Below are 72089 nucleotides of genomic sequence, written 5' to 3' on the forward strand. Positions count from 1 at the left end.
TGAACTATTAGTGTTCACACCAAGAACTAAAATTTCAAGTGGCCGGGTTTATCTAGTGACTGGCAATTTGACACCGATGCTAGTTTATAAAAAAGTGCTGATGAAGTAGAGACATATTCAGCAAACAAAGTAAAGACAAAAAAAAAAAAAAAAAATTGTTTTTTTAATGGGAAAAGGTGGACAAATTTTGAGCAACAAGGAACACAATTCTAGCCAGCGGAAAGGATATTTTTTTAATCAATATCGTTATTAATTAACGTGATGGCTCACTTGGCTTTATACTGATTGATTTTGGTTGAAAGTGTATTCAAATATAATTATACCTAGAAAAGGTTAAGAAAAAAAAAAGATATTAAAAAGTGGTATATATAAGGAAATATAAGGTAAAAGTTTTTTAAAAAAAAAAATGCTTAACCGAAAAGACACTTAGAATACTAGGTAAGTTAATTAGTAGTAATTCTAGTACTACATAAAATGTCATAACTTTTACTATTATTATTTTATGTGGTAGACTGTAATTGATTGCATTTTACTTTCATATGAAATCACTAATTTTTCTCCGTCATTTATAGTTTTTCATGTAAACGGTTATGACAAAAATTATGGTTTAAGTTGTGGTTCTACAATTTTTGTCTACTTAATAGTTTTTTTATTTTACAAAATAGAAATTCTACTCTAACTTAATATAAGTATATATGTGTGTGAAGCTCCTTTCTAGAGACTTGAATTCCAGTCCTTACCCTCACACTCTACAAACACTTATACTTGTGAAGTAACCATTGTACCAAGCGTGTGCGATGGTTCTAATTAATAGTTAATATAACTAAATTCCACATCATCTCCTTAATTATATTTTTCATTATTGTAATAAAACATATGGTGAGAAGATGACAAAGGCGTAGAAGCGATAGCAATGTAGGGCTTGTTTGGTTTGAGCGAAAAAATGTTGTATTTTGCATTCATTTTCAATTTTTGCGGGACTTACTACTAAAAAAACTTGTTTGTGTTTGTATTTAGTTTTATTTTTAGTATAAAAAAAAAGGATTTGAATAAAAAAATTGAACATAACTTTTTAGTGTTTTCATTTTTTGAAAATGAATACAATGGCATTTTCGTAAAAAAATTAAATTTGTGAGTCTCACTATCATTTGATTTGTCATATCAAAAAATACTATTTCTCTTTATTTGTAGGTAGTTATCATATAAAAAAAAAAAAAAAAGTGAAGGAAAAGACAAAACAGAAAATGATACCAGACAAAAAATAGATGAAAACAAAAAATGATTACAAAAATTTGAGTTAAAAAATCAGTACAGGAAAAAAAAAAAAGGAATATACCCTGGACACAAACCAAACAGTCCAGTAGTATTTTCAAGAAATCATTTTGACATCCAATATGAGGGGAATAAAAGATAGCCCACGCTACACTGTGTATGAATGCCAGAGAAAGTAAGAAATTTATGTTTGGACTTTGAAAGGCTATGGTCGAGTAACCAAATGTCAGGTAGTGAATAGTGATTGCAAATGCGTGGCGAAATGATATCTTAGGGTATAGCTATAGCAAGTACATACCTTTTCAAAAAAAAAAAAAAGAAGCAACCGTTTGTAGCTGTTAAAATATTGGAGCTGCATTGCATGCAAAAAACCATATGGGCAGATTTAGGAAACGCAATTCTGCTTGATTGAGTAGGAGGAGAAGAGCCCAAGCTGAGAAAACACTACGTACCTACCTACTTCCACATGCAAGCAATACAATCAAATCCAAGCTCTGAAGGATTCCTTTGTGGGATTGAGCGCAGTAGGAAACCCATGGTATTGAAATTATTATTACCAAGTAATTTGAAATCATCTATACTACACGGTACGCATTCAGGGTACAATATGTGATAGAACAAATGGAGAGAAAGGTGACATTTTTCATTCTTTTATGAACTCCCAAATGAAGAGTAAGCTGAATGAGATATTGAAGCACAGGTTCCAACCTGAATAAGTGAAGAAATCCCTATTTTAGATGCTCCTATCCAACTATCCAAGTCTCTTGAGCAAAATCGTATGTAAGCTATTTTTCAAGACAAATGTCAAAAAATTAATTTCAACTTCATTCACATATCCCTCATTCCCGAGTTTAAGGCACTAAAATAAATAACACAATATAGACTTCTAATTAAGCTTATGTATGTGCTTGGCTTATGATGAAGCTAAGCCAGATTGTTTTACCCCTCTATTTAATGTCTTAATTTTTCTTAAGTAAGTTCCTTATTAATTAATCCCTTCTTGTTTTACTAGTTATAAAACTTTCTTTGTTAAAGAAGTGACATGTCTAATTGTTTGATTGATGTGACGTGACTAACATGTTTGGATGAGTGTAATTAGATTATCAACATGCTTTTTTTAGATCCATTATTTAATTCCATGATTAACATGCATGCTAATTATCTACCTCACATGACTATACTGATTTTTATAATAAATCTTATCATTCTTCAATGAATAACAAGATTAAGTTATTATAGATGAATTTAGAACAATCTATTTGATTCAAGTGTATGCTTATATAGTTGCTTTGTTTATGAATCTATGCACGTATTGTTTTAGTATATTTGACATTATGCGTTGGCATCAATAAAAATTAATGGGTCCGAGATAAATCGTACAAATGATGAATGAATAGGTGAGGAGTTTTATCTTGTGTCTATGATTACTTAAGTTGTTTTTACTTTCCTTATGATATTTCTCATGTATTAGGGTAATTAAGATGTGTGTATTTGCATGCTAATTTTGAAGTTAGTATTATAAATACCAACTATCAAACATCAAAATGGCTTGATTTAAAGTCATTTTCACAAATGAATTTTACAAGTAGTTTTCAACTTGAATTTTCTTAATATTTTCCAAAAAATATTGTTCAAAGTTGTTTGCAATTTATTTTATAAGTTGTTTTCCAAATGATCCATGTGTTTTCTAAAATCTTATTTCTAAAGTAGTTTTCAATTATAGAACATGATATTTTACATTCCTTGAAAATATCTCACCAAAATCATGAGATTTCTCACCATTGAAAATGCTTCCTTACGAAAACATGAAATTCCCAATTAAACAAATATTTTCTAAGAAAACCCATTAGATTTTCTCTTGAAAGATGTTTTACAAGAAACCGGCCGCACTACAAAAAAAACGACTTTAGGCCACGTTTGTAAAACGCGGCCTTAGGTCCAAAAAACGCGGCCATAGGCCCATTTGGCCTATGGCCGCGTTTTTTTAAGCCGCATTTTTAAGTGTGGCCCAAGTCCCGCGACTATAGGCCAAAGGGGGTCTATGGCCGCACTTGAAAGATGTTTCATAAATTCTTGGGATTTCATTTCCTTGAAAATACTTTGCTCAAAAACCACGGAATGTGCATGTGTTTTTCAAAATCACATTTCTTAAAGCCCATGGAAAATTGTTTTTCAAACAACCTTGAGATTTGCATCTAAAATTTTTCTTTTTGATGAAACCAGGGAATTCACATCTCAAAATTTCTTTCCAAGGAATCATGGGGTTTTCACCGAAATTTTGTTTTTTAAACAATCATAATATTTTCCCTTGAAAACAGTTTTTCAAAATGAGATGTGAAATACTAATCTTGAAAATGATTTTCCAAAACACATGGAATTTTCCATTTTTGAAAAATGTTTTTCAAAACTCTTGGATTTTTTTTTTCCTTTAATTTTCTAGAATATTCCCTAGGATTTCAAGTTGCCTTTGAAAAATTACTTTTTCAAAAATTACTTTTTTCATAGATGTACTATGTCCACAATATTTTTACAACAAATTATAAGTAGTTAGTTGTTATTGGTTCAAATTTGAACATAATACTAAGATTACTTTTTTATCTCAATAATAATAATCAGTAATAACCTGCCACTTAAAATTTGTTGTAAAAATATAGTAGACATATTATTTCTCTGAAAAATTCATGAGTATTTGAATTATTTGAAAATATCTTTCCAAAATCTCATGAGATTGCATGGACTCCGGAAAATATCTTATGTAAAATATCTAGGGAATCTTCCTTTTTAGATAAAATATCTTTTGTAAAATATCTAGGGAATCTTCATTTTTCAAGGATAATATCTGGGTGAGCAGTTCAATAAGAGGGGTCGGTTGGCATTCTAAACTTCTCTCTCCTTTCTAGGTTATTTGAAAGAGAATTCAATACTTTTTGGTTGTAAATATCTGAATAGGACAAATCGTCTCAGGAATATCTTGCTTCAAAACAAAATAATTACTAGTAGAAATTAGAATTAGACTTGCGGTCAGCTGGAATATGTATTATCCATATAGACAATCTTTCAATTGAAAAGATTCGTGTAGACTGGGAAACTAAGAGAAAAGTTTATTTATTTTATTTAGTTATTCAGTTGAAATTTTTGTGTATTGACACTAAATCGAATTGTTTAGGATTCAGACACTACAAGAAAATGTATTTTTAGTGACGAAAAAATTCGTCACTAAAAGTCCAGTTTTTCTTTACTAAGAACCTTTAGTGACGAAATTGGACTTTTAGTGACGAAATTCGTTTCGTCACTGTAGCCCCGTCGCTAAAAGTCCTGATTCAGAAGTTAAAGAAATTATTTTATCTACTAATAGCAGACAAATGGGCACTCCTCCAAAAATCGAAAAGCAATACTTTTTGAATAAGAGAATGATTTTAAAAAATCCAAAAAAAAGACATGAATAATATGCTTTCTTTTCCATATCATGTTTTTTGAAAAACCTTTTTTTTTTTTTAATGGTTTAGAAAATTCCAAGATAGTGCAAATAAAAATTTCAGTAAAGTACATATTGTCGTTCAAATCAATTGAACTCATAGACTCCGAATCAAACCAACAAATCCCCCCTTCACAAATCTAATCATTTTGGTTTTTGTAGTCTTTGCATGAGATTAGCGCCTTGGAAATTAAAATTACAATTATGATTGCTAATTATTTTATATTCGTTTGGATGGCCAATTTTCAGCCAAGTTAACTCTACTCCTTCATCCAAGCTAATCATTAAAGGAAAATTTTAGCTTATTTAATGTTCAATTTATTTTCCATGCAAACAAAGCATGCATAGTATTTTCAAAATGTTATTTGTTAAAAGAAAAAAAAAATGTAAAGTATCAAAGTTATTTTTTAAAATAGTGTGTAATTAGAATTGAATCAAAATAAGATACTATTTTAAGATAATGGTGGGGTGTCTAATCCCTCCCCACACATAACTGAACTTTTAAGTTCATGTCATTAGTTCGAGACATTCCTTTCCTATTTAGCTTACTAGCTCTTAGGAATTTCTTTAGTTTATTAAGAAATAAAGTGAATTAGACATAAATGATGACCAATCAAACCCCATAGTTGGTGGGGATCCCTTAAAAGTTAAAATGGAAAGATAAATAAAAAGAGACTTACTGATGCACATACATTTACCCAAGTGTCACACATTGTACACACATCATCACAAGGCAGGCATCGTTGAGGCCCCCAAATTACACAATCAAAGCCCAACAACTACAAATTTGGATCCGGATCCAACAAATGCATTCATTGCCATAATTTATAAGATTTATCTAGGAAAATTTTATAATGGGTCTTGTTAATGTGTTCCTTTTCTTAGGCACATATTAATCCATTCATTTTTTAAAATATTTTTTCAAAAATTAAAAAAATTGTCAATACTTTTTTAATTTTTGAAAAAATATTTCTAAAAATGATTAATTATTGTGTGCTTTTATGGTACATATTAGTAAAATCCTTTTATAATACATTTTAGCATTATTATGTCATATTTGGTAGCTTCATTAATTGTCATAAAACACTTCTCCACCAGATTTTGATATGACACCAATTAAGTGCTATACACTCGAAACATAATATAATTTTTCTATTTTCTCGGTGTAAGCTTAACCAGTGTTGGACAATTACACGTTTTATTTTCATGAAGCTACGAGCTGTTTTTTCTGAGAAATTCCTCGTTTTCTGCTTAACCTACAGCATGTGCCTCTGTTTCTCTCTCGCAGTGACACCCAGCCCCTTCAAATTACGCTCACCTGTCCAACTTTCTATTGATTTTTTCATGCATTACACACACGTGTCTAACTTCAGCATGAGAATAAGAAAGGAAGATAGCATGGAATATACTGTAATTCATATGTAAAATTCACATCCTTCCAATAATCAAGACAAGTGTTTTTGCTCTTTTTACAAGTGTCAGCTACAAAACCATGCAGAAGCAAAAAACCAAGGTCTCATTTTACACGTGTCAATCACCCAGTTCCGGCCTACTGTTGACCTTGCTTAGTTGGCAATATATAGACAATGACCAGAGCCCATTGTGTGAGAGAAAAGAGAGCTAGAGTTGGAGTTAGTATTGAAAGTTTTAACATGGAGAATGAAGCAAGAAAAGTGACAAAGAAACCATCAATGGGAAGATCGAGAAAAGGGTGTCTGAGAGGGAAAGGAGGGCCAGAAAATGCTCTTTGCAATTACAGAGGAGTTAGGCAAAGAACTTGGGGCAAATGGGTGGCTGAAATCCGAGAACCAAACCGCGGCGCTCGTCTTTGGTTGGGCACTTTCAATACTTCCATAGAAGCTGCACTTGCTTATGATGGTGCTGCTCGCAAGCTCTATGGCCCCTCAGCCAAACTCAACTTGCCAGACCGCTCATCATCACCTCGCTCGAGCGAGCCAGAAGTCACGAGCTTATCTATGGGGAACAACTCATCATCTTCGGGCTCTTGTGGGAGTGATAATGGTTCGGTTAAAGAAGAGGAGAGGACATTCATGGGAGATGTGTGTAGAGAGAGTTTATGGGAAGGGTCATCGGTTCCGGGTTCGATTGATGAGTTGTTGGTTGGAAACAATTTTCTGGAGGTGAATGATAATGGGGATCCCATGAGTGGTTTAATGGTTGAGGGAGAGTTTTTGGACTGGGATACCTTGCACTTGCAGTTTCCATGGAGCTTGTAAGGTTTTCGTGGATTAGATAGTTTGTCTTGTCTTGGTGGCGTGTAGATTGTAGACTACTTTCTAGTTTCTACGTTGAAGAGTTTTCAGTACTACTCTCAGACTGTAAAATAAGTAAATTACAGAAACATTTTTTTTTTTTTCCTTTCGTTTTTTTATTTTTTATTTTTTATTTTTCTTTCTTTGTCGGTTAATTAACTAAAATAAGTAATTTACTTTTCTATTCTTAAAAAAAAAAAAGGTTTAGGGATATAAAAATTTGTCAAACTCTTTTACATTCCACCATTGTTGGCTAATAATAAAAGTGAGATTAGTAAAAGTGATGTGTTTACTATTATAATTTTATCATCTTATGTCTCTTCATCGGAAGAAACTAATGAGAAATACATGTAATGAAGTTTTCAGCAAAAAATGTAAGTGAAACATTACCCTAAATAAAATGTTGATAGAAAGAATTGAAGAGAGCAAAAGAGCCATTTTTTTTAATATATAAATTATGAATAGAACTTAGAAACAAACCCTAAATCTAGCCTACTTCTGGTGGGCGTGGCAGGTGGGTCTTGAATCACGGACCCCTTCTCTCCTAGTACCTAGGGAGGTGTCGTCAAACCAAAGACATATTAGCAAAGCCTCCATCCCTTACCATTCTCTCTTTAAAAGAGATTTATGTCAATAAAGCGTATTAGCAAAGCCTCCATCCCTTACCATTCTCTCTTTAAAAGAGATTCATGTCAATAAAGTTTATACAAGTGGATATGTATGACACTTTTTTCAACTTTGTTGAATTCATTTTTCAATTTATAGTGCCACAATTCATATCATCATGCAACTATTATTCTAACAGTAAGGAACAATGTTAATAATTATTGCTTTGTCTCTCATTCAATAGTTGTAGAATGAGAATTTGAACTTTAAACATATATGTAAGAAAGACTATGATGTGTCAATGGAGGTACAAATCTCTTAGCTATTGAGGTACTTTCAAGTGTTTTTAATTAAATTGATGTCCACCAAAATCAAGATTTTTCGGCTTATCCATTCCATATGGATTGTATTTTTGCAGATTCAAATTAAAATTGTAAATATGCATCTCTTTTTGTTTCAGTTTGTAATGAATAATAGATATTTAAAAGACTTTTATTATTTAAAATAAATAAATATTTTTGTTTAATAATTTACCGCACAATGCGCATGGTTATTGCCTAGTTTGAATTTAAATATAAAACTTAATTTAGTGCATCTATAGTATTGTATGAGTCTGTTTGGATACAATTTATTTTGTTAAAAACTAAAAACTGAAAATCGAAAACTAAAAACACTATAGCAAAATAATTTTTAAATGTGTGAATAATGCCGTGAGACCTATTTTTAATGAAAAAGTTGCTAAAAAGTGGAGTTTGTGAGTCTTATAAATAGTGCACGGGATCCACTGATGTGGCTAAAAATGAGTTGAAAAGTCAAATAGTGTTGCTACTGTTCATGAACAGTAGCCGCACCTTCAGTTTTGTTGAGCTAAATGCATGCAAAAAAAAAAAAAAAAAAGAGTAAAATGCACATTTGCGCAAAACGTGAAACGTGAACGTGGATCTAAACTCACAATATATATTTTTTACTAATATTTTAAAAGAGTAATACTATAACTACAAATTATTTTACAATTTTACAAACAATTGATGTGATAATTCTTATCTAATCTATCGTTAATTTACTTTTTTTACTTACCAATTATCATTCACTACATCAGCCATTTGTGAAATATTTTGTGACTTTAACATTAAAAAAAAAAAAAAAAAATTCCTTAGACTTGCATAATTATTCATGTATGACTTTGGCTACTTAATAACTACACGTCTACACCCTTCAAACGGGAATGTTCCAAGTTTCAACACCAACTTCTAGTACTTCGTCGGAGCCTTCTTGATCCCTGATTTAGATGTTCCTCATTGCTTTTAGAAACCTCTTGAAGCCTACTTTTCAATGTCAGCAGTTATGTACACTTTAGCGTAGCATGTAGAAGGTTAATTATAACCCTCAAAAGTAGGGAAGTTAATATGACAATTTTGCCAAAAAATTTATATAAGGATCTCTTTCTACTTTGCACAAATTTCCTGACAATCCAGAGTTTCTTTTGTAGAAAATATTGGCTCAAACAAATTTTAGCTCTTGCGTAGTTTAAGAAACTCAGTGCTTTATGAATTACCTATGTGTGGTTTACAGCACATTTGGGCGTAAAGTTGGGACGACAATTAAGTAGATTTCGCACAAAAATCCAAGAATTCCAACAAAACTTTCAACTTTCTCGTCTTCAGCTGACGATCTTCCCTACCATGAATTAATCCAAATGAGGTACTATTAGTAAACTTCTAGTGCCAATGTTTTTATTCATGTCAACCTTGCACCATTATTTTAATTTCCATGTTGAGAAGGTTCAGGAACTTTGCAACTCATACACTTTTGGGTTAAATTTTCTTATTTTTGTGAGTTCAAGTTATTCGCTACTAATTTCCACCCTCATAGCCTCTCAAATTTAAGCTAGTATGATACCCTTTCCAATAATATATCATTCATGTGGATCCGAAATTAATTGACCAAGAACCAAATTAGAGTCAAACTATTTTTCTTGTTTTTAAGATATCTTTACTCATTCCCACCTCTATTTTGGTCCTTGAATATATTGTTAAATGAAAGGGAAGTTCATGTTCTTTAAGATGAAGCCACGTCTAGTTCTTTTGTATGCAGTGATGAAGCTAGAAATGGGACAATCCTAAGGCCAAAATGATATTATAAAAGCTCATATCATACAATGAAATACGCACGTACGCAATTACGCATACGCTTGTATGTAGTTATGTATGCTTTTGCTATATTCTTTGAAACGGTGAGCTATATTTTGCGAGAGAACTTAACTTAATTATACAGTAGAATTATTATTATTATTATTTTTTTATAGTTTGGTTTCTATTTTTAGATGTTTTAACATTATAAATTTTTTATATATAGTAATTTATGTCATAAAAAATTGAATAAGTGTGTTATCATAGTTGAAAAAGTTTTATAAAAAAAAATAAAATTGAGCAGTTAGATTGTATTTGTAATATAATTGTAGGGACTCAGTTTGGATTTGACCCTGAGTATGAATGGGAATTTCAGCTCAACAAGCCCAAACAATAAATTTATAGAGAGTGGGTTAAAGGTTTAGATACTGGCCGTCGTTTATCAAGCATCAACTCTTCTTTATAAAAGAAAATACTTAGAGTTTATTTACAACTGGGGGGATGCTCCTCGGTCTGTGGCCGAGGAGCACCTTTTCTTCTCCTTCCTTCCCCCCCTCCTATTTTTACTTTACTTGCTTTTCTTATATAGTCTTCATCTTCCTATCTCCTTCTTCCATCTGTTGATCATCCATTCGCCTCTCTTCTGGCCGTCCGTCCCATCAGAGGCCTTATCGGTACTCAAGTGGTTCACTCTGATCAACGTTACCCTGCTAAGGGGTTATATCCCCATTAATGCGGCCAGAGGGGTTAGGTGAATACGTTAAGTGTGAATGTGATAGCTTGCTCTGGGCTTGTCCATTCCCAAAAATTATCCTTAGTATGCCGAGGACGAAGAGGTCCTCAGCGTGGGCCAAAAAAGAGGCTTTCCCCAACTTAGCCTTGGCTGGTCAGTCTTCCTCGGCGCTGGCCTTGGGCCTACTACGCGATGGGCTGTGGCTGTCAGGCCCACGGGCCCCACAATAGCCCCTCAAAACCTTGCTGCACGTTCCCCCGGACGGGGAGGAGGGTTTTGATATTCACGGGCTCTCCTAGGCGAATCGCCCCACTTCGGTTTGTGCTAATGCTGGTGACTTTTCGACTGCTCGATGTGCGTTTTTTGCGTTTCAAGACTTAATGTGTGCCCACATTAAATTTTGGCGGCACCACGTTTCCCACTTTCAACGGTGTGATGGTAATCGTTCGGTAAGGATCTCCTGCTTTTATGGGCACGCAGTTACATTTGGGGAACCTAAGGGGGAGTATAAGTACCTGTTTGAACCGCCTGGTTTCCTCATTTTCGCGCTTACAATCATTGATGCGTATGACTTGAGTCTAGTTCAACTTATACAGTACCTAAAGAGAATCGTCATATTTCTGTAAGTCTTCTTCTTCCAGTGACCCCAAATTTCCTTGATTCTACTTCTCCTTTTCTTCTTTTGGAACTTTCAGTCGTCCTTGGGGAATGGGTAAGTTTAAGAAGTTGGTTGAGTCCGACGAGATGATGAACAAATTCATTGTCGACTATGGGATACCCAATAATGTGAGTTTAAGGTACTGTGAAGAAGGGGAGTGGTACATTAAGAGGAGAGAGGGTGAAGTCGTGATCCCAATAGTCGCTTTCATAGAAGGGGGGATGAGAATCCCTATGAGGCCAGTGACCCTCAATTACCTTAGGCATTTTCGCCTGGCTCCTACCCAGTGTGCCGTGAATGTATTTAGGATATTAGGGTGTGTAGATACCCTGAATGAGAAAATGGGGCTGAGACTGACTCACCACAATGTGAACTGGTGCTACAACCTTCATCATCTGAGGGGTAAGACGTACTATATGAAGACAAGAGACGACAGGGTTCGTCTCATCCAATGTCTTCCTGATTCCAATAAGGGGTTGACTTAAGATTTCCTCATAGTGTCGGGAGAGTGGCACAACGGTTTTCATTGCCCAACAATAGAGGGGGAGCCAGGTAGGGTATCCGAAGTGGGAGACAATCTAGGTTTCAGTATTTTTATGTTTATAACTGTAGATTCGCTTTGGTTTATTAACTATAGAAGTTTCACTTTTCTTTTCGCAGGTCCGCACGCCTTTGCACGTCATTTCTACCTGGTTAACAAAGCGGATTTGGAAACCGTTCTTAGGTTGGACCTTTTCTTGAACGAAACTGATAACCAGGTCAAAGCTGCTCATCAAATCCTCGGATGCGACCCAGCTCAGAAATCATTCCCAGTCCCGAAGCACGTATTTAGAGCTCGTGACCCTCGGCTTATGCAGATTACCGTGGTGGAGGATGATTTTGCATTTTCCGAGGGGTCTTATATACCTAAAGGCATTCCGCTAGTAGGTCCCTCCTCATCCCAACAAGTAACGGTGGCCGAGGAACGACTATCTAAGAAGGCAAGGGAGGTGGTTGAACTGAGTTCTTCTGAGGACGAATATAGTGTGTTCGACTTAGCTGATCAGTCCGAGGATCCCTCTGGTGATCTAGGAGACCCTCATTTGTCCGAAGCCGATCTCCGATCCCTAAAAGTTGGTACCCAGGCTGAGATGAGTTTAAAAAGACAGCCCTAAACCAATCTTCTTGACCTGCTAGAGGGCGGTTCCAAGAAGGGTGTACCGGAAGAGTCGCAGCCCCAGCCCCCAGCACCTCCGCCCCAGATTTTGACTGTGCAAACCAGGTCATCCTCTGTCCCCACAGTATCAGACCTTCAAACCGAGTCTCATGACCCGAAGAGGAAAAGACCTTCCAAGGGTAAGGAGCCTATGGATGGGAGCAAATCCCATTCCTCGCCCAAGGAGGGTAGACTTCACAGGCCTCCAAAGCAACTGAAGCTCGGTGGTCGACGAAAAGGTAAGGAGACCATCCAGCAGTCCGGGGCTCAGGCCTGGCTGCCCGCTGCCATGCTCCATGATCAACCCCTAATGGATAACGCATCGATGCGGGAATCTCAAGGAGCCGAGGGGGCTCTTGTAGCCAATGCCCTGGAGAAATCTCTTCTTCTTCCCACTGACATGGCCGAGCTAAGAAATATGAGTGGGTCAGAGGTTGTCCTTGACTTTAAGAAATACCTAGGCATGGTGGGTCCTTTGGCACCCATTTACTTTATTCGAATTTTGTCGCTTAGTACCTTCCTTTCTTTTTACGGAGTTACTTGTTTTCATTGGCAGGCTATCCAGACTCTTTTGAGGTTAGATGAGGAGATCGATGGCCAGGGCAATGCCTTAGCGCAAGAGCGTGACAAGTTCTTGGAAGCTGCTAATACCCTCAAGAGATCTGAGGCCGACCTAAAAAAGGCGACCGAGGATCTGGAGGAGATGACGAAGGCCAGGGACGCTGCTGCCTCCGACCTAGCCGTGGCCAGGAAGCAAGCTGAGGATCAAATTAATCGCTTGCAAGACGTTGAAGGTCAACTACAGACTGCCAAAGGGGACATTGCCTATATGAGGGAAAAGTTGACCGTGGCAATCCATGAGAAAGGTGTTGCCGAGTATGCCAGGGACGAGGCTGTGAGAGCCAAAGACGAGGTGGTATTTGCAAAAATAGACGCTGAGCGCTCTGTAGAACAGGCAGAGGAGGAGGCTTTCGCAGATGGAGTGGCTAAGACTGAAGCCATCCTTCGGGCTCAAGTTCCTGCAGTGTGCAGGCATTACTGTTCTCAGACCTGGCATGAAGCCCTCAACCAAGCAGGGGTTGATGCCTCATCTGACCTTAGGAGGGAGGATAGGGTATATTACCCTATTGCAATTCGCGAGACTACCCCTGCTGCTCCCGATGAGGGATCCTCATTACCAGCGGTTGAGAATCACGATAAGACCGCCGAGGATATATCTTTAACTGACCAACCATCTGAGGAGATTGAACCCCAGAGGACGTTGGGGGGAGTTAGAGCCGAGAGTCAGGAAATACCACAAGATGTGGCGAGACCTCCTGCGGACCCTTCGATTCAAAGCCCTTAGGCCTTGGCTAAAGCCTTTTAATTTGCTTATCGAATTAATTTGCCTACTGAGTTTGGGAGACTAGTATACGACATAGGATAATTTTGTTTATTTTCTCTTTTATCTTCTTGTTTCTCTCATTTTGTTTCTTGCCTCAGTGGCACTGTAAGGAAGTTGTATACTTTCCATTTGAACTGAATACTTAATACTTTGCTTCCAACTTGTGATATTTTCTTTTATTTGCTTTACTATAATATTCTGCTCCATATTTGTATTCTATTCTGGAGTCAGCCTCATGAAACCATCTGTTATCCTTCAAATATAAATCTAAAGACCGTATTATAGCTTGACTCTAGGTAACGCTTTGGTTTTTCTCCAGATAGTTATTTTTTCCATGGGTTCGAGTCCGAGGACCATGCAATACCCTGGTTATGTCTAGTACTTTTATTTTTCTATAAGTATCTAGTTTTTCATGGGTTTGGGTCCGAGGACCATGCAATACCTTGGTTCTGTCTAGTACTTTTATTTTTCTATAAGTATCTAGTTTTCCATAGGCTTGGGTCCGAGGACCATACAATACCTTGGTTCTGTCTAGTACCCAAGTATAATGGTGTGAATAGTTTTACCATAGGCTTGGGTCCGAGGACCATGCAATACCTTGGTTCTGTCTACCACTTCTATTTTTCTGTAAGTATCTAGTTTCCCCATAGATTTGAGTCCGAGGACCATACAATACCTTGGTTTTGTCTAGTACCCAGGTATAATGGTGTGACTAGTTTTACCATAGGCTTGGGTTTGAGGACCATGCAATACCTTGGTTCTGTCTACCACTTCTATTTTTCTGTAAGTATCTAGTTTCCCCATAGGTTTAAGTTCGAGGACCATACAATACCTTAGTTCTATCTAGTACCTAGGTATAATGGTGTGAATAGTTTTACCATAGGCTTGGGTCTGAGGACCATGCAATACCTTGGTTCTGTCTACCACTTCTATTTTTCTGTAAGTATCTAGTTTCCCCATAGGTTTGAGTCCGAGGACCATGCAATACCTTGGTTCTGTCTAGTACCTAGGTATAATGGTGTGAATAGTTTTACCATAAACTTGGGTCCGAGGACCATGCAATACCTTGGTTCTGTCTAGTACCCAGGTATAATGGTGTGAATAGTTTTACCATAGGCTTGGGTCCAAGGACCATGCAATACCTTGGTTCTGTCTACCACTTCTATTCCTTGGTCGGATTATGATCTTTACACGTGGCGTTGATCTCGCCTCCAGCTCAAGGCCCATCTTTTTCATTTATGAAGCGCCCTTTGTCCGTTCGTGTTCCGCGCTTGACGCTTCGGTGCGCGAAACGCACCTTCATTAATGTCCTCGTGAATTAACACGAGTCCAGCGGTCTATGGCCTCCTTGGAAATTGGTAGCTTCATTATTAGCCCAGCTGATAATTCTCTTTTCGAATTCTGCATGAATTAATTCTCACCAACCCTCATCCCCTATAAAAGGTGGGGAGATGGTTTCTCCACAATCCATGAACCTCCCAACACAAACAAAAGAAAAACACATCCTTTCAGCTCCCCAATCCCTTTTCACAACCCCGCCGAAATTGTGACTGGAGTTGGCAAATATGAGGCGGCTTTGGGCGGGTGTGAGGACATCCGTGCCAAGAGCCGTTATGACCGCAACCCCCACTGGGCTTCCGGTGCGGCAGAATCTAGGCGTAACCCGATGGCGCCATACAAGGTGGCCCGGAGGGATGTTATTAGAGTACCTAACGTCTCTCCTCGGAGCGCACCCCGACGAAGAAGACGTGCGAATTCATCTCATGGGCGGTGCTCGAGTGTTGCCGTCTCCAACGGCCAACACTCGTGAGGATTGGAGAGAATCAAGGGAACATCATGGGGGAGGTATCCCGAAGCCCCTGCATCTGCTCCTCTATTTGTTCCAGCTCCGCCGCGCCGAGAAGGGAGTTGTCGGTGGCCTGGAAACATGATGGCCCTCCCCCTTCCCTGCTTTTTGTGTCAAGCTCTCCCATTCTCTTTATACCAATAAAAGCCCGGCTTGACACTTCCCTCTGGCTAGTTTTTTTAGGGCGGCTCCACCTGGGCCTCTGATTGTAGAACTAGCTGGTAGGATTAGCTTGTAAATTTGTTTGTGAAACACGCCTGCCTGAGCCTCTGATTGTAATTTGTACTATTTCTATTTATGAAATAATAATATCAAGATTTCTCTTTTCGCTGTTTTTTTTTTTTTTTTTTTTGCCAACCTACTGTAAAACGACCACTTAGAACAATCGCCTGGTGCGCCGGCCAGCACCCTAATCCTTCCACAGACGGCGCCAATTGTAGGGACTCAGTTTGGATTTGACCCTGAGTATGAATGGGTTTTCAACCCAACAAGCTCAAACAATAAATTTATAGAGAGTGGGTTAAAGGTTTAGGCACTGGTCGTCGTTCATCAAGCATCAACTCTTTTTTATAAAAGAAAATACTTAGAGTTTATTTACAACTGGGGGGATGCTCCTCGGCCCGTGGCCGAGGAGCCCTTTTCTTCCCATTCTTTCCCCCCTCCTCTTTTACTTTAATTGCTTTTCTTATATAGTCTTCATCTTCCTATCTCCTTCTTCCATCTGTTGATCATCCATTCGCCTCTCTTCTGGCCGTCCGTCCCATCAGAGGCCTTATCGGTACTCAAGTGGTTCACTCTGATCAACGTTACCCTGCTAAAGGGTTATATCCCCATTAATGCGGCCAGAGGGGTTAGGTGAATTCATTAAGTGTGAATGTGACAGCTTGCTCTGGGCTTGTCCCCACCCAAAAATTATCCTTAGTATGCCAAGGACGAAGAGGTCCTCGGCGTGGGCCAAAATAGAGGCTTTCCCCAACTTAGCCTTGGCCGGTCAGTCTTCCTCGGCGCTGGCCTCGGGCCTACTACGCGATGGGCTGTGGCTGTCAGGCCACGAGCCCCACACATGCATTATACATATTTGGAAAGGAAAAAAAAAATTATAATTCTAAATTTAAATAAGAATTTAAATTTAATATAACATGTTACATGTGTTGGATAGAATGGAGGTCATACATTTTTTTTTAATACGCCAACCAATTATGGTATATTTAAAAAAAAAATCATTTTAATAACATCTTCTCCATTTATATACAACAATATTATAATTATATAATTTAAATCTATTTATTAAATTGTGTTTTTCATATATATATATATATATATATTGTTGAATGCAAAATACATGTTATATTCCATTAAATAAAACTTATAAAAAAAATACTTCTAAACAACAGATGCCCTATTTTAAAAAAAATTATAAAAAAAATTAAAAAAAAAAAAAACTACAAATTTTTTATTATAATATTATATTTTTATAATATAATATAGTACATTTTCCCACTTATGGAGTGAATTTGCGAATGAGTATTTATTTTATTAAATATACTTTTTAATAACAAATGGGTAATTATAATATCCCAAACGTCACTTTCTCCTATATACCATTAACAGGACCTACGATTTTTCCGTGCGACATATTATCTAATCAATAATGGAATATAGCATCACCGCACTAACTACATGCCCCATGATTAGCGAACCAGAAAACTGCATGATTTCCGAGCAGTGGAACAAGTGGACCACTTTGCCATATGACGACTAATAAGAGATATCGCCAATCTATTCCGATTGATACGGAAGCTTCCCTTAGCCTATAAGAAGGCCAGCCCTATATTTTTTGCTATGGTAATCCTTCACCTTGACCTGAAGAGCCCTTCTTTTATTTATTTATTTATTTATATTATCAATATATAAGAATTCAAGTTCAATATGGGCCATAGGCTAAGAATGCTTGTATTTTCAATATATAAAATATTTTCCAGTCACTTTCCCCAATTACATTTCGGCCCTCATAAAAGTCCCTGTACCTTCGTCCCCATTTATCCAAAGCCTGCACATAAAAATTTCTCAATTTACTGAGGTAATCAGTGATTACTTTGATTAGCACTTCATCACTTTTACAAACACCGAGATTGGTGCTATATTACTTTTACATGAGACAACTACTAACATTGTTTTTTAACATTCAGCAAAAAAATACATTGTTTTTTAACAGTTAGAGGTGACGTCAGGTTTAGCCCCTCTAAAATACAAATTTAAACATTTTAGTCCTAATTTTTTTTTAAGTTCAGTTGAAATAAATTTGAATATGATCATCTTAATAATATCTAGACATTTTTAAACATTAAAAAAAAAATCAATAACAAACCAATTTGATCTAAAATCTAGAAAGAAAAAAAATAGTAAGTCCAACAATAAAAGTAAAAAATTGTTGATCTTGAACCATAAAAAAGAAAATTACATTTAGATCTTAATAAATTTAAAATGAATTACTCAAATGGTACTTAACTGTGTACATTGAAATAGATATAGCTTGTACGATGAATAATGAAGATATTATACAACAATTTCAAAATATTGAAACTTGTAAAAAAGATAATTGTAAAACTTCATGTATTTTTTTTTTTTAATGTTGATATATTCATGTTTTCTTTTGTTTTAGAATTTGTATAATTTTTGTTTCTTACTAACCCCTTAAAAAAAATCCTAAAGTCACCACTATTTTTTAATTAGTCACAATTATGAAAAAGATGTGATATTTTTTAGCACTAGAGTTATAATTTGAGAATTCATCTCTCCCTTTACGCGACATCATTTTCAATATCAATGATGGAGATGGGTTTATTCATGCCTAGGACAAAAAATAGCATTACCCTTGAGAGAAAGCAATTAATTTTTAGTTAACTATATAACAAAAGTGTTAAGTTTACAAGATTTTTATAACACTTTCACAACAAATCATAAGTAATAAGTTATTACCATTTTAATTTAAACCGATCACTAGATTTTTTTTTTTTTTTTTCACAAATAACAATAAACTACTTAGAATTTGTTTCAAAAATATCATAAATATTGAATTTTTCCAACTAAAAAGTATAGCCCCTCTAGTCTCTCTCAGTCTCTGTTGCGTGACAGGATGGTACCATCATCCGTCAGTACTTTTTATTTTTTGGCTGAATCATCCGTCAGTTCTTAATGCAATGAATGCATGAAGTTCAACAAAACCATTTTTTAATCTAAGCCGAGACTCATGATAGGAGTTAAGATCAGTCTGACGAACAAGTACACTTTTAATTCGATTTAATTTCCACCGTCACCAAACGCAATTCAATTTACAAAGCTCAAATCATTAGCTAAGCATGCTGTACTGTGGTAAATGCTAGTGCCCCACAGCCCCCACGTAATTTTGTGTTTTTTATGTTATAGCCACAAAAGATGCGGTATGGAAACTCGTATTTCAATTGCTTCGTAGAGCACAAAAATACAGATTCACCTTTCCAAGTGGTGAATAACCCAAATTGAGGGCAAGATTGCTGTGTAATTCATTTTGAACTTAACCAACCACATTACTGCTAAAGAGCTTAAATTTGTTGGCATCAAGAATCAATTGCCTTACTGAAGAGAACGAGCCCATGAGTCCTGCACCTGTGAAGACAACAATAATAGACATATTGATCCAATAGGTGAAAGATGATTTTGGAGGCTTGAAAGTCATGTTGTAGAGAAGCATTGGGAGGACGAAATCCAGAGGGATGAAGCCAGTTGCTCCTACCACAGCATTAATGTCTCCAAAGAATGGAAGCATTGCTGCAAAAAATCCGCAGAATATCACATACAGCGTCCGAAGAATTATCCGAGGAATAAGGTTCCTTTTAGAAAACATCCCTTGTTTTACATCAGCTGATTTTTTTTCCATGATCTCATAAGCAACTTGAGAATAAACCTGTGATATATCAGAGAGAGTTACTGAATGCAACCTGAAATTTGTTTAAACAAAGGAATATACTATGGATAAAAAGAAATTCAACACCCCCCCCCCCCCCCCCCACCAAAACATACATAAAAATAAAATAAAAAGACTAGAAAATTCCCCCTCGTCTTATTGAATAATGCTAATGACAGAACATTGTTTAAAACTATTGACATGATTTATTATGATTAATGCAACATAATTTTTATCTGGACTCATTATTGACACCACTTTTAATATACAAATCACAATAGGTCAAAATCAGCAGTGTCTCTAGACTTATTTTTTCTTATTCTCTCTTGTAGAATTGATGTGCCAATGCATATATTGGAATTCAATATCTAGAAGAATTGATTGCCATTTGGAAGCTTACCAGGCCAATGGCAAAGAGCTGCAGGAGAACAAAGATCACAGCAAGGCCAATAACCCATGTTGGAGCCAAAGAAGGACCTTCATCCGGTAATAAGCTATCGAGAATATTTGAGTTAGCTTTGTTTCCGAACACCCAATATCCAGACACTGCAGCCGAGTAGAAGGTAACAAAAATTACGGCGTAACACATCTGAAGCCCTTTTACCATCTTCCCAGTGGCAGGTGGAGCAAGAGTTGCCTGTATTGATGGCAGGGCAAAATTTAAAATCAAGAAGCATGACAAACCATTGCTCGACCGTAATTCTTTAACATTTGATATAATCTGAACAACCTATTTTATTAATCAGGCAGCAAGTGCCATTGTGCAGTTCAGTAAAATTAACCAGATCAAGAGGCCTAGTTGACAGTTGTTCCTATCCACTTATTCATCTGAGGTGCCACATCGCCTATGGAAAAAGAAAGACTAATGGAAAGCTCAAAAAAGGAAAAAGAAAAATATAGAGCTTTATTTATTCAGAAGCTTTACTTGTATTTCAGGTAGTATCCCATTTCCAAAAATGGAAGCAAATATAGATATAGAAGTAAAGGCACTGAAAACCCTTGTTGTCATTTTAGATTCTAAAGAGTAGTCCCTTGGAGGGGCATTTTTTGAGGTACCTGCAGGATAGATGAAACTTGTTTAATCACCAGAGCATATTAAGAGTAAATTTTACAAATCATTCCAATTCTAGAAGAGAGTTGTATCCCCAAGGAAAACAAGTTAATTATGTTATAAAATTTACAGGAAAATACAATTATAATCTTCAAGGAGCTATGGGCTATCTACAAGTGTTAGAACTTTCTTTCTTAAGTTTGCCTAGCCTAGTTTTGGGAAATTATAAATAAGAATTCATGAAACCATGAGGGCTTTGATTTTGTTACCGGTGATTCCGCATTTAGGACACCATCAGGACTTTAATTTTATTTTCAGTAATTCTGCATTTAGGACAAGGTGCATAAACTAGGGAGACAAGTAGGGGTGTGTAGCCAACCCACCAATCCGCCAAAACCGACCCGACCTGACCCAATCCAACCCGCCGAATTGGGTCAGTTTTTAGGCCTTGGTGGGTTAGGTTGGGTTACCAAAAAAAAAAAACATGATAGCGGGTCGGGCTGGGTTTGGGTCATAAAATTTCAAACCCGCCAAATCAAACACGCCAAACTCATATATTTAATATATATATATATATGAGCATCATTCAATTCATATTTTATCTTCATTTGAGAACCATTAGCAGAAACCATTCTTTCGGTTGATTTTTCAAAATATTTTGGAGGAATCAGTCCTTCCTGGATACAATTCTTATCAGCACCAGAATCAATCATAGCAATAACAGTGAAACAATAATAATTGGAAACAACAATTTTCACTTTTGTGAACCATTTTGGAGGAAGTATATCATTAACAAAAGCAAGTTTGGAAGAACTTCCAAACTGAATATCAGGAGGAGTAGGTTTTGAATACCAATTTTCTGTAAAAAACATGGGTTTGGAAGAACTTCCAACAAATCTTTTAATTTCTGGAAAATCATTATCAAAAAACTTTTTAGCAGAAACAGAAGAAACAGTATCAGAATCTGTATCTTCATCAGAAACAATTTCTTTTTCATTTCTTGAAATAGTGCAAGCAACATGAGTACTATATATATATATATATAGATATAGATAATATCTATATCTATATATATAATATTATATAATTAATAAATTTTTTAAAATAATCAGCTCTTCCTATCCTATATAAAAGCCATATATATATATATAGATATAGATAATATCTATATCTATATATATAATATTATATAATTAATAAATTTTTTAAAATAATCAGCTCTTCCTATCCTATATAAAAGCCATTTAGTTCACACAAACCTTAGTAAATTACTATTGTTGTTTAGTCATTAGTGTTGTTTGCCTTTAAATTGTTACATTGATACTAATCTTTGAGTTTTTTTAATATATTAATATTAATATTTTTTTTTTACTCAATTTAATAATAATAATAATAATAATAAATTTGTTAAACTCATGGGTTCAACCCGACTCATATGGGTTGGGTTGAGCTGGGTTGGACTTATGTGATGGATTGGGTTGGGTTGAATTTTTTTTTTACCCACCATGGTGAGTTGAATCAAAAAATCCCTTCAATCCGATCCATGTACACCCCTAGTGACAACCATAACATCAACAAAAAATGTTGGACTAAGTTTTTTGTTAACTTGAGTGTGATGTTGGTTATGAGAATTAAACTTAACCTCATGATCACGTAAGACTGAAATCACTAGAACAACCTTGGGATTAAATGCGTCATCTACTTTACCACCCACTTCTTCATCTATTCATTTTGATAATGATTCTTCCATTTCAAGTCACCACAAGAATGATGGACGCCTCAAAAGTAGGTTTACTTTTCTTAAAAATATGAAAATAAATATAGATGTGTAATAATATGAAAGCCTTAAATAACTCTCAACAGCTAGGACAGTACAAGTGTACAACTAGTAGCTAGTCGAAAAGTACAGCAATGAATCGAGTTTGGGCCCGAGTGGGCCTAGACCTTTTTTTTTTTTTTTTTGATGCAAAACAACTGGAATCTCATTGCCAAACAGAAACGAGAGTACAACAAAGCCGAAAGAAAAGCTCAACACAGAACAAACATATATAATGCATGGTTAGTTTATATAAACGAAGCTTCATATACGGATCTATATTTTTCTGTACCTGCATGTATACAAGCACCAACGACAAGGAAAGTGTAGCCCAAGCTGAGAAGCAGTGAACCAAAGTTGATGTGTCTGAGAGAATGAAAGGTAGGAAACTGAGAGAGAATTATCATTACAAGTGTCACCATAGCTATGAAGTGGTACAACTTCAAGGGCCCATTGGGGGAAAGATTCGAATACAGGATCTTTGACAACCAAAAGAAAAAGAGGGGTAAAAAATGCAAAGGGTCATTAAGGAATTAAATAAATAAAGAGTAACATTTTAATTCAAAAAAAAAAATTAATAAAGGTATCTATTTTGTAGACCATTTGATTCTTTTTGAGGGAAAAAATTTACAAATGACTGTATCCATTTTTTTTTTTTTTTAACAAATGCCAAGCAATCTATTTTGGTATTATATCTTTAAGCTTGAAAATTATATATGTAGATTGCACTCATTTATCCCTCACCAACTGCAATTAGCAGCACTACCACTTTTAACATTACAAATAAAACTCATCTTTTTCTTGAAAATTATTAATAACCATACCTCAAGGCATTGCCCTGCCAGCAAAATTGCTCCTATTCCAATTCCAGTGTTGATAGCCGTTTGGATTAATATTACAAAATAAAACATCCATCCCGACCCTGTAAGAAAAACAAAGGCACAAAATAAGTGATTTTTTTTAAATATTTTTTTTTATGAATTTCTGTTTATATATATATACACACACACGCACTTGTTAAAAATACCAGAAAATGTCACTTGAGTTACAAAGTTCTTAACAACATTTGAATTGCTATAAGTTATAATCTCTAAAATATTAAAATATTAATGGTACTATCAATATTTTATAACAAAAATCTTATCAACTGACATGATAATAAAAGTAATTAATATCACATCAACTACATAATAAATAAATTTCATAAACTTTTTTTGGTTAAAAATTAGACATCAATTTATAAGGTTTACATAGTAAAATTTATAAAACTAAAATCACCATTCATATATCTAATGTGATTCTTTTAATTTTAAGAAAGCCCACACTAAGCTAAGCAAATGAAGCACCAAGAGAGCGTAAATTGTTGTGTGATAATAATAATAATAATAATAATAATTAGTAAGAACATTAAAAATTTTAACAAAAATGGTAAAATACAGTTAACACCTCTGAGGTTTAGGCTGATGTCAATCAAATCCAAGACAATTCAAAATTCAAGCAACTTGGTCCCTAAACCTTTACCATTTTTCTATTCTCTGTCACAATAATTACTGATTAGAGACCAAATTGTCTAATTTTAAAATGTCTTGATCTTATGATAAGAAACTATTATCAAGAACAAACATCATAAAATGAATCTCTCTGAAATAAATAATAAAATATCTTGGGCCTAGCTAGTATTAGTCCAAACAATAAGACGTTGACTGTAATTTACCTTTTAAGAGCATTAGTATTGGGGCTTGTAAAAGCCCCAAAATGGTATTTTACCATCCACAAAAACTAAAATGATGCTTTATCCGATTTCTATATTCTAAAAAATTTACAATATTGCTACAGTAAGCTCTTATATATGCAATTTACTGAACAACTTGTATTTATTTTTTAATTCTTTATTATTCGCTCAGCCTCTTTTTACTGATCATTCTGTCTTTCTCTTTCACTAATTTTGGATTTTATTAGATTTTGGGTTATATTATTTTATTGTATAAATATATTATTTTAATATATTAGATAATAAAATAAAAATTAAATTGTTAGATGTATTGTAAAATAGATATTAATGCTCTAGCAAACAAATATTCTCCTAAAAAGATAACATCTGTATAGCTGCTTTCAAATCTTTAATGATTCCAATCAAACAAAAGAAAACCTCTAATATGCCAAACTTAGTGGCGCACTTACGTTGGAGGTAGAAGTAGTTTTATTGATTTCTGCACCAAAAAAAAAAAAAAAAAAAAGGGTAGTTTGATTGGACTAATATCCGTATTAAGGAATCATGTCCACATTTAGGAATCTTCGCGATGATTTTGATCTCTTCTCATTCTTTAAGACCAATAAAAAAAACCACGTTCATCACAAGACATCAATTCACCTAACTTTTCAAAATTCCCAAATCACAAGCAATCCCAATGATAGCTCTAATTTGGTGCTTTTCAAAAAAAAAAAAAAAACGTAAGAATTAAATTGTCTTCTTAAATATGGTAACATTGGGTATAATATAACTTTAAAAAAAAAAAAAAAAAAAAAAAAAAAAAAAAAGGTAATAAGAGAGGCACATTTTTGTAACTTTTTGAAAAGGAATCCATCCTAAGTGAGAGATTATATATAGCTTAAGGTGAACAAATACTCTCAAGATTTACAGCGCATCAAATCAAAACCAACTCTCAACCAAAAAAAAATTAAAAAGACTTCTATTTCGAATGAATTCATTCTTAATCATTCTCATTAAATATTATAAATATAAAAGCATATATAATGCTAATGTCATATATATTACTTGTAGGGAGAATTTTTGTTCAACCCCGCAATCAGTTTGTCCGCTTTAGAAGGCATGCCATAGGCATGCTTAGAGCGAAACGTCCGGAGCTTCTATCTCCTGCACGGCTTTGTCCTCTTTGCGAGTGTGGGCATGCTTTTTATGCAAGAGTCCCACATCGCTTAAAGAAGCGCCCCCCCCCCCATGCCTTATAAGCATGAGCTAAAGGCATAAGGGTACCACTACTCACCGAAATTAATTGTGGAAGGATTGTTCAAGAAATTTATGATTAAAGTATGACCAAACTTGGAGAAGTGGGGCTTTGCTTTAGTGTGACAAAATCAAAAAAGACAAATTTGTTATGATCAATTTTTAGCTAGTCGGGTACGTGTTGGCTACATGTCCAGCCTTTTCATTGGGAAGAGGTAGTGTTTGCCATATTGGTAGACAACTTGTGAGTAGTGGTACTCTTATGCCTTCAGCTCATGCATATGAGTAGTGGTACCCTTATACCTTCAGTTCATGCTTATAAGGCATAGGGGGGCGCTTCTCTAAGCAATGTGGGACTCTTGCACAAAAAGCATACCCACACTCTCAAAGATGATAAAGCCGTGTAGGGGATAGAAGCTCACTAGGCATGCCTGTGGCCTGCCCTCTAAAGTGGACAAACTGATTGCGGGGTTGAACAAAAATTCTTCTTACATTACTTATACAACATTTTTTATAACAAATTTTCACAATTGTTAAATTGATAAATTATTGCTAATTATTACCTAAACCTCACTTTATTATCCATTTACAGCTCGAACACCTCAACTATTTTGAAAAATTATAGCTCTAGACTAAATATATATACACTATTAAAGGTGCAATAATATTTTTACTTTCGACGTGGATTATAATTACACACCAATGAAAGTTACATGACATGAGATGTATGCATATGCAACGTAAGTAGGCCGCAAAGTTGTTGCGACGTGAACGCAACAAAGAGGAAACAAACAAACAAAAATGGCGTGTGTGTGTTTTTCGATATTTACGGAAACAAAAGCAAGTGGATACCTAAGACGTCAGCGGCGAGTTCACGGAATCTGATGTGGCGGCGACCAGCTTTCTCACAGTGTTCCAGCACCTTAGACATCAAGTAATAGGAATAGAAGGTCACGATGGCCATCACCGTTAAACAAAAGAACCCTAGGACCCACCCTAATCCTCTGAACGCATATGGCAACGTTAGTATCGTGGGCCCCACTATCGCCGTCGTCAAATGAAACCCCGCATGCCACCATTCCCCTGTAAAATCATAATTGTTGTGTCGATCAATTCAATGCAATTTAAATTCAGTCACACACACACACACACAAGTCAAACATATAGCGATAACTAGTTAGGTTTGTGTCGGGGCTCGATAAAGTTTTTTGTAGTGGAATGAGAAATTTGGGTTGAATCCCCGATAAAGCAGAAAAAGTAAGGTGTGTTTTGGTTGTTAAAAATAAAAAGACTAGAATTATTGGGGATGGGGTGGCACCTTTTGATTGGAGGACGAAGGCAGCACCGGCGTCCTGGTCTCGAAGGTTTTGGGCAAATGGGTCCATTTGAGGAGGCTGTGCCATTGCTATGAGAGGAAAGATAAAGGGAGAGAATGGGGGGTGTGTGCGTAGGATAAGGATTGATTGACTCAGCCGCGCATGGTAGTTATAGGCGGAGCATGAGATGCGGAGATAACATAGGTGGGGAAAGTGCCGTTTCTTGGTGGCGTCGAAACTCAGCTAAAGTGCGCCGGGGGTGGAATGAAAACAATACCCTTGTTGTGCCTTGCCGCCCTTGCCGACTAGATATATATATAAGCCCAGAAGTGAGGCATTCTGTCTGTGTGAGAGAGAGAGAGCATCACATTCTCTTTTTTTCTTTTGATAATTGAGCTGGAGACATAAAAATATTAAAAACAAGTAGATTAGTCAACTGGATAATAAGTTCGTTCTCCAGAATTTACGAGATTGTCCTTTGATGCCGGCTAATGATGCGTCTGAATATCTTTTATCTGGCTGAAAATAATAAAAAAAATAATTTATAATTATTGTTTATCGTTTATTGTTTAAAATACTGTTTATTTGCATTAATGCACTATTCATGTCTCATGTGAATAGTGCAAGAAGTGCTAGTTAAAAAAAAAAATAAAAAGTAAAACGCAAAACACTAAACATGGACGTAAGATCCAAACGGATACTAAGTGTGCATTTCGGTATAAATGAAAAATAAAAATTATTTCACTATTCACTATTCAGCGTATTTTTATTACTATTTATTGGTCTACTGCATTTTTTGACAATATTTATAGGCCCCACTGTGCTATTTCAACTAACTTTTATCTTTATTTATAGTAATTTCAGCAATAATTTTTCAGTTTTAATAAAATAAGCAGTATCCAAACACAACTTAAATTCTAAAAACTAAAAGGAAAAGGTACTTTCCCAATTATGTTTGGGTTAATTCCTAATTACTAATGGCAAAAATAATAATAATAATTCTAATTCTCTCATTTATCTTTAAATAAACTAATTTCTTTTCTATGTTTGAAAAATAAAGAAATACCTTTAATCTATTGATTTTTCCATTTAAATTTAATGGAATCATTTGAAAAGAAAAAAAAGTAGTAATTCTACACCACAAAAAAGAGAAAAACAGGAGATTTGCATTTTTTTTTTTTTATTGCATTTGTAAAAATTGTGATTGTTTGATTTAATTGAAAAAGTATTGAATTTGGGATATTTGCTCTTTTTTCAAATATAAATGAAAAAATTAATTAGTTTCAAAAATAAGAGAGGGATTTGTGAATCATTTCAAACATACGTAAAAAAGTACTTTTTCTCGGGAATTTTTTTTTTTAAAAAAAATGATGATTTATATTATTTTATGCCCAAAAAAAAAGGGATGATGTAGTATCTTCGTTAGGAAAAAAATGGTTTAAGTAGTTGATAAGTTTAAAGTGGTACATAATTTTTTTATTTTGATGAGGAAGTCATGACTGAATCATGCTTGATTTGTTTAAGTGTGGTTGCTAAAAGTGAGGTACACACGAGAATTAAGCAGGGTTTGCGTCTGTTGATAAGATAAGTTTTTGTTCATGTCAAAACTGTTTAATCTCTACTGCATTGGAGTTGAATAAGTTTTCAACGTCTCTCCAAATTTTTTTATTTTTTTTAACGGTAACTCTCCAGAGTATATTGCTTTAATGCTACGCACGACACAGGAGGAGAAGGAAAAAAAAATTAATTAAATTATAGCACACTGTATCATCTTATATAGTTTTTTTTTTCCTCCAAAAAAAATCTTATATAGTATTTAATATAAATAATAAAAATAAGTCTTATATGTTGATAATGTTGGTAGCTCATATATGCACTTCTTAACCATATGTCATACTTATATACGTCGGGTCAATATAAATATATTAAAATCAATAACATTAGTACCCCTTGAACAAAAGTCAACAATACTACGGACAAAAATTCTCACATCCAATTTGACAATTTGTTGATTTGTTATTAGAAGTAGTTAACAAAAAGTAATGAGTCTATATGGCACAATTGTCAGCAATTTGTAAAATTGAGTATACGATTGGTACATAGACGGAGCCATGGTTGGACATTGCCCCCCAAATTTTTTTTTTAAATATTATTATTATTATATATTATATATATGTGGGTACTGTAGGGACTCAGTTTTAGAAAATTTCCCAACAATACATTTTTAGAGAGTGGACCGAAGGTTTAAGCCCTAACAGACTAGCAACGGAATACAAATCATTTCTTTTTCATTGAAGGGGAGTGAGCCCAGTTTACAGCTGAGGGTGGCTCCTCGGCACCCGTCCAAGGAGGCCCTCTCCCTGAAACTAACACTACCTCTAAGTTCCTCTCTGTCACTCCCTTCCATCCCCCCAAAGTTTTCTTCTTTAATTCCTTTGTTCCCCTTCTTATATCCTGCTTCTTTCTCTTATCTTCTCCTTCTTTCTATTGATCATCTATTGGCCTCTGCTCTGACCCTCTGTCCTATCAGAGGTCTTATCCGTACTCAAGTGGCTCACCATGATCGATGTTGCCCTGCTAAGGGGTTACATCCCCATTAATGCGGCCAGGGGAGTTAGGTGAGCGCATTCAATGCGGAGGTGACTGCTCACCTAAGGCTTGCTCCTTCGCCCTCTCCTGTCGCCGACTCGCGGCACTGGGTTCTCTCCTCCTCGGATATTAAGGATTCCTTTGGTGGGGTGGTCCTCGTGTTTTTTCGAGGTCTCGGACGCCTGAGGACAGGGTCATCCTCGGATATTCTCATCGGAGGTTCATCGGAGGTTGGTCTTCGCGCTTTCATCCTCGGACCCATCTAGCATCCTCAGCGTGGGCCATTTGGGCCTGGTTTGGAGTGGGCCAAGGCTACCCAATTTTCTGGCTCCACAATATTTATCTTTTTTTGTGATAAATAAATAAATAGTAGTTACTTTGAATTAGTATGTCAGTATTCACTAGCATCGAAATATTTCGTTCCAATAAACAAACTGAAATAGTTATTAAAATGAAATTCATAACATTTTTCCAACGTATGCCCCATGCATTGAATATCCAAACCCATGAAGGCGAATGATGGATTGGGTAAGGAATTCATGATGGCATGGCTTTTCTTAAGCGTATGCCTTAGGTGAAAGCTGCAAGCCTACATAGTGGCCCCAAAATCATACTAAGAACTCCATTTTACTTGTGATCCCAGTGCGATATGTGGTCAAATGGGTATGCGTGACACCCTCCCATACAGAATGCTAGTGTATCAAACCTAGAATGTTGTTGGTCTGCACCATGTACGTGGAACAACCAAGTGAAAATTTATGTGGATAACATTTCTTGGCATAAAATTAAAAAAACAGCTAGAAGCTAATCTAAAATTAATTTGGATTATAATTGTGATTTGATTAAATATAATACATATATATATATATATATAATGTGAATAATTGGGAGATATTTATCTATCTATCTATCCTATTAATAACAGAATTCCTTGTTTAGTTTTCAACATTTTGTATACTAAAATACCCTTACACAAATTCTTAAACTCTCTAAAATACCCCTATTTTATAGTTAAATAATTTTAAATTAAAATTGGAGAGATTGAGAAAACCAAGGCCAGCAAGCATACATGGCTGGGCGAGATGAGAAGTATGATTAAAGATTTTCATGAGTTGTAAAAGTTCTTTCAACAACGGGATCCAGCAAGAGCCCATATATAGATTTCAGAACATGACCACAAAGCCAGGGACAAATCAGAAGGTGATCTTGAGGATGCAAACGCTGACATAAAAGACCTCTTTCATGATGCCACTCATAGAACATACGGCATGTGGCGGATTGAGGATCAGTTGGTGTGTGCAGCTGAATAAAAGGATGAAATGACTTCTTTTTTAGGCTAGTGGTGAGGCTCCTCGCTAAAATATTTGTAGTTTCCATAACATATGTCATACAAAAAACTATTGAGTCATCAGAACAATTGCCACCTACTTAGAAACAATGACATATATTGACTTACACTTTTGCTAGAGGTGATGTTCCTCACTAAAATCCTCATAGTATCCGTACACAATATCTAATATGAGTCATTAAAACATTTCTAAGTCATTTTGTTGCTAAGTCATACAATAAAAGAACACTCCGGCATAGGTGGTAATTGTTCACAAAGCATTCTCAGGGCAAATTTTCTTTCTTTATATAAATATTATTTCCTCTCACAAACTTCAAACATTTTAAAAGTGAATATTATAGCCATATGTTTCTTAACCACAACAAGAAGCAATGGTATAGATAGCTCAAAATCAGAACTTCCACGACACCCCAAATAGATCGAAACCCACAAATACCACTATAGACTGCAACTAAAAAAACAATTAAGAACATAAAAAATCTGCACAATATAGTGAGTTCAATTATATCAAAAAATGCATTAACAGGAGATAAAAGTATAATTGAAAACACAAACACGACACTCAACAGACAATTCTTGAAAGATTAGGACACAGCAAGATGGAGATACCACAATCAATCAATTAATTAAAACAAATTCTTGGCTTAAAATGAAAAATAAAGAAAGAAAGAAAGCGAAAAAATGAAACCTCTTTAAGATCGCCTTTGCGAGCACCAATATGGAGCAGAGTCCATCCTCGATCGTCCCTATCAACATCTCCTCCAGACCTTATGGAGCGGCGTCTCGACAAGCTTCGACGAAACAAAGACGTAAGCTCCTGTCGCTGAGGCAGCTCCTCAAGCATATTTACCATACCAAATCACACACACACACACACACGATAATAGAAAAAGAAAAACAACAACGATAATTCAATTATAAATTTGTTCGGATTACAAAGGAGTAAAAGAGGTCCGAAGTTTTGCTTACATGATCTTGAGAGAGAAAAAAAACAGAGCAAATAATTGAAAGATCGATGATAAACAGAGGGAAAAAGAAAGAAGAAGAAGAAAGAAGAGAGAGAAGAGAATTAGCGAGAGTGATGGGCTATGCAATAAGGTGCAAAGGATTCAAGCCAGGACCTAAGACACGAAGATTCTGGCAGATTACGACGGCGTTCACGCACACGAACAGCCTTGATTTTGAGATTTTAATCATTATATACTGAATTTGATGATAGATTGCAAAAAGCCGAAACAGATTATATATAAATCTGGGTTGTGGTTGGATTCCGAGAGCCAAAAAGGAGTTTGTGTTTTGAAGAAGCACTAAGTTGCTGCTGTTATGCTATTCGCATTAAAAAGCAAACCCTAGGGAGAGAGAGAGAGAGAGAGAGAGATTGATTTTTTGCCCAAGACCAAGAGCACTGAGTGAAGGAATTTCTATTTTTATTATAGGGAATAATATGCAATACAGTGTCTATACTGTATATAAAAATGTAATGCTCAATTAGATATTTGTTAAATGGGCTTCTAAACGCTTCTAATGGATAAGGCCCAACCTGATAATGACAACAATTTTTTTTTTTAAGAATCTATTTGAGAATCAATAACAAGACAAATATCACTAAACAATATGTTATAACTTATCTCGACTCTTCACAGTCACTTTGCACTTGCAATAATTTTCTTTTTTCTTTTTTTTGTTTAGTATTATAATGTTAAAAAGTGATATATAAATAGGACAAAGTTTAGTTACAAAATTAGTTATAAACTTATTTAATATTTTTTTATTGGAGGTGAATTTTGAAAAATCCACCATTGATTATATCTTCTTCTAATATTCTCCATGCTTGTAAAATTTCAAGAAAATTAAAGATCAATAGCTATGTCATCAATAAATTTTTTAAATTGTAAGTTTTGTAATTTAAAACTATGCACAAAATATAAGCTTATAAATCATATATTAAATATAATCAATTGACACAAAATTTAGTTTCTCAAAAAAAAATTGCACAAAATTAATATGTGTATTAAGGGCGTAAAGAACATGCAATTCAATGGTTAGATTTTCAAAATATGTTGTAATATTTATTTTATTGAGTGAGTTTGTAACCTTAAGCTACAACCAATTTTGTAGCTAAACTTTGTCCATATAAATAACTGTGTGTATTTTTTTTTTTTTTTAAAGAAAGAGGTAAGGTAATGAGGAATAATATTTAAAAATGAGATAAAGATAATGTCCTAAGTTTTAGGAGCAGTAAATTCCTTTATCTTCTCTATTCGGCATAAAACTTAGGAGTAGTAAATTACTCTCTTAACTAATTTATATTTTTTTAATTTGAAATTATTTAACTAAAAGATATGGGTATTTTAGAGGGTCTAGGAATTTCTGTAAAGGTATTTTAGTACACAAAAAGTTGAAATCCAAATAGGAATCCTATTATTAATAGTACCAGACTCATCACACGCACTTTGTAATAATGATCTTGTAGGGACCCAATTTGAATTGAGTTTTTTTAGCCCAATAAGCCCAAACAATAAATAATCATGTGTATTTAAATAAAATAAATAAATAAAAAAAATAAAAAAAGGTAAGGTAACGTAGAGTAGTGTTTAAAAATGAAATAGAGATAGTGTTCTAAGTTTTAGGCCTAATTGAGAAGATGAAGGAAAAAGCCTAAAACTTAGGCTTAAAACTTAGGGACAGTAAATTACTCTTTAAACTAATTTATTATTTTTAATTTTAAATTGTTTAACTATAAAATAGGGGTATTTTAGAGAGTTTAAGAATTTGTGTAAGAGTATTTTAGTACGCAAAAGTTAAAAACCAAATAATAGTACTAGACTCGTTACACGCACTTTGCACGTGCAATAATGCTCTTTTTATTTGTTTTTTTTTTTTAAGAGTTATAAATGTAGATAGAGTATAGTGTCTTAGTTTTAGATCAAATTAAGAAGATAAAAGAAAAAGCCTAAAACTTAAGAACAGTAAATTACTCTCTTAACTAGTTTGTATTTTTTAATTTAAAATTATTTAACTATAANGAAACACTTAGCCTTTTTTATAAGAAAAAGTTTGAGCGTGGTGATCGACGGCCAGCACCTAAGCCTGTCAACCCACTCTCTATAAATTTATTGTTTGGGCTTATTGGGCTGAAAACCCAACACTCAATTCAAATTGGGTCCCTACAAGATCATTATTACAAAGTGCGTGTGATGAGTCTGGTACTATTAATAATAGGATTCCCTATTTGGATTTCAACTTTTTGTGTACTAAAATACCTTTACAGAAATTCCTAGACCCTCTAAAATACCCATATCTTTTAGTTAAATAATTTCAAATTAAAAAAATATAAATTAGTTAAGAGAGTAATTTACTACTCCTAAGTTTTATGCCGAATAGAGAAGATAAAGGAATTTACTGCTCCTAAAACTTAGGACATTATCTTTATCTCATTTTTAAATATTATTCCTCATTACCTTACCTCTTTCTTTAAAAAAAAAAAAAAAAATACACACAGTTATTTATATGGACAAAGTTTAGCTACAAAATTGGTTGTAGCTTAAGGTTACAAACTCACTCAATAAAATAAATATTACAACATATTTTGAAAATCTAACCATTGAATTGCATGTTCTTTACGCCCTTAATACACATATTAAATTTTGTGTCAATTTTTTTTTGAGAAACTAAATTTTGTGTCAATTGATTATCATTTAATATATGATTTATAAGCTTATATTTTGTGCATAGTTTTAAATTACAAAAACTTACAATTTAAAAAATTTATTGATGACATAGCTATTGATCTTTAATTTTCTTGAAATTTTACAAGCATGGAGAATATTAGAAGAAGATATAATCCAATGGTGGATTTTTCAAAATTCACCTCCAATAAAAAAATATTAAATAAGTTTATAACTAATTTTGTAACTAAACTTTGTCCTATTTATATATCACTTTTTAACATTATAATACTAAACAAAAAAAAGAAAAAAGAAAATTATTGCAAGTGCAAAGTGACTGTGAAGAGTCGAGATAAGTTATAACATATTGTTTAGTGATATTTGTCTTGTTATTGATTCTCAAATAGATTCTTAAAAAAAAAAAATTGTTGTCATTATCAGGTTGGGCCTTATCCATTAGAAGCGTTTAGAAGCCCATTTAACAAATATCTAATTGAGCATTACATTTTTATATACAGTATAGACACTGTATTGCATATTATTCCCTATAATAAAAATAGAAATTCCTTCACTCAGTGCTCTTGGTCTTGGGCAAAAAATCAATCTCTCTCTCTCTCTCTCTCTCTCCCCTAGGGTTTGCTTTTTAATGCGAATAGCATAACAGCAGCAACTTAGTGCTTCTTCAAAACACAAACTCCTTTTTGGCTCTCGGAATCCAACCACAACCCAGATTATATATATAATCTGTTTCGGCTTTTTGCAATCTATCATCAAATTCAGTATATAATGATTAAAATCTCAAAATCAAGGCTGTTCGTGTGCGTGAACGCCGTCGTAATCTGCCAGAATCTTCGTGTCTTAGGTCCTGGCTTGAATCCCTTTGCACCTTATTGCATAGCCCATCACTCTCGCTAATTCTCTTCTCTCTCTTCTTCTTCTTCTTCTTTCTTTTTCCCTCTGTTTATCATCGATCTTTCAATTATTTGCTCTGTTTTTTTTCCTCTCTCAAGATCATGTAAGCAAAACTTCGGACCTCTTTTACTCCTTTGTAATCCGAACAAATTTATAATTGAATTATCGTTGTTGTTTTTCTTTTTCTATTATCGTGTGTGTGTGTGTGTGTGGGTGTGATTTGGTATGGTAAATATGCTTGAGGAGCTGCCTCAGCGACAGGAGCTTACGTCTTTGTTTCGTCGAAGCTTGTCGAGACGCCGCTCCATAAGGTCTGGAGGAGATGTTGATAGGGACGATCGAGGATGGACTCTGCTCCATATTGGTGCTCGCAAAGGCGATCTTAAAGAGGTTTCATTTTTTCGCTTTCTTTCTTTCTTTATTTTTCATTTTAAGCCAAGAATTTGTTTTAATTAATTGATTGATTGTGGTATCTCCATCTTGCTGTGTCCTAATCTTTCAAGAATTGTCTGTTGAGTGTCGTGTTTGTGTTTTCAATTATACTTTTATCTCCTGTTAATGCATTTTTTGATATAATTGAACTCACTATATTGTGCAGATTTTTTATGTTCTTAATTGTTTTTTTAGTTGCAGTCTATAGTGGTATTTGTGGGTTTCGATCTATTTGGGGTGTCGTGGAAGTTCTGATTTTGAGCTATCTATACCATTGCTTCTTGTTGTGGTTAAGAAACATATGGCTATAATATTCACTTTTAAAATGTTTGAAGTTTGTGAGAGGAAATAATATTTATATAAAAGAAAGAAAATTTGCCCTGAGAATGCTTTGTGAACAATTACCACCTATGCCGGAGTGTTCTTTTATTGTATGACTTAGCAACAAAATGACTTAGAAATGTTTTAATGACTCATATTAGATATTGTGTACGGATACTATGAGGATTTTAGTGAGGAACATCACCTCTAGCAAAAGTGTAAGTCAATATATGTCATTGTTTCTAAGTAGGTGGCAATTGTTCTGATGACTCAATAGTTTTTTGTATGACATATGTTATGGAAACTACAAATATTTTAGCGAGGAGCCTCACCACTAGCCTAAAAAAGAAGTCATTTCATCCTTTTATTCAGCTGCACACACCAACTGATCCTCAATCCGCCACATGCCGTATGTTCTATGAGTGGCATCATGAAAGAGGTCTTTTATGTCAGCGTTTGCATCCTCAAGATCACCTTCTGATTTGTCCCTGGCTTTGTGGTCATGTTCTGAAATCTATATATGGGCTCTTGCTGGATCCCGTTGTTGAAAGAACTTTTACAACTCATGAAAAATCTTTAATCATACTTCTCATCTCGCCCAGCCATGTATGCTTGCTGGCCTTGGTTTCCTCTAATCCCACAACCTCTCCCACGACCAATCATTGCTTAAAATTGCAACCTTTTGACTCAAATATGAAATTGTAGGATCTCTTGCTTTGATACCACTTGATGTGGTAGGGAGAACTTAAGCCTAGTGTAGAAGATGGGTTTAAAAAGAACTTACGTAACAAAAAAGATTAAAGAAAAGAAAAAGATAATGGGATTGAAGTTTGGAACAATCAAATATCAATGTCTAGGCTCAAATAACAAAGAAAATATTTAAATATGAAATTTCATGTAGATAAGAAAAGACTGCCTACAATGATTAGAAAATACACTAGAATCTAATTGTCCATCTTACATATAACAGTTAAATCCAAACTATCTACCACCATTAGACAGTTGACCTTTATATATTAAAGACATAATATTCAATAAAACATAACATAAATAAATAAAAGAAAAATACTAATGGGCTTAAACTCTCCTACATCACTCTGTGTGTGTGTATTTATATTTGTTGATTAAGTGATTTTAGTATTTTGGTTATTTTAGGAATGCTTACCTTTATGTAATATTTCACCCCCTCTAAATCAGATCTAGTCTATTAAGAAGTAAACTTTAAGGTTTAAAAACTTGTGATATTAGAGTTTGGAACTACAAAAGAATCTACAGTTTATGAATTGATTATGATTTGAAAATAAAAAATATTAAAGCCCAAGAAAGCCTTTAAAATAAATATAAAAAGGTTCCAATGTTCTCGAGCATATCGAGTTTAAGGTTGGTGTTGAAGACTAATTGACAACCAAGAGTTGGCAAATATTTAGGTATTCAGGGTTGTGAAATATGGATGTGAATAATACCATGAAAAGTTGTCAAAAGGAGGGAAGGCGGGGGGGGGGGGGGGGGGNACATGTCCTTGAAGCATCAAGAACTACATCCTCTTATTCTGTTATCAAGTAATTTACAATATGACAGTGAAAAACATGAATTAATCCACCCCCCCCCCCCCCCCCAAAAAAAAAACACCAAAAATAAATCAATAAACCACAAACCTATGCCATGTCTTAATCAGGTTAAGACTACGTTTCTGAAATGGTTCAAATGGTTGGGTTCTTGGGAAATTAGAGAGATCTTGACTGATTCAAGGTAGCTAGCCTCCAAGAAAAGAGAAGGAAGAAATGAGAGATTTATAATTGATTAGTTGAAAGAATTTTTTTTTCTATGGATAGGTAATTACATGAATGAATATATAGGTTTAGTTGGGCTTAAAACTGCCTGCAACTCTTTGGCTAACTACCCCTTAAGCAACTAATTCATAACTTTATAAACCCTTTCTTAGCTGCTGTATAGGGATGAGACATAGGAATGAAATGGGAGTACTTGGTCAGCCTGTCCACCTTCAGTATCAGAGAAAGGTAACCCTCTATGAATTCCATGGAAACATCTACTTAAGGATGACTAAGGGATAGGAAACAGCTGTAGAAGACCAGCAAGAGACACATTATCTAGCTTATTCCTCTTGCATCACACTCTAATGTATCTTTTTGATACTCCCTTCATGCCTTTCCAAAATAAATCCATCTTGGCTCTGTTCAAGGACTTTTGGTTACCTGAATGGCCTGCCATGGTGGTCATGGATGTGTTGTAAAATTCTAGGCTTGAGGGAAAATGATTAACCTAAGTAAACCCTTCCCTTATAAAGGAATGTAATGAGGAAGAGATTAGAGGTTTCTACAAAGATCTATTCTTCCTTCGTTGAGACAGCATCAGATCCTTGTTTTCCTTGCCTCCTTGTATTCAATCAAGAACATGTATCCCATTTTGCTTATCCATTTCAATTGGGCAGGACTTCATATCTTCTGTTCCCTAAAGGCTTTATTGGTTAGTCTTGATGATAAATGGCACTAAGTCCAACTCCCTTTCATAGATTGAAAATGATGAATGTTTACCCAGTATTCTTAGATATGCAATAACTAGCATCTAATAAGATCCTAAACAGTGAATATTTTACCTCAAACAACTATCCACATGCAATTACTGAAAGAACCTTCACACTTAAAATATTCCTCCAAGAAAAAGTGATTGTCCTCAAAACATCACAAAATGATCGGACCTCAAACTTCTCACCTTTTGATTTCCCACTTCTCCCTCCATTTCCCCTTTTTTTCACCTCTTACTCATCTATTTTGTTCACACGCCCTGATCGGCACTGACAATCAAGTTTCAACACCAAACCGCTTTAAGTCATTGAAAGCCTAAACCTCATAAATTCTCATAGCTGCCACCGAGTAACCACTTAATACCTAATCTTGTTTCAGCCAGCAATTTTCTAAACTCATTTCATTCAAGAACAGCCACTTTTTACACTTATATCCTCCTTTTCCCAAACAGTAATTAACCTAAGGACCATAAAACCCTTCCTTAAAACCAAAAGCTTCAAACCCTAACTAAAAAGCCCATCACATAGGCAGGTTTCTAAATCAGATCTAGTCTATTAAGAAGTAAACTTTAAGGTTTAAAAACTTGTGATATTAGAGTTTGGAACTACAAAAGAATCTACAGTTTATGAATTGATTATGATTTGAAAATAAAAAATATTAAAGCCCAAGAAAGCCTTTAAAATAAATATAAAAAGGTTCCAATGTTGTAGTTCTTGATGCTTCAAGGACATGTTAAAATTATGTGATGCTTCAAGGACAAGCTGTTTTTGTTTGCGTCATTTGAATGTTTTTTGTTCTCATAACCTTTCCTTGGAATAGGTGAAGCGGCTTCTTGATGAAGGGATGGACGTGAATGTGGCTACATGGGGCCCCAAATCAAAAGGGGTCACCCCCCTCCACCTTGCTGCTCAAGGTGGCCACCTTGAAGTTATGGATGAATTGCTAGAGCGTGGTGCTAACATTGATGCTAGAACTAAGGGCGCTTGTGGCTGTAAGTATCTTCTCCCTATAGATGATGTTTCCCTTCAGTACTCCCCTTCCCTTTTTGCTTAAATGAATAAGCGAAGGGGAAAAAAAGGAATCTAATTTTTGGATACAGATGTTGATATTTATTTCTCCTCCTGTTTTTGTTAAACCCAGGGACACCACTTCACAGTGCTGCGAAAGAAAGGAGGAAGGAAGCTGTGAAATTTCTGATAGAGAATGGTGCTTTCATGCCAGATGACATGAATGACAGCAGATTTAACCCACCACTCCATTACTGCCCTGGTCTTGAGTGGGCTTATGAGGAGATGAAGCGTTTCAGGCAAGATAGCTCATCATCATCAGTAGGTGAGACTTCCTGCAGCTCAGAAAGCTAAAACCCTCTCGTTGCTATGGCCTTGCAGTTGCAGATATCTGCTACTTTCGGTGTTTGCGTCTGTTGAACCTGGACGTGGATCATGTAATCAATCTGTTCTGTGTTGTGTGCTTTGGCTTTTTTATATATTACTTGTTTGTATCAGATATTTGACACCTGGGATGTTAATGATGACTCAACTCAAGAGTTATATAAGTACGTTGTTATGTTGTTGATCTTTGGAAGCTTTTTGTTTTTACAATGTTTAGTAATTAATCTTTATATATCCAAGAGTTAAATTTTAAGAAGAAATGAAAGAAAAAAACTAGCTTTTAATGAGTAATAGGGCTCTCTTCTCGAAGTGCTACGGCAGTTTAAAGGGATTTGAGGTGAGGTTTGTCTCTGTCCTATTATTTATTTTTTGTGAATTAAATTTCAGCCTCTCAACAACAGTGATGTGGTATCTGTCCCGAGACTTCCAATTGCAAATTTTAACTTTTAATTATACGATAAAAAAAATTGTTTTAATTATTACTTTAAATCGAAATTTGTTTGAATCCAGTTAACGAAACAATTACATGAGACATGATCTGCCATTGTAGTATTTCTTTGTTTTGTATGATGCTTCGCTGCCCCTGAACCTATGTTTAGTTGTATGAATCTTTCATTTTTTATTAAAAAAAAAAGAAAAAAGAAAAAAAAGAAAAAAGAAAGACTAAAATGGCAATGCCAATATCACGTAATATCAGATACTACTGCCCCAAAGAGACGGAGTGAAGAACTACACAGATTTGCAACCCAGTAACAGAGTGAAAACCACAAAGTCAAATCTGAACCATGAACATCCAATCGTGAGTTCCTTATTTTCCTTTTCAGTTTTTACAGTTTTCAACACGTGCATACATTTTCTTCATTTTTTCTGTTCATAGAAATTTTAGCGACTATTTGTTCAAGATTTTGCTAGTTGGTGACTCCTTCCTAGGGACATCTTTCTTGCTCCTCAAATTTGCGGTGATTTTTTTTTACGCTATCTTTGAATTTCTAATTTTGTTCTGGAAAAAAAATGTTAATTTTAGTGATTTGGAAAATGATTCTGAAGAAAATTAGTGAATATTGTTAGGGTTTTCAGATAGAAACAACTGTTTAATTGTTTTTATCAACTTTTACTTTAATACCCTATCAATTTTTTGGATAGACACCAAAATTTCAGTTGTTAGCAAAACTTTAGACAAATTTACTGTTTTGAGAGAAGAAGGTAAAGAAAATTTACAGTTTTTAAAAACACCTTTTTTTATTTTTTATTTTTTAAAGTTTGAATAAAAGCAATGTTAATATTTGTTTTCGATAAAATGTATATTTTTCTGATTTTTTAATTCACGTATATATATATATATATATATTTTAATAATGTTCATATCAACTAAACTTTCATATTAGAAGATTTTTTTTAAAATTTTATATATTTTTAAAATTTTTCCTGAATATATATATTTGTAGTTTTCTTGAAACTCATCTCAAATTGTTGATAATTACCTAATAAAGTAATAATACCATTACACCAGTTGTACAACCCTACATGACAACTACACGCATTCTTCCTACTTGCGTTTTTATCCAGAATTATCCAAAAATTTAAAAAAGTAAAACTAAAAAATCAACACATTTGATAGAGTTTAACTCAAACTCTATAATCATTAATGCAAAAATCAATAAAACGAAATAGAAACTATATAAGCAAAACTCAGTGTATTCCTCCGAGCGAGAACCTGTGATGGAGAAGGAGAAAAGCATAGATACGACTTACAAGTTACAAGTAAGTTTTGGTACAAAATATGGTTTTTTTTTTTTTGCCTTCATATTCTTGTGATAATTTGTTTTTATTAAGTGTTCAACAATGTTGGAGATTCAAAATTTTTTTTTGAGTGCCTCATTGAATACTTTGTACTATAATTATTCACCCCAATTTTTTTGACATAATAATGATAGGACCCTATCTATATGTCATAGATTCAAAATACGAAAATTTCAAAATTTTTGTGGTAATAAATTTCACGGGTAAGTTGTGATTTTCTTAAAAGTTTTAGGCAACAAGATAACACAGTCAATGTTTGATTCGCGTTTAAAGTTTCAATCGAAAGGTATTGACAGGGATATGTAAATTTTACGTAGTTGCTCTTTGATTGCACATCTCTCGCATTTTTATCATTTTATTTAAATTTAATACTTACCCCAAAAAAAAAAGAGGTTATAATCTTCTTTTTTTCTCCTCAATTTTTTAATGCACGCATTTTTTTTTCTTACTGTTCTTGCACCAATGGAGTTCTTTTTTTTGAGAAGGCATTGGAGTTCTTTTGTTGGTTAGTAAAAGGGTTTTCGTTCTCAATTTTACAAATTATTTGGATGGGTAACTACTAAGGTTCTTGCTAATTCACAGGATACCTTCCATGGTGCAAAGGGGTTCGGCTCCCAACTGGTGCATTAATTAGCGTGGATAGCTCAATTGAGAGAGCTTCAGACTAAAAAGCTAATAAGGTTAGAAAAAGTTTTTATTTTTATTTTTTATTTTTATGAGAAGGGTAGAAATAGTTTATTTGTTTAATTATATTAATTCAAAAGAGAGCGGTTGCACACACACACATTTGATAATTGAATAGTTAGGTTAGGGAAGATTTGAATATTGGATGCCTAGGTTGGAAACGCCAAGATGTTCCAATTAATTGAATTATAAGGCTCTTAACATGACATTAATGGAAACATATATATTTTTTACATACTTGAGTTACATGTGCTATCTATTATGCATGGACATACGACTTGAGTTGCGTGCTTGAAAATATGTAGTTTATAATCAGCTTACAAATATTCCTAATAAATTTTTTTAAGAGAAAATATTTCTAATAATCGGATGCACTATTTGATGAACCTGTAAAAAAAAACCACTAAAATTCTTGTCGTATAATATATATATTGTTAAGAGGATATTTTCTTAAAATTGTTAAGTGGATATTTTCTTTTCACTACTTTTTTTTTCTTTATTAGTAATGAAATTGATCTAGTAGATTTTTTTATTTTTTGTTTATTTTTTTTAAGTCAAGCTTACCATTATAAAGTACAGCCAGAAGATGAAAGTTGGATGGTCAATAGTTAGACCATATCATATATCATACCAACAACAAGAATTTATGACACTAAAACCTAGTCAGTTTCTAGACTTATGTGATTAAATTACAATTAATTGAATGTATATAATCCGAATTTAACTACCTCCCAAATGTCTAGGTTTATCTTTTCCAAAACATGTCTAGAGTTGAAGAGTCCAAGCCATATGCATAAGAAAAAGAAATAGATCTATATCAAATTACTAAGGAAATAGTAAGAAGAGAACTCTAAAATTGTATAATATTCTTTCCTTTTTTTTAATGGAATAGTCTTTCATTAAGCTATTGTTTCACAAAATATATATTCTATAAGTTCTTTATAGGTTTTCTATCAATCTCTAGTCTATTTGCAGAGAATGAAAGACTAGTCATGGAAGTACTTAATAGTCTAGCGTTAATCTGATTTGTAGTCCCACTCCCATTTGACTTCTTGTGGGTTTTAAAGTGTCATTATACTTTTACTTTCAACATGCACTTTGTGAGATACCGCAAAAATTTAGGGTGCTCTCAAAAAGAGATTTGGGTGCTTGTAAGGGCACCTCTCTTTTGGGTAGTAGTATGGAGTCGCCACTTATTTTTTATACAAAAAAAAAAAGAAAAAAAATACAAATTACATGTTAAAAATACTCCAAATGTCATTGATTGAATAACGAAAAATACAATTTTGGTAAATTAACCTTACAAGGTTTTGGGTCCTAGTTACAATCTACCAAAATTAAAAAGACAAAACACTAATCTACCTATCCAAAAATCCTAATCTCGGGGGCTAGGTTACAGAATGTAAAGGTGTTAGGCACCCATTCTGCCTAGACAGAGTCTAGTCCTTTAGACTCTAATGACTTATATACCCATTTTGCATGATGTTGAATGATATGTTGGATACACATGACAGATACTTGACAAAAATTAATTTAAATAAATCTACCTTATGAATATATCCTCTCTTTTTTTTAAAGAAAGTTCAGATTTGTTTTGAAAATTAAAAAAATAAGACTTGGTTTGTAAAAAAAATTAGATCTCTTTTTTGTAAAAGAAAAAAGAAGAAGAAGAAGAGATTTTGTTAAAAATAATTAGATATGTTTTTTTTTTTTTTGTGTGTGTGTAAAGTTAAAAAAGTGATTTTGATTTAATCAAGAAAAATCAGATCTGTTTTTATAAAGGGTAAAAAGAGAGATTTTATCAAGAAAAATCAGATTTTTTTTTAAAAGATAAAAAAATAAGATTTGATTTGTAAAAAAAAAATTTTGGTATGGACATTAGTTTACTTAATCTCTACGTTTTGCAAAGTTTCAGTCGGTAAATCTTTGATGGTTAAATAAGAAATTTAGAGTTTAATCTTCAACTATACCAAAATCGATTAGTATTTTGTTAGGACATATGTGAATCATGTTAATAACATATGTCAATATAGAATTGAGTAATCATTTGACAAAACGCATTTTACTTGTAATTTGGTAAATCTAGGATATGTTTAATATTTCAAGGAACAAGATTTTAAATTCAAGTGTTAACTCATACAAGTTTGTCCAAGAATCAAGTGAAGAAGTACTGAATTTTAAAGTTCTACACTAGTATCTATCGAGGTTTAAAAGGTTGTTTAAGCCTGATGCTCAGTAGCTGCTCGATAAATAGGTATCTATTGAGATTTAAAAAATCAGATTTTCAGTTCTAATTTTCATCCAATTCGTGTATAGATGTTTGGGTTTTCTTTTTTCACACCCTAAACATATATAAGGATTGTTTAAATGCCGTCAAAGTTGATGCACCTCAATGCAAAAAGTTTTTCACAAACATATTGTGAACCGGAGATATATGCCTAGTTCATCTTTCTATTCAAGAAGCTGTTGTGTTTCTACACCGTAGAGTTTTATAACCGAGGAGTTTCGTGATCTTCATTGTGTGATGAACTAAAAAACTTTGTAGCCAACATCCTTTTCAAGTTGGTGTGTAAGCCATGTACTGAAATTCACACATCGAATTGTTTAGTCACGTACTAGAAGTTGTGCATTGAAATGAGAGATTGTCACTATAGAACAAGTCCAATTAAGTATTGGGGTAGGGGTTCAACTGTAAGTTGGTATAAGATACTGGATTCTTTACTTGTAACCGCTTGTTGTAATAATAGTGAATTCTCGAGAGTGGTGACCTTAAAATCATCCAGTGAGGTTTTTTGTCGTATAAGTTTTCCTCATTCACAAACAAATCACCGTGTCAATTTATTTTCTGTTGCATTTTAACTTAGTTGGAGATTTGTTTGTGCTACCACGCTTATAACATGCTAATTGAATTAGTTAATTAACTTGACTAATTATTGGTTAATTCATCACAATGGGTCAATACATTCTTGGTCTATCATATATCTTGGTCTAATAATAAAAACTATCATCATAAGCAAATGTCATAAATTAAAACTCTCTAAAAAACACATATATCACTTTTTTTTTTTTTTTTTTAAGTATCCACTCTTTTAAATAGTACGAAAAGGAAAAGGAAGTCAAGACGTGCAATGGTTAACTCATAAAAATGATATAATAAAGTCTAGTAGAATGCAAAATTATTGTCCAATAAGCTTTAAAAAAATGAATTTAATGGTAGAAGATTAGACATTGTTACTCCCAGAGGATTAAAATCATGTTAAATTACTACTTTTTTCAAAAATTTAAATTACTGATTCTCCAAAAAGTTAAACTATTGGAATATAGTAAATTTAATCGTTTAACCGCATATTTCTAACACAAATAATACTAGTCACCATGTTTTCACTCATTTCTTCAAAAAGAAAGCAAGGCAAGTCAGGAGGGAAGAGAGAGATTTAAACATGATAACAGGTAGGGTAAATTTTATGAACCACCCCTAAGATTTGTGATAATATCAACTAAGTCCAAAATATTTTAAACCTACCAATTTCGTCCTAAAGACAACTTTGTCTCTGAATTTTTTTTTTTTTTTTTTTAAAAAAACCGTTAATTTTTTAATTTTCTCTTCCTTCCTCTCTTTTGTCTCTTTCCTCTTCACCTTTTTTCTCTGATTCTCCAATCTCAAAACTCTCTCTCTAATGGAACTTAGCCGCGGCGAAGCCATGGCTTGGTCACCGGCATCAACAACAGATTCACACTGATTTTCTCTCTCTCTCTCTCTCTCTCTCTCTGTGAAAAACAAAAAAACCTTTCTATTTCTATTTCTATTCTGCTAATGTACGCTTCCCAAGTTGAGTGACTAACAGTGCCTTATCCTGCGCACCCTGAGATGTCTCCAGCGATATCAAGACTCAAGAGTGATAATAAGAATCTCACGGTACAGGAGGGCCCACTAGGGTGGTATTTTTATTTTTTGGTTTTTGATCACACGGTGGGGATTGGTTGGTTTAATCAAAGGAAGGAAGAAATAATGGACGGCCAGAAAAGCCAGCAGGCGAAGCTCACAAGAACACAGTCCTCACTCCTTCGTTCATCACCCCCATCCGATCATCCATTCACAGCCTCTCTTCCTTCACCGAAGGTGACGCTATGACACCCCATCACCACCACCACCAACAAGATGACAATGATGATGAAGACGAGAAGCTGTTGAAGACGAAGAAGAAATTGATAAAACCCGGTTCGGCTTGGAATTTTTAGGAGATTTCATTGGGAATTTACAAAGGAACTTATGCGTTGCTTGGCTTGGATTTTTGCTTGTTTTTCTAGGATTTCTGTTGGATTTTTAGGAGATTCATTGGGAATTTTCAAAGGGATTTATGTGTGTTGTTGGGTTTTTTTTTTTTTTTTTTTCTTTTGAAAGAGATTTCTATGGAAACTAGAGAGAAGAAAGAGGAAGAAGAGAAAGAAAAGGCAAAGAACAAAGAGTAAAATTCTATCTTATATAAAATAAAATAAAAAATGTAACTATGTTTTTTTTTTTTTTAGTTTAGGACAAAATGTCTTTTTTAGGATGAAATTGAAGTTTTAAAATTTTTGATTTAATTGTATTATCACAAACTTCGGGGTGGTTTGTGAAACTTACTCTAACAAGTAATAAAAATAGAATAAATTATTATTTGTTTAGAAACATTATTTAGCTGAAATTGAAATTTTTTCTAAAAATACTATTGATAATTAAAAAGTAATTGAAATATAAGTAGAACTATAATATACCAAAAAGTGAATGAAACTCATGAATAGTAGAAAATAAATTAAATAGTAAAAAAATATTTTTTAAACTAATGCCAAACTGACCTATACCAACTTCCTTTGAGATTGCATAAACAATACTCCCTAAATGTTTTAAAAAAATAACACTCCGCCTCTTGGGATTTATATATATACAACATATAAGCTCATGCCTTTCAAACTAATACTTTTCTAATGGAATATTTCATTTAAAAACAAAATAGCCGAACTAGGTAAATTACACTTCTCCCTTGAAGGTGAAGCTTGTGGGTAATGACATTCTCCTCCCTCATTTAAGGTTTTGTATAAATGTGTAGTGATTTTTAAATAAATAAAATTATGTATGGAAATAACAATGCAGAGAGGCATTTATAAAATCTCAAAGACGGTAATGTTATTTCTTGAAACGTTTGGAGAATGGGGGAGTGTCATCTTGTGAAACCTGAAGGAAGGTTGATGTAATTTTCTTTAAAAAAAAATTAGCAAAAGATACATCAACCTTATTGTGTACCACAACATAGTACAGAATACTTTGAAGTGTTGAATATAACTCTAAACTCATTTTTGTATTGTTTTATTTGTAAATTGTTAATTATCAACACTTGATCTCCTAGGGTTTTTAAATTTTTAGACATAAACCCCCATGATATTATTTTATGTGAAAATACAACTTGAACATGGACTTAAGGTTGTAAATGAACCAAACTGTTATAAACAGTTCATACTTGGCTGATAAATAAACTTAAAAAACAAGCTAAATTTGAGCCTTAGTTTTAGGCTTGTTTGTTAAATAAGCTAAGTCCAAGTATAAATAATTGTTCATGAATAAACTGTGAACAATAGGTGTAAGAATATTAAAATTATTTTAATTTAATAACCACAAATAAAAATAACACATAAAATTTTGATTAAAAAGGTGAAATTAATATTAGGAGTGATTCAACTCATTCTAGATCTAGACTAAGAAATTAACACAAAGTACAAATAGAATTTAATATATAAAAATAAATAAACATTAAATAGTCTAAACAGTCAAATAGTAAAAGAAACCCCAAATCATATTGCAATGCAACACAAAAGAAATGAAATGTGAAAATGATACAGCACATAAAAGGCATGAGTAAATGCCCCACCAGCACAATAATAACAAACAACCCCTCAAAACAAGATTCTTCCATAGTGATAGTCCAACTAGAAAAATCAAAACACCCACAAATTAAATAAGTAGAATAATCAAAATCCCTAAAGAACACATGACACAATCAACACACACCCAAAAATGGGGAAAAGGGAGTCACAAATTGAGAAATTTAAAATGTGAAAAAAATTGAAGACTTATCTGAGAGGAACAAGAACTTAAATAGGCATCTCTTGAAGACATATCTACACTCTCATTAATTATTAAATTCTTTTTATTAATTGTTTAGATATATTTCTCTGAATCAAGGGATAAGATTCAACAATGGTTTAATTTAGGAAAACTTTATCATTTAATTTTCATGAAATTAAATTCTACTCCCACTAAAAGACTATAAAAGTTTTGAATTTTTGATAATAGATTTTTAGTGGGAGTAGAATTTAAATTTCATGAAAATTAAATGATAAAGTTTTACCTAAATTAAACCATTGTTGAATCTTATCCTTTGTTCAAGAAAATATATCTAAACAATTAATAAAAAGTAATTTAATAATTAATGAGAGGAGATAACCACTTGAGATTCAACAATTTTTTAGGTAAAAATTCAGCTTATTTGTCTTATCAACTTTTCTTTAATACTTTATCACTACTTTGGATAAACTAACAATTAGTGTTTTGAATTTCATGAAAATTAAATGATAATTTTTTACCTAAATTAAACCATTGTTGAATCTTATCCCTTGATTCGAGAAAATATATCTAAATAATTAATATAAAATAATTTAATAATTAATGAGAGCGAGATAACCACTTGAGATTCAACAATTTTTTAGGTAAAAATTACAGCTTATTTGTTCTTATCAACTTTTTCTTTAATACTTTATCACTCTTTGATAAACTAAAATTAGTGTTTAAACAAAACATATAACTTACATTTTGTTCCTACTTAATATCAACTTCCTCCTCTTCTTTGTACATGTTTTTTTTTTTAAATTTATAATAATAATAATAATAACAACAACAAAAACAACAATAATGAGGATAAATATTCGAGTCAATGAACAAAAAATCTATCATAAAGTGTGTGAGAGACCACAAAAATTTAGGGTCTCTCCAAAAAGAGATTTGGGTGCTTGTAAGGGCAGCTCTCTTTTGGGTAGTGGTATGAAGCCACCACTTATTTTTTATACAAAAAAATAAGAATAAATATATAAATATAATTACATGTTCCAAATACTTCGAATGTCCTTGATTGAATAAAGAAAAATACAATTTTGGTAAATTAACCTTACAAGGCTTTGGGTCCTAATTACAATCTATGCAAAAGAATACAAAACTTTGGTCCTAGTTACAATCTACCAAAATTAAAAGACAAAACACTAAATCTACCTATCCAAAAATCCTAANAAATAATTTTGTGATTGGTTGTCGGTTAATGTCAACAAATAGACTTGCTTGCATAGGAATAAAGTGGATAATCAGATAATAAAGAAATTGTGGATAATCGAGAGTCTTTTTGGAATACTTATCTACAAGATAATTATTACTTTAAAGGCCTGAATATCAAGAAAAAATGTTTAATTTTTAGAATACCGATTAAAAATGTGTCTGGGTGCAATTCCCAGCTCAAAAATGGAGTCCAAATTGGACCAAAATTCAAACGCGGACTTGGCACCCAAGAGGGCCATTCAACACTCCCCAAGTGCCAATTGGCCCAGACTTTTGCCTAGCCCAGGGACCCCCTGACTAGATAAAAGCCTATCTTTTTCGACTTTTTAGAAATAAGGACACGTTCCAATTCATATCTAATCTCATTCTTTTAAGCATCCCAACCTCTATAAATAGAGGCAACAAATCAAAATTAAGGACTCTTCTCTTCTGACTTTTCAATTCCCCTTATGTTAAAGATGTTCTGGAGGCTTTTGCTTTAAGAACTTCTTTTTTGTAAGTAAAGCATTTTAGACTTCAAAGAGGTGAACAAACTTCTTTGATTTCTAAAATATTCTTTCATTAGAAGAGTACGCTCATGCAAGAGGTATTCTGTTTTTCTTTCTTTTCTTTTTCCATCAATTAGTATGTGATTGTTTGATGCATGAATTGTTTAGCAGTTTTATTATGTCTTGTTCTTTATATGTAATTTCCATGCTTAGATACTTAGATGATTTTTTATTTCAATTCTTTCTTTTTGACTTCAAAATCTGCAATGATTAACAAAATTCTTTTATGAAGATTCAAAACTGATCTTATTTTCATTAAATATAGATTTGATTTTTTTCTAAATTCAAAACTAATCTATATTTTCATTTTGTACAGATTTGATTTTTTTCTAAACTCAAAACTGATCTGTATTTTCATTAAATACATATCTGATTTTTTAAAAACTCAAAACTGAACTGTATTTTCATTAATACATATCTGATTTTTTAGACTCAAAACTAATCTATTTTCATTAAATACAAATTTGATTTTTTTCTAAACTAAAGACAGATCTGTATTTTCATTAAATAAAGATCTGAAAATTTTTCTGAAAAGTTTTCTTTGTTATAAAAGTGCAGAGTTTGAAATTTCAAAGAAGGGATTGAAAGTTGGGTTAATTTTTTTTTTTTTTTTTTTTTTGATACATGCTAATAAGTTTGTCTCATGAATGTGAATCCTTTTTCAAAAGTCTTTTTTATTAGTTTCCAACAACAGTTCTTTTTTTTTAAAAAAAAAAAAAGTAAAACAACAATTAGCTTTAAACCACTATTTAATTATTATACATTATCAAAGTTCTAGCTTTCGAGACGTCTTATTCGAATGGGGCATGCGGAGGGAGACAAGTTCCAATATCGTACCTGTTTCTTTCTATCCCCAAAAAAAAGTTTTAATATATATCCTACCTCCATGATGCCTAGTATATACTTTTTCAGAAACCGACAAATTTGCACTTTAAACTGTCTCGATGATGAAAAAGAAAGAGGAAAAAAAATATCAGAAGACAAAAACATTGGAACATCCTCTTTCACACAAAATTCAAGAATTTTGTTTAACCAGAAAAGAAAAGAGAAAACTTCATTCCATGGATGTAGAAGGTAGTACCGGAAAATCAAAATCCGGGCGAGTCATCCTTGGCAAGATATGAACTCTCAGTGCTTCAAATCCCATAGGCATATCCAACACCCACAATTTCTTTGGAGAGGCCACCACATCTACCACAACAATCCCACTACCACCACAAACTACACACAGTTTTCCACCCCCAGCAGCCACATGTTGTGCCCCTTTAAGCCTCTCTGACTCCATAATCTCCTCCCACAAATCCTTCTCATGGTCATACTTTCTCAAAGCGCCCTTGGCCTCATCCACCAAGTACATTACATCTTCATCCATGGCTGCCACTGGTCCTTTCCACCCACGAAGCATACCTTCCGGCATCTCCTCCCACTCATCTTTATCCACATTGTATACCATTCCTTCTTTTGCTTTCACATTCACCATATAAAGCTTCCCTCTCCACCCAACTGCATCGATTGCTTCCCTACTAAACCTGCCATGTCTAAGCAGACTGCTCTTCCTTTTCCACTCGCCATGATGATCATGATCCCACTTCTCCAATGAACACGCAGTGTCGTTGGAGAAGTGGGATCCTATTCCACTCGCCACGTATACCGTGCTGCGTACTGCACCTGCTGCGCACCAGCGGCGCGGTGTGGAGAGTGGGGGTCCGGATGACCATGTTTTGGAGAGTGGGTTGAAGATGAGAGGGTGAGAGAGTGCAGGTGCGAAATTATGAGTTGTGGCGGCGAGGAGAACAAGGTTCTGAGAGACAGAGACTGATTGAATTGGAAAGTTTTGCGATATGAAGGATGGATGGTGAAGAAGGACATGATGAAGTGGTGGTGGTGGAGGAAGGAGATGCCATGTGGATGAGATGGGATCGAAGTTGAAGAACTCGATGGAATTTGGAGACTGAGAATAATGTAAAAGGGCGTATAAAGAGAAGAAAGGAGGGAAGGAAGGTGAATAGATTAGGCGACGCCATGAGTGGCACACAGAGTAGAGAAGAGAAGGGTTGATGAAAGAAAGGCAGAGTTGGGCTATTTGATCAGGTAGTCCTGGTAGCAATATTGCTTCATCATGCTGCTGATGATTATGGCCTGTGATCTCTTTACGTTTAGTACTGAAGGTGAAGGCGTTGGCCATGGATTGACTATGGGAGAAGGGAAAATAGAGTTTGAAAAGAGAGAGAGAGAGAGAGAGAGAGAGAGAGAGAGGTGGAGTTTTGTCAATTTTAGGCTTGCAAATTGGATTGAAGCCATAAGTTGAAGTGGGTTCCGCTATCCTTCTGTGCTTTACATTTTTACAGGATGAAAAGAGAATAAGTCTATCATTGCCATTGGTGGAGAAGTACCAACTAGCTATATCAGGCCAAAAATAAAAGGAAAATTTTTGTTACACCTACACTAATACACTTAAGAAATTGTGATTTTCATCAGTCACAATTTCAATTCATTTATTTTGTTTGCAAGAGTATGTATTAGTGATTGTGTAATAGACACTACTTTAAAAGGTTATTCCTAAGCTACAAAATTATTTAGAGTTGGACCAAATGCACAAGGTTAAATTCTCAATAAATTCTATGTAGTACCCTCTTTTTGAGAGGTTCCTTAGAGCATCCGTAGAAGTTGGTGCAAAAATTATTCCGTTTTGCCATATCAAATGCCTACTTTATTATTATACCANCCCCTCCTACCAAAAAAAAAAAAAAAACTCAAACAAACACTACAACCAATATCAGCCCCTACACAAAAAAAAAAAAAAAACACCATCAACCAAAATCTCATACCTATCCCAAATCTCACACCCACAACCCTGATCTGAGACCATTTCAAATCTCATACCCATCCCAAATCTCACACCCACAACCCGATCAACCTACCACCATCAACCAAAATTAGCAAACCACCAACAATCAAAACAACCAACCACCAAAAGAGAGAGAGAGAGATCGGCGAGATCGGAGTGATGATGACGATGGCAATGACGACGGTGATGACGATGGCGATGATCCGATCGGAGTGGCGATGAGAGAAGAGCTGGGTCCGATTAGAGTGGCGATGGCGATGAGAGAAGAGCGATGATCTGATTGGAATGGCGATGATCCGATCAGAGTGGCGATTTGATCGGAGTGACGATGGCAACGATCCGCTTGCGCCTCGCCCATTTTGTTCTTTCTCTGTTGAGGGAAGAGCTGGGTCTGATGTGAGAGGGAGTCGGTGAGTGAGAGAGAAGAGAAAAGAAAAGAAAGAAATGAATAGAGAGGAGAGAGAAAAGAGAATATAAAACAATAAAATTTTTGCAACATCTGTCTGTATTGTTGCAAATTTGCAACGGTACTGTAGCTATGTTGTATAATTTTTTAGATTTTGGCACATCTCATAAAGTTTTATTTTTGTGTTTGGTGTGGCAAATGTATTAAATATTTGACATTTGACACATTTGCCATACTTGTTGTGGATGCTCTTAGGCCTAGGCCCAATGCAAATCTTTGGGTCTACTGAAGTGCTAGAGAAGATATGAGATTCTGTGTAAGGGAATTAGGCTCTGTCCCACCGCGGCTAGCTTGGGTCGTTTTAATGGACTGATCTGCACTCAAGCAAGTTCAAGAATACAACAAAATATATATATATATATATATGGATTTGCATGAACTACGGAAATAACATAATATTAGCACACGGTAAATATATTCAATGAATTCTTTTCAATAGGTCTAAGAACTAAAGCACAAATTGTTCGAGGAAAAGAACACAAAGCCCATAGGCCCCAGACTTCACAGGCTTAAGTAGACCTTGAGGTCCTACAAGACTTGCAAAGCCTAGATTCCTAGATTAATGTGCACCCCCCAAGTAATGCTACAAATGAGGACTTCTTTCAATATTGCTCTCTAGGAACTCGACCTAAGTTTATACTCACATTGTGATTGCCAACCTTTCTCTATTACTCTTGCTTACTCTTTCTACTATTTTCTTATTGTTTTCTTCTTGTGCTCCCATGGCTGATCCCTCCCTTTTTATACTAATTTTGGAGGGCCTCGAAATTACCATATTCTCCCTTTGACTTAGGCTTGTTGTCCATCCTTAGGTTGAAGCTCTGTGTATTTATTTTCCCTACTTGCTTTTGTTTCTCTTTCCTGTGAACTCGTCCCTGAAAGTATCTTAGTTGGCTTTCCTTTCTTGGAAGATGGGTTTTCTCGGGTAACTCAAGTGTCCACCGAGGTCAATATAAATGGATCCCTTCTCAAAGCCAGGAGAGAGACACTTTGAAGGTTCTCTTGGATTGATGGAGACTTTACATATTGAGTCTTCTTCCTGAAAGTGGTATAGATTCTTATTGGATATGGGTGAACTCCTAAAGTTGTTAAGCATCTTTCTTCTTCCATCATTAATTCTTTTTGGTCAAGGTTCCTTGATCCTTTCATTCACAGACTGGTTAGTTTTCACTCCCCCGATCCCAAGGTTTGGTGGGATCATTTGTTCCTTTCAATCATTCTTCTCCAAGTAACTTGATCCTCTATGGCCGTTTTACCTGGTGAACCCTTCTTGGGCTCCCCCATTTGCATGGAAGGAGCCATGGTTGGGCTTGGGGCAATACCTCCCCCCCNTTAAGATAGAAAATTCTTATTAGTTTGCATTTGGGCCAATTATTTACATTATTTTTTTTACTATTAAAAAAATTTATAAATCTAAAATCTAAAACAAAATAATAAGGCAAAAAAAAAAAAGTCGAACAACAAAAATTACCAATAATAAAACTAAAAAAAAAAAAAAAAACCTACTAAACCAATTTGATCCAAAACAAACATGTCAAATTGTTATGAAAATAAAAACTAGTAAAAACTTACTAATTCAACTATTGTAAAAAAATATTGTGAAATTTTTTATCCTTAACATTAATCTAGATTCTCTTCGTTTCACATAAAGCACTTTTTCCCCCATCTATTAGGTAATGTAAAAAATCTCTCCCACTCCACAACTTTTAGGCTATGGAAAAAGAAAAATGCTTGTAAAACAATATGTAGTGTGTGCAGAATAATTTACTAACATAGGCCCAGAGCATACTTTTAGTAAAACCCAATTTTTATTTATATCCATGGTAAAGGTTAGTTCTTTATTATTCTTGAGTGAGATTGTGAGAGCCTTGTTTCTGTTATCATGAATTGGGATTTTGATAAGTTTGTAATGATTTCGGTGTGAGGGATAGCAATTATTGGTGCAAAAGATGCCAGCAGGTCCAGAACAATACTGAAAATTCAGATCCAACTCTACCTCACAATATATATATTTACCATAAAGGTGAGACACACTAGTGATGTGCTTTCTATGACTCTACTTCTAGATATATACTTTTGTCACTTAGGCTGTGTTTGGTTCATGTAAAATATTTTTTGGAAATGCTATTTTCGGGAAAGAAAAATATTTTCAAGTGTTTGGTTGCATTTCAAAAAATGCTTTCGAAAATATTTTCTAGTGTTTGGTTGTGTTTTGAAAATTCTAGTTTTTCACATTTTTTAATCTATTTTCTCAGCTACCAAACAAATTTTATAATAGAAAATTTCAATATATAAACTTAAAAGAACAAAAATCAAAACAACAACATTCGGTTAAACTCCACAATCTGGTCAAATTAAGAGAGGGAGGAGATCGGTCTGGGCGACGAGATCGGCGACGCCGATGAGCACTAGTTTGAGAACGAGAATGAGATCGGTAACGTTGGCGCTGATGAGATCGGTTTTGGGTGGATCAGTCTTGGGTGGTGACAATCTAGATGGCGGCGCTGGTGCTGGGGTGCGATTGGTAACTCTCTCTCTCTCTCTCTCTCTCTCTCTCTCTCTTTGCGTGTCTGAGACCCGGAAATGGTTTGAAGTGAAAATAGAAATGTAAACCAATTTCTGGGTCAAATCCATAAAACACACGGTCAAAGGAAACCAATTTTCGGGAAATTTATTTTCCATGCGCAGCTAAACACCCGCATTTACGGAAAAACATTTCCGGAAGTGATTTGAAGCCAAAACAAACACAACCTTATTTGCATTTTTGTTGGTCACGTGCATAGTTTTTTTAAAAATGAACAAAAAAGGGTAAAAAAACAAAAAACAAAAAAAAAAAAAAACAAAAAAAAATGTTTAACCCTATTTTAAAGTAGGTCTCACATTTTATAAAAATGAACAAAAAAGGGTAAAAAACAAAAAACAAAAAAAAAAAAAAACAAAAAAAAAAAAAGTTTAACCCTATTTTAAAGTAGGTCTCACATTTTTAATTTTGTTAGTTAAATTTTTAATATTTTTAAATGATTGCAATGTGAGGTCTCTATCCATCTTCTATAAGATAATGCTAATGTAGAGTTTGGTTCATGGAATCCAATAATTAATATGCCTCCTGACATCTAGATTCTTGAGAATGTAATGATTGAGAATTTCATTTCACAAGAGTGTAATGCTTCCGGAGTATTTAAGAAATTTCATGTCTACAAATGGTTTGATAAGATTTCGTTGTTTGACTTACTCCTGAGAAATTATAAGGTCCTTATGGTGGACAAGTGACGTGATCCACCATTCTACTAAAAAACTCCCACCTATTTAAAATTGTTGAGATAGATTTTTTTTTTTTTTTTTTAAAACAGAAATTGATTACTGATTAAGCAATTTTAAACAAGTGGGAGTTTTTTAGTGAAATGGTGGACAAGTGACATGATCCACTAGAGAACTATATAATTTCTCCTTACCCCTAAGAATCTTAGAGGAATTATTTATTCTTCCTAAAATATCCTTAGGTTTATTAATTCAAAGTCAAGTCCATTATGATTCCATTGTTTGGTTTACTGTGGTAATTTGGGACGTTTTGGGAGTATTTCGATCATGTACTAATTTTAGATGTTCTATGGCATTTTGGACATTATGAGGCCATATGGAGGTTTTAAGGATATTCTAGTCATTTTGGAGGCTTTAGAGTTATTTTGGTCTTTTTGTAGGTTTCAATGGTATTGTCGGCCATTTCTGAGGTTTTGCTGACATTTTGGTTGTTTTTTAAGTTTAGGAATTTTGTGTGTGTGGCAATTTTAGAAAATTCTAGGGAATTTTAATCATTTGGGAGGTTTTATAAGTATTTCAATCATTTTTGATGTTTTCAAAGTATTTTGATAATTTTTTAGGTCTAAGGGTATTTCAGTTATTTAAAGGTTTTCATGGGGTATTTTGGTCATTTTAGAAGCTTTTGTGGGGAGATTTGGTTATTTTTGAAGTTAAGGAAATATGTTCAAATTATTTTCATAGTGTAGGGACTGGATTTGGGACACTTCTTCAGATTGAGAGAGTGGACCCAAGCCCAACTTGCCCTTCAATGAATTTATAGAGTGTGGGCTCAAGAACTAGGCCTTAGTAAGGGGTACAACTGCCCTGCATGGTTACGTGTGAATTTATCAACTTGAACATGGATTGGAATGCACAATGATGCTCCTCGGACTGGTCTTCCTAAGTTTGATGTTCTTATTATGTCTTTTAAGATTCATTACAAAGGTTCCAGAGGGCATGAGTCATTACCGAACTCGTTAATGCCGATCCTCCGTCCCTTTTTCAGGAGGGACTCCCTGCGTTATATACACCTCTAAACTGATTCTAACCCTCCATTTGTCGATCAATCAGGCTACCACTTGAGAGCCTGTCCCATCATCCGCATCCCTGTTCCTCCAGTGGGTTGCAGCACCCAAGGCAGCGTTGTTCAAGAGTCCTGTCCTCATTAATGCAGCCAGGACGTTAGTTGAGGGCATTCAATACAGAGGTGACAGCTCGCCTAAGGCTTGTTCCTTCGTCGTGCTTCTGTCGCCGACGCGTGGCACTGGACCCTTTCCTCTTCGGATATTCGAGGAGTCCCCTTTGGTGGGGAGGTGCTCGTGTTCTTCTGAGGCCTCGGACGCCCGAGGATGGGCCCCTCCTCGGATATGTTCCTCGGGAGTCGGTCCACATGCTTTCATCCTCGGACCCCTCATGCATCCTCGACGTGGGCCCTTTGGGCCTGGCTTGGAGTGGGCCGAGGCTGCTTGATTTTCTGGCCCCACACATAGTATTCTAAAAAATGTAACAAAACACCAGAAAAGCAAACATTTTCTTGAAAATATTTTACATCGGAAAATATTTCACAATGGAACAACCAGAGCCTAAATGGATCAAATTTACTTAGGCATTTTGTATTTATTCCTAATTTTTTTATTATTAGTTTGTTCTATTGTGCTATTTGGAGTTTTCACCCTTGTCTTACTCTGATTTGACTAGCCTTGTTCTATCCCCCGCATGAGCATTTTTCATCCCAAGAGAGGAACGACATTCTTTCCCTATTTTGAACTACGTACCTTGTCTTATCTATAAAATTAGGTTAAGTTACATATGGTGTAATTTTTATTAATATTACATCATTTAATAACTTTTTATTAGTTTATATTTTGAGAAATACCTGTTGAATTACATTTTATTTTATATCTTCCATGTTTGCAAAATTTTGAGATGATTAGAGATTGGTAATTATTTCATTTATAAAATGTTTATATTTCAAATTTTGTGCTTTTAATTTATACATAAAATATGGGTACATTGATCAAATAGTAAATAGTATTTGATGAACATGAAACTATGTAATATAATGATCCGATATTTTAAAAAATAATAAAATTAAAAGTTATTAAGTAATATAACATTAACAAGGGTAAGATCTAGGCACATTTGTTTAGGTGATGTACTTAGGTTTCCTAATTAAATTCAACCATGTGGTCTTGAAAACTGTAACTATAAAAAAGGGACTGCATTGGCTAATAGGCCAATAAACCACATGGTTGTGCTGCATTGGCCAATAAGACATGGTTGAATGTAATTGGAGAATCTAAAAAATAATATTACCATCTTGGAGGTTTTATAACACACAGATATTTCCATCACTAGTTTACATTATCCTAAGTCCTGGCCGTTGGGACATCTTTACTCAAAGGGCATGTGAAGGAATTCAAGTTCCAACATCAATAATCTTCTTATGGTATGTAATTATATCACTCCTCTAAAAAATATATCTACCTTAGAGCATTCACATTAAAGATAGTATAAATGCTGAAATGCTATATTTGTAACTGAAACACTAAAAAGTAGGTTACAACAAAGATGCTATAGCTAAAAGAAATAATACCTTAGTTACAGTAAGCTGTTATCTTTGACAACTTACTGTAGCTATATCTTATAAAAAAAAAATATTATTTAAAATCTTTCTCTCCATTCTTTTCTTTAAAAAACATATTTTATTTCTCTCTTGTTTTTTTCTTTCCTTCTTCTCTGTTTAGACCTGTCGTTCCTCTCCTCCTTTTTTTTCCTTCTTCTTTCTCCTGTCTCTCTCTCTCTCTAAACTTGTTCTCCCTATGGCTTCCAATTTTTTTTCAATGGGTTTCAATGGTGGGTCATGGTGGTGGTGATTTGTGGGTTTGATTTGGAGGCTCAATAGTGAGATCGATAGGTGTTTACAATTTTGTTTTGATGGCTGGTTGTTTTTGGTAGATGGTTGTGGTTTTGCTTTTTTTTTTTTCTTCCTGCAGTGGGTTAGATCAACCACCGGTGAGTGCTTCGCTGAGATTTTGTTTTTGCAGTCGCTGGTTGTTTTTGTGGTGGTTGGGCGGTGGCTGGTTGTGATTTTGGTGGATGTTTATGGTTATACTTTAATTTTTTTCTTTTTCTTTTCTTCCTGCAGGGGGTTGTGGTTGCCACAGTGATGCCTGTGACTTGTGGTGGTGGTGGTTGTGGTGGGCTGTGGTTGCTACAATGGTGGTTATGGCCAAATATTAATTTCATGGGTTCAACCGTCTTTTAAGTTCTTCGACAAGACTACTTCTAGGAATTTTATCTTCTTTAGCAGCCTCAATGTCTTTTAATATAACAATCCCTTCATTCATTTCCCGTTCACCCACAATAACCATCCACGGGATCCTCGACTCTCTAGCACGGTCAATGTGCTTTATCACTCTTTTATTAACAAAATATTCGGCTTTCACTTTGGCATTCCACAGCTCACTTACCAGCTCTGCAGCTTGAGTCAAGTCATCCCCTAGTATACTAACTAGGACTTCAGTCTTTGTTGCACGTGGTCAGGGGCGGAGGCACGTTATGCATTGAGGGGGCCATGGCCCCCCACAAAATTTTTTAAAACCTCTATAATAGTAGGAAGAAATAGGTCTCACACTCTCTCATTTAAGACCTGGCCCTCTATGAGAAAAACTTGGCCCCTCCTCCAATACATAGCCATAAAAATGCCCCACCTCAAATTCTTACTTTTCGTTTTTTTGACTTTTCTTTTCCTTCTCTAAGACATGTCAGCCATATCCCACATTTTCTTTTTCTTGAGTGAGGCCATATCCCATAGCTATTCAAGACCTATGTTGTATTGGTGTGCGAATTATCATCAGAGAGGAGAGATTATGAGGGTACAATATTAGACTACTAGTGGGAATGAAATTTGTGGGTGCATTTTTTGCGCTAAGGCCAAGGGTGTTCGTTGTAACCTTAGGCATTTTTGCGATCCCACATCGAAAGAATCTGCCTCCCCCTTATAAGGTTTGTGGGTGCATTTTTTGCGCTAAGGCCAAGGGTGTCCGTTGTAACCTTAGGCATTTTTGCGATCCCACATCGAAAGAATCTCCCTCCCCCTTAGGCCTTATAAGGGGGAGGGAGATTCTTTCAATGTGGGATCGCAAAAATGCCTAAGGTAACTAATTTTGCAATATCCAATCAATATTGTAACAACTAATTAACAAAAAAAAATCCAATAGACTAATTCTATGACTAATATAGACGCTTGTTACAAAGAAACAGTAAGTATGCAACACAATAGTTGACCAAATTATACATCAACATCCAAAATAAACAAATACATCAAATAATTGCAAATAGCAGCTTTGGCTGCATTGCATTCCAATTTTCAAAGCCAGCACTTGAGCTTCCATGTTTTATGATATCCACCAAAGGAAGTATATCTTAAACAAAACCCCACTCAAATTGGTGCTAATAGTAGCAACATTGCCTTCCAAAGGCAGAATTTGAGCTTCCATGCTTTAGGGGATCTACAAAAGGAAGTACATTTTAGGGGATCTATTAAGTTTAGACGATCCTCTGGTGCCATTTCAGTCCTCTTTGTGGGCGTTTATTGACAATTGGATCAACTGCATCAACATTCACCTTTAGGGATTATCTATTACTTTGATTTTTATCTTCTAATTATAATTGTTTGTTTTTAAGATAATAAAGTTGTTTGACAATGTTAGGTTATTCCTTAAGTAGAGTTGACTTAATTCATGGTTCATATTATGTTTTTATTAGTAGAGAAACAAATAAAAGGTTATGGATAATAGACTTGGCATTGAATTAATAAATCTAAGAATATTTTGGAAAAAATAAATAATTCCTCTTATTGATTGTTAGAAGTAAACCAAACAATGAAATTTTATCAAATTCTTAATCAAGTCATGTGTAAACATAGTTACATAATTACACACTTATATGAAATCAAATTCTCAAGCATCATATTTTCAAGAATCTAGATGTTAGGACGTATAACCAAACTCAACGTTACCATTAACTTACTAAAGATGTATGGAGACCACATATTGCAATCGTTTAAAAATATTAAAAACTTAGCTGACAAAATTAAAAATTTGAGAGCCAATTTAAAATAGGGTTTAACTTTTGTTTTTTTTTTTTTAATTTTTTTATAACTATGTACGTGACCGAAAAAGAATGCAAATAAATTACAAAAGTATATGTCTAGAAGTAGAAAGTCATAAAAAGAATATCACTAATGTGTCTTCATATTTCTGGTGTGTGTGTGTGTGTATTATATATTTATTGTGAGTTTGAGTTGGATCTGATTTTAGATTTTTTTTTTTTGATAAACAGGATCTGATTTTAGTAATGATCTGGGGCTTATGGCATCTTTGCATCAATCATTGCTATCCCTCATGCCAAATCATTACAAACTTATCAAAATCCCAATTCATGACAATGGAAACAAGCCTCTCTCACTAATCAATAATAAAGAACTAACCTTTCCCACGGTTATAAATATAAATCGTTCTGCATAGCATATTGTTTTACGTGAATTTTTTTTTTATAGCCTAAAAGTTGTGGAGTGGAAGAGATTTTTATATCACCTAATAGAGAGAGAGAGAGAGAGAAAGAGAGCTAGCTTTTATGTGAAATGAAGATTGTGGGGGTCCGGCCCAATTGCGTAGCAATTTTTGGGCTTGGATCACAATTAATTTGTATATAATTGGAGTATAGCTCACAATGGGAGGTCCCATAAAGGATTAGGTAGGTGGCTAATGATTAGAGATTGTTGTATGGTGGTTTGGGACTATCTATTAGGCCATCCAAGGAGATTCTCTGGTGGCTGAGGTACCTTACTAGTGTTACTATTGANGCAATTATAAAATAAACAGCAGTTAAATTTCACCAAATTAGACTACTATGGTCAAAAATAAATTCAAAATCAATTTTGTGGGTGCATTTTTTGTGCTAAGGCCAAGGGTGTCCGTTGTAGTGGTTAATAAAGTTCTGGAATATTGTTTTTTTTTTTTTTTTTGCCCTTTGTTGTGATATGACATGTATCATTTCTATGATTACTAACTATCACAACTATTGTCAAAGATAGGCAATACTAGCAATGATGCTTTTGTTTGGTTTCAAAATCTGCCACGTATGGTGGATCATCTTTGCACCTCAATAAAGAGAGATTATCTTGTAACAAACTTATTGCTTCTTAATATTGGCCAACCTGTGTTAGCAAAGAAGAAAGAAATTATGTACAAATAAATGATGATGAAAACTTATTTGCATTTAAAGAGAACTTGTACATTAATGTTCTAGAGTTAGATAAGGTTCCTACCTTATTACAAAAGGTTGCCCAATGGGCTACATTATGAGACAAAAATATTAACCATCAAGTTTCCAAATTCAAACTAATCTTATGACTCTATATATCTTAAACAAACTAATAGTCCCTACCGTCTTCGTGTAATTTTGGATTTTCAACCTTTGTCACATCATTGGTACCAAACTTCCCAGTAGAATTGCTTGGATGCTCATTTGACAAATCATAACATGCCTTATGGAGTGGAGAATTATCCTACAAAACAAAATGAAAGCATTTAGTTTCACTATAGAATCTACTAGTCGTTAACCCATGCGATGCACAAAATAAATTAATAAAATTACATATATGAGAAGCAATTGAATAAAGAAAAAACAAAAAATGCCTAATTTATTCAAATTCAACTGCATATTAAAAGGATATTATTCTCAGTAATACCATGCTTTACAAATCTATCAACAAAATTCACAAAATATATTACATACATTACGCAATTAAATTTATTAAATCAATGAGACTAAGTTAAAACTTCAAATAGTCAAGATGACTGCTATAACAACATATATTATTCGGAAAGGAACTTACCTGTTCCTAATGAAAAGAATGATACAAATATAAATATGAACAAAAAGAGGAGGTGTAGGCCATAAGAATAAAGAGATTCAAAATAATTGGAAATAATTATTAAAAAATCTAAAATATGTCAGTTATAAACAATTATAAGTATGTAGTTACAGCAGTATAAATAAATTATAAATTCGAATAGTAGCATATTAGAATTTAACTCTGTCGAAATCAACCAATTTGAAAACTCTAATGCATAAACTCTAATAGTAGTATAAAATCAGATTAACATTAAAATTATATATATAAAAGCAGTTAGTCATTTTTTTTCTTTCCTTTGATGCTTTTGGTGTAGTTTACTTGTGACGATTGCGAAGCATTTGGCTATTTAATGAATTAAAAGAACAAGGCAACATCACTACTCAAAAGCACAATAAATCAGACCTGTTGGATTTATCTTTCCTCCTTTTACCTAACTTGATTCAAATGTAACCAAATACGTTGCTATAGTGAGAGAAACATTTGCAAACTATACTTCAGCTAAATGCAATTTGACAAGTCCTGGATTCCCTTGGGAACATCAATAACTCCTTGACAACACGAAACTTCTCCTCTGAATCTATAACAGCAGAAGAGACTGTCATCGTCTTTAAGAATCTTGTTGTCTTAAGGATATGTCTAACATAAGCAACTGACAGAGGAAAATGAATTTCTTCATCACATTCCATATGAACAATAGAGATTTCAGGTTTGATGTGATTGAAGCACATGATATCATATAGATGAGGTTCAAGTGGCATTAATTTTATAAGCAACATGCAATCTATTATAAGCTCAATCACAAATGACAATAGGCAGCAATTAATGAGAACCACAACATAAACATAGTACTTCTTCTCCTCATGAGATAATCATGTGTTAATATCTTCCCGTGTTGCTATCCATACAAAGAATGCAACTCTTTGGGGAGCCTTAGTGCACCAAGTACTTTCCCAAAAGAAAGTCAGATCATTGAAGCCTCTCAAAGCCTCATAATAAGAGAAAACCTCAAACTCACCATTTACATTCAACCTTTGGCTAATGCAATCAGGGCCCTCTCTACTTGGGATATTGGAGTATATAGTCTCTAGCTCAAATGACATTTCCTCCCCCCATAAGAATGAGGGAATGTGACATTGCCAATTCAAGATCTACTGAGTGGATACCTAACTTACCAATTACAAATACATGCCTATTAATATATACATTGGTAGAGCTTATGTGCAATTTATAGATACTCCTAAAAAACAAATGGTAATTTCTTTCAATTTTTCTTTTTATGTTGTGCTTATATCATGAGGCTATCTACAGTTTGACAAGTACTTCCCCGGCAGATCAGATATCTACATCAAGATCATTTCTTAAATGAGGACTCAGTTGTTTCTCTATACAGAGATCCATTTGTAGAAAGATCAGTTCTTGGTACCTATACCATCCAAGCCCCTAATGATATAGATTAGTTGGAAAATCCCTTATGCATAACATTCACAAAGGTGGCTACAATTTGATGAATTATTTGAATCATTCAAATAACTATAAATTTGATGAATTATTTGAATCTCCTTACCAGCTATTGCATCACCTAATGAGAATACAAGCAGATAAATCTCCAACATATGTATAATTATTGGGATCACAACCATCGTAAACCATCAATCTGAAACAATTCAAGGCCTTAGCAAGATTTCTTTCAGGCATTGTATCAAACATTTTGCGAGCATCATTTATACCTTAAGTTTCAACCCTCCCACCTCAGGCATCAATTTGATTTTAAAAAAAAAAAATTGTGTGAATGCAGAGAAGTCAAGCTTTCTTTCAATGAGAATGAAATGTTACAAAGCAAGAAACAACAAAATCACAATCACAACTCAGTAATTACAATAAGAAACAAACTCTGAGAAAGGTAGAGAGATGTGGGTCTCACCGTTTTGAAGAAGATAGAGAAGCGACGATGGGCGATGGCAGGGAGAAGAAGTCGAGTGCCTCTACCTCTGCCTCTGCCTCCAGTGTGTGAGAGCAAGATTCTTCTCCAAAACCCCTTCCTTTCCCTCTTCACTGAAATATGTTGGTGTTTTTGAACTTTTGTTTTGTTTTCTTAATCCTTTTATTTTGTTTTGAATTTTATTTGATTTTCTTTGTTTTGTTTTCTTAGTCAGATTATTTTAAGTTGTGTTTTGTGACTAGGCAGTGACGGGTTGAAAATGTTGTGAAAATATTATAAAATTATTGTGAATGTAGCATTTTTCTTATTTTAATGCGTTTCATTACTTTCATCACCAATACCAAATTTCATGATTTTGAAGTGTCAAGAAAGTGAGGCCGTAAAAAGACTGGTCGAACCAGACCCCACCCCTAGATTCCCAATAAACTATCACCATAAAATGAAACTCAAGTGGAGAATTGCAATTAAACATTCAAATATTTCATGTATGGCCATCATAGTATTTCATTGGCATGGCACTGTAAAATCGAAAGCACCAGATAAAATTACAAGAATCTATAACAAAAATAAATCCTGGTGTTCTATAGACCTTTTATATGACACCTATCATCTTCAATTCCAGTACTAAGAAATAACGAGTACAAACAATGAAAAGCATATCTTTAAAAAAAAAAAAAACAGGGTGTTTTACCAAGTTAGAATGGAAATCTGGCTTGGAGTTGTGCCTTTTGGCCAAATATTAATTTCATGGGTTCAACCGTCTTTTAAGTTCTTCGACAAGACTACTTCTAGGAATTTTATCTTCTTTAGCAGCCTCAATGTCTTTTAATATAACAATCCCTTCATTCATTTCCCGTTCACCCACAATAACCATCCACGAGATCCTCGACTCTCTAGCATGGTCAATGTGCTTTATCACTCTTTTATTAACAAAATATTCGGCTTTCACTTTGGCATTCCACAGCTCACTTACCTGCAGCTTGAGTCAAGTCATCCCCTAGTATACTAACTAGGACTTCAGTCTTTGTTGCACGTGGTCAGGGGCAGAGGCACGTTATGCATTGAGGGGGCCATGGCCCCCCACAAAATTTTTTAAAACCTCTATAATAGTAGGAAGAAATAGGTCTCACGCTCTTTCATTTAAGTCCTGGCCCCCTATGAGAAAAACTTGGCCCCTCCTCCAATGCATAGCCATAAAAATGCCCCACCTCAAATTCTTACTTTTCATATTTTTTTGACTTTTCCTTTCCTTCTCTAAGACATGTCAGCCATATCCCACATTTTCTTTTTCTTGAGTGAGGCCATATCCCATAGCTATTCAAGACCTATGTTGTATTGGTGTGCGAATTATGATCAGAGAGGAGAGATTATGAGGGTACAATATTAGACTACTAGTGGGAATAAAATTTGTGGGTGCATTTTTTGTGCTAAGGCCAAGGGTGTCCGTTGTAACCTTAGGCATTTTTGCGATCCCACATCGAAAGAATCTGCCTCCCCCTTATAAGGTTTGTGGGTGCATTTTTTGCGCTAAGGCCAAGGGTGACCGTTGTAACCTTAGGCATTTTTGCGATCCCACATCGAAAGAATCTCCCTTCCCCTTAGGCCTTATAAGGGGGAGGGAGATTCTTTCAATGTGGGATCGCAAAAATGCCTAAGGTTACAACGGACACCCTTGGCCTTAGCACAAAAAATGCACCCACAAAATTGATTTTGAATTTATTTTTGACCATAGTAGTCTAATTTGGTTGAATTTAACTGCTGTTTATTTTATAATTGCTTATAGTGACTTTGTTATATTTAATTTCTATAAATATAATTTCTTATAAATGTAGTCTAATTTTGATTAGATTTAATGTTTTTTTCTAAAACTAATGCAAGAAGACATGTATATATGTAGATATGTCATACTTTGTATTTTTTTTTGAATTGTAAATCAATATGATAATATTATCTCGGCCCCCCAACCAAAAATTTCTGGCTACGCCCCTGCACGTGGTGCCTGCCAAAACACCCAAAAGGAATGAAAGAACTCATCAGCCTCACCACCAGGGTGCTAGATTATTAAACTTTGTGTTGCTAGCCAAAATATTAGAAAGTCGAGGATCATATAGGTATATTATTAAGCATTATTATCACCTGGCTCTGGTCTTTCTGTAGCTGCTCCATTATAGCAAATACCTGCCCGATTCCAAGACTAACACCAACTGCTGGAACCTGCTTCGCACCAAACATACCATTAAGGTTGTCATAACGTCCACCAGCAGCAATTGAACCAACCTGAGGACATGCACAAGCAAATCACATCATCAGTAATTAAAACACGAGCATGCACACACAAACACGCACGTTTTCTTGGATACACATGAAGCAAATGAAATGCACCAATTACTAGATCACACAAGAAGCAAATGAAATGCACCCATTATTGAAAATGAACTGAAAATGAAATTTTCAAATTTAAATTACATCAGTTCTGATGTTAGCTATGGATTTTTGTTTCCTCATCTCCACTACCAAGGCAGAACTTAGTAACTTCAGTTGGCTTTAGATCCGAAAAATCTCAACTAGCTACTGCGTTGGCTGTTCTACACAATTGTTACCACTTTATCTTTCGTCCCTCTATACTACATGTTGAAAACTTAAATCAAACCAAAAAGAAATATGAAAAATTAATTATTGACATTCGCTATTAATGTCAACTCTAAGACTCAAAAATTTCATGTTTTTTAAATTTATTTTTCACACTTCATAAAACCTTTGACATTTTTTTGAATAAGTTCATAAAGACTTTTTCATTTCATGACTCAATTTCTCTCTTTTCTTTCCACAATCCTTTTCCAACCTCCTCCTTCATCACAGTTGTCACCCCACAACACTTATGTAAACAAAAACAGTAACATGAAGTTTCTTTATGGAAATCATCTTTCCTACCCCCAGAAATCAGACAACACAGGTAAATGGCTGAAATAATCAAAACTCTAGAGACTGAAAATGATCCATGTCATAGAACTATATGATTGTCATAGGATCATAAACTACAGAGGAGTAAAGACAAAGCAAATTAAGAACAATAATTCATAAGCTTCTACAGCAGCACTAGGATCTATAAACATATCAGATATAAATGGACATACAACATTACCGCCATCCAAACTTCGTCACACAAGTTTCAATAATAAAGAAAAAAAAAAAAGAATTGAGAAAAGACATCTATACAAGAGGATTACCAATGACCTACTATCATGAAAAGCTAACATATAATGCCACCAATACAAAACCAGCCACACATATATCAACAGCAATATGATAGGATGGAATGCATTGTTCAAGCGTGCTCTTTAAATTAGAGCATAGGCACATGTCACTGCCATGTCAAATTATCACAATAATTCAATGTACATTTATTCTTCTAGAGTTTTGGCTGGTCAATTTTACCAGTTCAGATCACAACTAATATGATAATAAACCATTAAAAAAAATTCTCCCGGTTCAATAAGAGAAAAGATCCTTGGGCATCATTATAAAAGGATCAGCTATTAAAGTGTCACCAAAAACAATATTGATTCACAAGGAAGAAAAAATAAATGAAATGAAAAATACAGATGTTTCTTAAAAAATTACCTGTGCATCGCCTTTAAAAACAGCCTCAAATATGACTCCAGTATAATAATCAAGGCCTCTGGCAAGACTCAAGTCAAAAACCACTTTGTCAATACACTTTGACACTTTAAGAGCTTTAAATAAAATCTCTAGGTCATTCAGTGCATCAACAGATCCATTGTGTCCTAAGAACTTGCTGCCCTGCTGCTTAAGCTTAGATAATAGTTCCAAAGGCTGTCCCCTTTCCTTCACAAAAGTGCCTATTTCATCTGCAGATAAGCCCTTCTCCTCCACCTAACAATAATTAACAAGAAATATATAACCAAACATACTAAAATTCATGCAATGATATAAATGGAATACACAATTAAATTATTAATCCAACATTTCATTTATAAATATTATTGCAAAGAGAAAAGCTCAAGTAAAAAGAATGTATATGCAAGCTTCCCTATAAAATTACAATAGAGTAAAAATTAGGCTCTAAATTACTAATCCAACATATTTACAAAAAGATGATCACAAAATTATCCTTATATTAATGAAATGCTAACAACTAGATAGGCTATTGCTCCTAGTAATAAATAATAATAACCAAGTAAGACAACGGTATTTGCATACAAGTGTTCTTACCATTTCCTTTTTTATCTGCTCAAAAGGTTGCTTATCTAACTTGTCAATACTTGAACATGTGGTTCTGAATTTTTCCGGTGGCACTCCACATATGTCCAACATTCCATCAAGTAACTTCCGATGATTCAATTTTATCTGGAGAAGAATAGGAAATTAATTAAAATAATTTTTGTTATTATTATTATAGAACACACTTTGAAGAAGGTCTTTATCACAAAATCAATAAATCGGTTCATTTCAACTAGGCCTTGCTCATTTGCTCATTCTATCGAATCATATTTATCAATTGTCTTAAACCACAATATGTGATGAAAGATGACAGGACTGACGAACTTATCTCCCAAAGACGATCTCAACAATTACGGACGAGGACATCCTCAGACGAGTTAAGCAAATACCCGCATCACTGACGAAGACAACCAGGCCATTCAATGTAGCCAATTACACCTGGAGCGGTTAAAGGACCAGTTGTATGAGTCTTTGGAGCACGTTAAAAGCCACATTACATAGCACAAAACGTTACCAAAAGGAACATCAAGGCCACCATAACTACCTCAACGGGTAGGAGTTGCAAAAGACATATATAAGGCCCTCACGATATCAACAGGAGGTATAAGAAAATACTGAGATAATTTTACTACCATTTTGCTATTTTGTTTTACTTCATAAAGCTCCTTTATATTAACTTTAGCATCGGAGACGTTGTGATAGGCATCACACCAGTGACCATCTTTAAGAAGACATACACGTGAACTGTGAATTGGCTCCATCTGCTAGTTGAAGAACTTACACTTCATCAGCTTGGCGTAGTCTGTGGGAAACACATTTTCGTGTTTACATTCGAAAACGTAGTTTCCATAAACTTTTATATTCAGATGGAGTCTAGCCAAGATTCTGCAACCTTGGCTCAGCAAGTCCAGACTCTTGCGGCCACTGTTGAAGAACTTACTAGGTAAAACCAGGAAATGAAGCTGCGGCTCCAACAAGAGGAGAATCGATCTAAAGGCAACTTGGAAGACGAGGGAGACAGTCATAGAAGAAGCAACCATCGAAAACCTACTACTTTAGACGAATAGAATTCAGATCTCCTTAGAGAGATGAGGAAGGAGATGGACGAGCTAAGGAATGCCCTAAAGGAGAAAACGGACTTGAGCGTTGATAGACTGGTAAGAGCCACGGATTCGCCCTTCACTACAATAGTCCTAGAGTGTCTAGTGCCGTTAAAATTTCGCTTGCCTTAATTTGAGCCATTTGACGGACTTAAGGACCTCCAAGACCATCTTAATACCTTCAAAACGACATTGGGTCTTCAACAGCCACCTGACGAGATATTTTGCCGTTCATTCCCCACTACTCTCAAGGGAGCTACAAGGGAATGGTTCACAAAGTTGCCAACATCGTCCATCGATAACTTCGAGCAGTTGAGCAACGCCTTTTTGCATCACTTCATCGGGGGCAACGTCCAAAAAGGGTAGCAGACCACTTACTTACTATTAAACAGGGAGAGACGGAAACCCTAAGATCATATGTAAAACACTTCACTTGGGAGACCCTGGAGGTAGACGAAGCTGACGATAAGGTGCAACTGACGACTTTCAAAGTAGGACTAAAATCCAGAGATCTCGTGGCTTCACTCGTGAAGAATCCTCCAAAAACGATGGCAGAGATGCTCCTAAAAGCACAGAAGTACATGAATGCTAAAGACGCATTAATAGCCATAAAGGATGTAGAGAAACCAGGAGACAAAGGAAGGAAGGACGACGAGCATAGGGGACAGAAGCGAAAGCGCCCAGATCGTCGAATCGGTGCTGGCAACAGGAGGAAAGACGATAAGAATCCTCGAACGGTAAAATTTACCCCTTTAGTTATGCCTGTTGACAAAATTCTAACGCAGATTAAGCACGAACACTACCTCAAATGGTCGAGACCATTACATTCATCTCCCCATGCTCATGAAAAGAATAAGTACTGTTGGTTTCATAAGGATCATGGTCACTACATAGAAGACTGTCGGGACTTGAAGGAGCAGATAGAAGAGTTGATTCGAAAAGGGAAACTACATACATATGTAAAAAAAAAAGGAGTATAGTAAGTCCGAAACGGTGATAAAAGTCAGCACGAGTTCA

The 72089-nt window shown here is 34.4% G+C and overlaps 4 protein-coding genes and 1 long non-coding RNA gene across 5 annotated transcripts; 2 read left to right on the plus strand and 3 right to left on the minus strand.

Annotated features, from left to right (window-relative positions):
* The first annotated feature begins 6399 nt into the window (after window positions 1–6399).
* Window positions 6400–6984, plus strand: LOC112025032 (dehydration-responsive element-binding protein 2D). Its single transcript, XM_065771700.1, has one exon. It carries the CDS (start codon window positions 6400–6402, stop codon window positions 6982–6984), a length of 585 nt encoding a protein of 194 aa, XP_065627772.1.
* Window positions 6985–18843: 11859 nt separating this feature from the next.
* Window positions 18844–27045, minus strand: LOC112039051 (probable GABA transporter 2). Its single transcript, XM_024071887.2, has 7 exons — window positions 26665–27045; window positions 26199–26429; window positions 23206–23303; window positions 22674–22860; window positions 20440–20570; window positions 19915–20151; window positions 18844–19514 (listed from the first exon to the last, which is right to left on the minus strand). The coding sequence occupies exons 1-7, from the start codon at window positions 26747–26749 to the stop codon at window positions 19125–19127; spliced, it is 1359 nt and encodes a 452-aa protein (XP_023927655.1). The 5' UTR covers window positions 26750–27045; the 3' UTR covers window positions 18844–19124.
* A 7776-nt stretch (window positions 27046–34821) lies between these two features.
* Window positions 34822–40052, plus strand: LOC112009352 (phytochrome-interacting ankyrin-repeat protein 2). Its single transcript, XM_024041685.2, has 3 exons — window positions 34822–35569; window positions 39295–39466; window positions 39616–40052. Exons 1-3 carry the CDS (start codon window positions 35405–35407, stop codon window positions 39834–39836), a joined length of 558 nt encoding a protein of 185 aa, XP_023897453.1. The 5' UTR covers window positions 34822–35404; the 3' UTR covers window positions 39837–40052.
* Window positions 40053–51152: 11100 nt separating this feature from the next.
* Window positions 51153–52592, minus strand: LOC112009339 (F-box/kelch-repeat protein SKIP25). Its single transcript, XM_024041669.2, has one exon. It carries the CDS (start codon window positions 52438–52440, stop codon window positions 51310–51312), a length of 1131 nt encoding a protein of 376 aa, XP_023897437.2. The 5' UTR covers window positions 52441–52592; the 3' UTR covers window positions 51153–51309.
* Window positions 52593–63128: 10536 nt separating this feature from the next.
* Window positions 63129–66634, minus strand: LOC112009338 (uncharacterized). The gene is made up of 2 exons (XR_002882665.2): window positions 65713–66634; window positions 63129–63440 (listed from the first exon to the last, which is right to left on the minus strand). It is a non-coding gene; the product is annotated as an uncharacterized LOC112009338 (long non-coding RNA).
* Window positions 66635–72089: the final 5455 nt, after the last annotated feature.

This window comes from Quercus suber, unplaced genomic scaffold, assembly GCF_002906115.3.
Source record: "Quercus suber isolate HL8 unplaced genomic scaffold, Cork oak 2.0 scaffold_47, whole genome shotgun sequence".
NCBI classification, from domain to species: Eukaryota; Viridiplantae; Streptophyta; class Magnoliopsida; order Fagales; family Fagaceae; genus Quercus; species Quercus suber.

Coding starts and splice junctions, on each gene's coding strand:
- LOC112009339 (XM_024041669.2), bottom strand. CDS start 52,440: ATGGCCAACGCCTTCACCTTCAGTACTAAACGTAAAGAGATCACAGGC.
- LOC112025032 (XM_065771700.1), top strand. CDS start 6,400: ATGGAGAATGAAGCAAGAAAAGTGACAAAGAAACCATCAATGGGAAGA.
- LOC112039051 (XM_024071887.2), bottom strand. CDS start 26,749: ATGGCACAGCCTCCTCAAATGGACCCATTTGCCCAAAACCTTCGAGAC. Junction 23,304..26,198: donor ACTCGCCGCTGACGTCTTAG/GTATCCACTTGC, acceptor TTTTTCTTACAG/GGTCGGGATGGATGTTTTAT. Junction 22,861..23,205: donor TGGCAGGGCAATGCCTTGAG/GTATGGTTATTA, acceptor TGGTTGTCAAAG/ATCCTGTATTCGAATCTTTC.
- LOC112009352 (XM_024041685.2), top strand. CDS start 35,405: ATGGTAAATATGCTTGAGGAGCTGCCTCAGCGACAGGAGCTTACGTCT. Junction 35,570..39,294: donor GCAAAGGCGATCTTAAAGAG/GTTTCATTTTTT, acceptor TCCTTGGAATAG/GTGAAGCGGCTTCTTGATGA. Junction 39,467..39,615: donor AACTAAGGGCGCTTGTGGCT/GTAAGTATCTTC, acceptor TGTTAAACCCAG/GGACACCACTTCACAGTGCT.